This window comes from Rhyacophila brunnea, unplaced genomic scaffold, assembly GCF_057557595.1.
Source record: "Rhyacophila brunnea isolate RB1 unplaced genomic scaffold, BYU_Rbru_1.0 scaffold_5, whole genome shotgun sequence".
In the NCBI taxonomy this organism is placed as follows: domain Eukaryota; kingdom Metazoa; phylum Arthropoda; class Insecta; order Trichoptera; family Rhyacophilidae; genus Rhyacophila; species Rhyacophila brunnea.
This window is the reverse complement of record NW_028233170.1, coordinates 26,707,853-26,772,337: the sequence shown is the minus strand read 5'-3', so window position 1 is coordinate 26,772,337 and position 64,485 is coordinate 26,707,853. Positions and strand designations below refer to the sequence as shown.

At 32.9% G+C, this 64,485-nt stretch overlaps 1 protein-coding gene across 1 annotated transcript; it reads left to right on the top strand.

Moving 5' to 3' along the window:
• Positions 1-5,703: 5,703 nt before the first annotated feature.
• On the top strand, positions 5,704-52,059 carry LOC147066218 (sodium-coupled monocarboxylate transporter 1-like). The gene is made up of 14 exons (XM_085955405.1): positions 5,704-5,841; positions 31,297-31,543; positions 34,225-34,384; positions 35,670-35,735; positions 36,240-36,291; positions 36,521-36,588; positions 39,048-39,202; positions 42,757-42,897; positions 44,520-44,738; positions 45,064-45,247; positions 46,214-46,468; positions 48,675-48,805; positions 49,683-49,881; positions 51,248-52,059. Exons 2-14 carry the CDS (start codon positions 31,323-31,325, stop codon positions 51,284-51,286), a joined length of 1,890 nt encoding a protein of 629 aa, XP_085811531.1. The 5' UTR covers positions 5,704-5,841; positions 31,297-31,322; the 3' UTR covers positions 51,287-52,059.
• The last annotated feature ends 12,426 nt before the right edge of the window (positions 52,060-64,485 follow it).

Sequence of the window (64,485 nt, the reverse complement as noted above, 5' to 3'; positions counted from 1 at the left end):
TTTATTATAGAGAAAACGAGAGTTTCATTCAGTCGCAATATTAAAAAAAAATAGTCACATAAGTTTGTTTCATAGACAGGAAAAAAATCCAACATATAGGTATAACGTTTTAAAAACCGATTCACATTATAATGCGGTGTGTCATAGGTATATTTAATAGGTAAACATATGTCATCATTTTGTTATAATTTGATTACCTACCTATTTTGATGACAACAAAATAATTATTTCTACTTTGCTTTGATATCTTTATTTTTTTAATTTGGAGGCTAGGGGGTGGCAATTTAGAGGTTGCACCCGTGCGACAGTCTTCCCTGGCGCGGCCCCAACTATTCTTATTCCGATCAGATAAAAAATAATGTGCAACAAAATGACTTCGACATGTGAAGATAATGTCGACCCAAAAAAACAGAAGAAAAATTGCCTCGACGTGGCACTGCAACACGATGTGGTGATTTATATTCGTGAAAATTAACATATTATGGTAATATTTTCTCTGATTGGTATACATTGTCCGCTACTGCAATCGATATTCGGTGAATTTCAATAATAAATCTGATTAACAACTTAATAGATTATATTTTATGCCATCATAATAAACGTACATATTCCAATTTTTACAGTTCTCTCACAATTTCACTTATGCAGTGACGTCCCTAGACAAAATGCCGCCCCTAGGCAGCGCCAAAATGCAGCTTTTTTTTTATACAATATTTTTTATCATTCTTTCATGACTCCAATAATCTAAGAAATGTGTTGTATGGATACATTACTAACAAAATCTAGACTACTAAATTTAATTTGAATGCCATCTCTACTTCAATATACAATATTGCGAGTCCACGGTTTCACACATTTAAAAATAATACCTGATAGTGATAACTTTCAAAACTCGCGAGTTTCAAAAATATTTGGTTAAAATAATTAGGTAAGTAATAATTCAAATATAATTTGCAAATCTGCATGTGTCATTACTGGTCACAAAGGACTTTACGTCCAAGGACAACTTAAGTAAACTAGTCATCGAGAACCCGACAAAAAATACAGTTATGTTAAACTTTTTATGTTAATTAATACATTTTGTTTCTAACCAGTGAGCTGATTTTTTTAATAGAAAGATATTTCTGTTATTACTAAGTTTAGGTACCTACCTATTTCTACATATACCTAATGATTCTTTTCGATTTGCCGCCCTTCGAGTAACTGCCGCCCCCAAGCGACGCTCAATCTGCCTACACCCACAGGACGTCACTGCACTTCTGTATACCATAATTGCGACAGTGTAGGTAGGTACCTATTCTAGTAGTTTGGTTAGGTAATATGTAATTTTATTTTATAATAATATTCAATATCACAATCGCTGAAAACCTTCATTGATTGACTATTATAAATTTCATAATATTAAGAAAACTTTGAGTTTAAGGTATATGCTCCATTAACTAGAGACGCCTAGCGGAAAAATATGAAAATTAAAGTAAAAGACAATTTGATAATACATATTTCAACGATTTTTCTTCGGCAATGAAAATAAATTTTATTTTATTTTGTAAAAAACCCTATTATTACATAATATTATTGTTTTTTGTTTACCATTACAATTTAGTTCATTATGTTTTCTCTTATGCAGTGAAAATGTTTATGAATAATTTTTAGTTGTAAATACATAATATTATATTATATTTATCTAATATATAAAAATTAATATTTGTTTGTTTGTTTGTGTGTTTGTTTGTTTGTTTGTTTGTTTGTTCGTATTTAATGCGCAGCCATACCGTTCATCCGATTGCGATAAAGCTTTGTCAACTTATTGCTTGCACTTGCGCGAAGAGTATAGGCTATACTAATATATAAAAATGAATGTCTGTCTGTCTGTGTGTCTGTCTGTCTGTCCCATATGCGTTCCTATACCATTTATTCGATTGCGATGAAATTTTGGTAAGTGGTTGTATGCACACCCATGAAGGTTTCTGAATTAGAAAAATCATCATCTTCTTCTTCTTCTTCATTCTATTTTTTTTTATTCGTATGGTTCCTATACCATTCATCCGATTGCGATGAAACTTTCATCAGTTGTTGTGGTAACACCCGTAAAAGTTTCTGAATTAGTACAACCATCTTCTTCTTCTTCTTCTTCATTCTATCTTCTTTTATTCGTATGGTCCCTATATCATTCATCCGATTGCGACGAAACTTTCGTCAGTGGTTGTGCCAACACCCGCGAAGGTTTCTGAATCATTTTCTTCTTCTTCTTCATTATATCTTCTTTTATTCATATGGTTCCTATACCATTCATCCGATTGCGATGAAACTTCGTCAGTTGTTGTGGTAACACCCGCAAAGGTTTCTGAATTAGTACAACCATCTTCTTCTTCTTCTATTCTATATTCTTCCATTTGTATGCGTTCCTATTCCATTCATCCGATTGCAATAAAACTTTCGTCAGTAATTGTGCCAACACCCGCGATGATTTCTGAATTAGTACAACCATCTTCTTCTTCTATTCCATCTTCTTCTATTCGTATGCGTTCCTATACCATTCATCTGATTGCAATGAAATTTTGGTCAAGTGTTGATCAATGAATTGATACAACTATTTTCTTCTTCTTTTTCTTCTATTCCATCTTTTTCTATTCGTACGCGTTCCTATACCATTCATCTGATTGCAATGAAATTTTGATTAAGTATTATGCTCACGCCCGCAAAGGTATCTGAATTGATACAACCATTTCTTCTTCTTTTTCATCTATTATATCTTCTTCTATTCGTATGCGTTCCTATACCGTTCATCCGTTTACAATGAAACTTTGGTGAGTTGTCGTGCGCATGCCCACGAAGATTTCTGAATTAGAAAATCATCATCTTCTTCTATTCGTATGAGTTCCTATATCATTCATCCGATTGCGATGAAACTGTTGTCAGAAGTTGTGCTCACACCTGCAAAGGTTTCTAAATTAGTATCATATAAAATACTAAGTTTGTTATTTGTTTGTTCCATCCAATTTTGGTTTTTTTACTGCATATTAATAACATTAATAACGTTTGCATATTTTGGATTCGATTTTAATTTAGTGTTCTTTTGTTTGACCTTTACTCTTATTAGAATTATTTTCATATTGCCATATTGTATTACACAGATATTTTAATATTAAAAAAATAATTACCTCTTAATTTTTTTTTAAATATCTAAGATAAATATAACCACGAAGCAACCCTGTGCGAAGCCGGGTACTTCAGCTAGTTATATATAAACATCAATATTTGTTTGTTTGTTTGTTTGTTCGTATTTTATGCGCTGCTATACCGTTCATCCGATTGCGATAAAACTTTGTCAACTTATTGCTTGCACTTTCGCGAAGAGTATAGGCTATATCTTATATATAAAAATGAATGTCTGTCTATCTGTCTGTCAGTCTGTCTGTCTGCCTGTCTGTCCTGTATGCGTTCCTATACCATTCATCCGATTGCGATGAAATTTTGGTAAGTGGTTGTATGCAGACTTGCGAAGGTTTCTGAATTAGAAAAATCAACATCTTCTTCTTCATTCTAATTTCTTTTATTCGTATGGTTCCTATACCATTCATCCGATTGCGACGAAAGTTTCGTCAGTTGTTGTACGCACACCCGCAAAGGTTTCTGAATTAGTACAACCATAATCTTCTTCTTCTTCTTCATTCTATCTTCTTTTATTCGTATGGTCCCTATATCATTCATCCGATTGCGATGAAACTTTCGTCAGTGGTTTTGCCAACACCCGCGAAGGTTTCTGAATTAGTACAACCATCTTATTCTTCTTCTTCATTATATTTTCTTTTATTCGTATGGTTCCTATACCATTCATCCGATTGCGATGAAACCTTCGTCAGTTGTTGTACGCACACCCGCAAAGGTTTCTGAATTAGTACAACCATAATCTTCTTCTTCTTCTCTATTCTATCTTCTTTTAATAGTATGGTCCAAAGAGATTGAGACAGTCTAATCTCTTTGTTATGGTCCCTATACCATTCATCCGATTACGATGAAAGTTTCGTCAGTGGTTGTGCCAACACCCGCGAAGGTTTCTGATTTAGTAAAACCATCTTCTTTTTCTTCTTATATTCTATGTTCTTTTATTCGTACGCGTTCCTATTCCATTCATCCGATTGCAATAAAACTTTCATCAGTAATAATTGTGCCTACACCCGCGAAGGTTTCTGAATTAGTACAACCATCTTCTTCTTCTATTCGTATGCGTTCTTATACCATTTATCCGATTGCAATCATATTTTGATCAACTGTTGTGCTCACTCCCGCAAAGGTTTCTGAATTGATACAACTATTATCTTCTTCTTTTTCTTCTATTCTATCTTCTTCTATTCGTATCCGTTCTTATACCATTCATCCGATTGCGATGAAATTTTGACCAGTTGTTGTGCGCACGCCCGCAAAGGTTTCTGAATTAGTACAACCATCTTCATCTTCTTCTATTCGTATGCGTTCCTATACCATTCATCCGATTGAATAATATTTTGATCAAGTGTTGTGCTCACGTCCGCAAAGGTTTCTGAATTGATACAACCATTTTCTTCTTCTTTTTCTTCTATTCTATCTTCTTCTATTCGTATCCGTCCTTATACCATTCATCCGATTGCGATGAAATTTTGACCAGTTGTTGTGCGCACGCCCGCGAAGGTTTCTGAATTAGTACAACCATCTCCATCTTCTATTCGTATGCGTTCCTATGCCGTTCATCCGATTGCAATGAAACTTTGGTGAGTTGTCGTGCGCATGCCCACGAAGATTTCTGAATTAGAAAATCATTCCTCTTCTATTCGTATGCGTTCCTATGCCATTCATCCGATTGCGTTGAAACTTTTGTCAGTTGTTGTACGCACACCTGCGAAGGTTTCTAAATTAGTATTATAAAAAATACAAAGTTTGTTGTTTGTTTGTTCCTTCCAATTTTGATTTTTTTTTACTACATATTAATAACATTAATAACGTTTGCATATTTTGGATTCGATTTTAATTTAGTGTTCTTTTGTTTGACCTTTACTTTACTTATTATTTTCATATTGCCATATTGTATTACACAGATATTATAATATTAAACAAATAATTACCTCTTATTATTTTTTAAATATCTAAGATAAATATAACCACGAAGCGACCCCATACGAAGCCGGGTACTTCAGCTAGTTTATTATAAAAATCATTATTAGTTTTTTTTATAAATAATCAGGAATGTCATTCAGAAACCAACCTTTCAGTATAGTGACATCTACAAATTTTAAGTAGTATTATTTTATTTGTCTTCAAAATACAAAAAGAAGTTTCCTTCATTAGAGTGTAATAGTTCCTAGGATTTACAATAGATGGCGAGATACGCGTACAAATAAAAATGTATTCAAGAATATATTCGGCTAGATTTTATACTCTTTTTTAGATTTATATAATCTGTTTTATGACACACGGCGCATTATCTCTTTTTCCATTTCGCTGTGTGTTTGTTTCAATCGTGCATAAAAGGATTTTACCTATTATAGTTTTCTACCGTCGAGTGTATTAGTACCGAATGAAGAGTGAATTTGTGAAGAAAATTTCAACATCATTCAATTTGACATTTTTTGCACATTGTTTTTGTCAAGAGAAGTGTCAAATGTTTTCGTAAATCTGCCGCCAGAGTGCGAAATCAGCGAAACAGAAGTGCGTGTTGTTATTATTTTCAGTGCGGCGGGAAGTTTGGAAATAAATGCATCTCTTTTTGATATTCAATTTCAGAGTATTCCGAAGAAATATTATATGTTTTAATTGTGTGTGAATCCATGTGAATATCGTTTACCTCAAAATTGAAATCGGCTAATGGTCAGTACTTACATTAAATTATTATGTAGATATATGTATTTAATAACATTTAATTATAGTTATCCAATGTTGTTTCAATGAGGAATAAGTTTGTTGTTTTTGAGTTATAGTATGTATTGTGGTCATGAAACACACTGCGGAAATAATAATTATTGTTTAATTTCCTGTCTGTAAGTAGATAGATTTGAGAAACTTTTGTCAATTTTCATAATTTTTTTATTGTTTATTGTTTTAATATTGTTACAAATAAACACACATATTATTAAAATATGACATCTAACTGAATTGTATTAACATATTTTAAGCATGCTGGTTTCGCTGATAATTTATTATTACCCTGAATTGACTGTAATAATAATTTTTAATACATAACGTATAATATTATGTAAAATATTAATCAATATTAAAGATTTTAACGTAGTTTGCAGTACTACGTAAGTAGTAAATGAATAATTCGTGTACTTAATTTATTTACATTATGAACCTAACCTTACATAAAATTGAGAAGTTTTGATATTTTTAATGTAAGTACATAATTAATTCGTTTTATGAATGTACCTACTCACAATTTATTATCGACATATTATTCAATTCATCATTATTGTTGACGTCCTAGTTTGATTTTTGAATCCCATCCAATTTGCTAATACCTGCGTAATAAAATAATATTGTTCACCTCTCAATATTTTTTGGTTGACAGAACCCTTGGAGTCATTGCCCCCACAAGGGATGGGGGCAGATGTGGTAGTTTGGATGACCAGATAAATGATATAAACACACATCACAAAATGTTCTTCAATAGCAAAATAAAGTCGCTATTTTACTTCAAGAACATTCATATTATGTTGTAGTTGTGGGATGCAATTTTTGATTATTATGTGTCGATACTCGACAACATTCAAGTGGATGTTTTCAAAGATATAAAAAAAACCGCTAAAAATACACTAAATACCATTTGGAAAACGCTACCGTAGAGCGTCACACTACTTTTAATCTTCGCGATAGGTAAGGGCGCTAAAGATCCTGGCCTAGGGGCATGCATCAGGATGTGGGGCTCATGCTTGGAGGAGTATGTAAATTGTAAAATCTCGAGAAACCCCTACATGAACGACACAAATTAAGATTCATATAGGTAAATTACAAATAAAGGCATGTTTATATAATATCTAAGCAAAGTGCCGTCCGTTTCTAAGTATCTAAATTCAATATTTATATAATTTCACAAACCTCTGCATTTTATTATTTCGGCAATGGACGCGTGCAAATAAATTAATATAAAATCTGATGTCCATACTATTCTTTAAGTTAATTAATGTTGTATTATTCGCATTTCTTCGTTAATTTGCAGCTCCTTTATTGGATCTACGTGACTGGATGTAGTCAGTAAATTGAATGATAAGTTAACTCATACTTCTTGAAAAAAATATATTTTATACACTGGATTTAAGAATTATCTGTTAGCACTTGGAATATAAATCAATACTTAGTTTGCTTTACAAAACTAACGGTACCATATTATATACAGTGACGTCCCTAGACAAAATGCCGCCCCAGTTTTTTTTTATCATTCTTTCATGACTCAAATATTTAAGAAATGTGTTGTATTACATTACTAACAAAATATAATTACCACTAAATCTAATTTTATTTAAATGGCATCTCTATTTTAATGAATAGAAAATATTGCGAGTCCACAGTTTCATATACATTTAAAAACAACTTCCAAAACTCGCGAGTGACTGGCAAAAATATTGTTGAATAAATTTTAAATTTGGTAAGTATGTATCTACCTACAATTAAAATATAATTCACAAATCTGCACGTGTCATTGTTGGCCATCAAGGACATGACGTCCAAAGACAACGGAAGTAAACTAGACATCGCGAACCCGACAAAAAATACAGTCCTGTTAAACCTTTTATGTTAATTAATAGATTTTGTTTCCAACTAGTGAGCTGATTTTTTTAATGGAAAGATATTTGTGTTATTACTAAGTTTGGGTGGCTATTTCTACATATATAGATACCCAATGATTCTCCTCGATTTGTCGCCCTTCGAATAACTGCCGCCCCCAAGCGACGCTCAATCTGCCTACCCCCACGGGACGTCACTGCATACATATTTGAAACGATTTCACAGAACAGTGCATAGTAGGTGGCGACATTCATTATTAAATACTCAATTCGTCAATTTTTATTCATTCATCTATAGTTGCCGTAAAATTTCTTCTCTTCTCGCATAGTAGGCACTTTTTAGACACGGTATCTCTGGTCAAGATAATTCAACGCATGCGAATTTTCGTCGAACCCCTGGCACTGGGTACTTGTGGAACCCGGTTGGGAATCACTGTTTGCCTAAATGCCCTAAACTGCTCGGTTATGAGTATGACGAACATGCAAATACTAAAGTTACAATAAAATAAGTATTTGCACGTTCGTCATAATCTCGTCAGCTCAATTTGAACCTTGTACTTACGTGATTACTGCACCGAACGCAAGCTGAAGAATTTATTATTGAATATTTTTACAGGTTTGTTATATTATTACATTATTAGAATTACGCTCAACAATAGCAAGGCAAATATAATATTCAGTAACATAATTCCTATTGATTGATAACATTATTAACGTTAACTTATAATTATTATTATGTATGAAATGCTCAGAGTGGAATTTTCCTGTTGGTAAAAAAATCAATACTACTTAATTAATTGATTTAATTAAATTACATGACGAGTTTGTATGACATAAGAAGAAGAGTTTGCTCGAGTAGTAATGTAGGTATTTTTTTCACAATCTGGTGTTCGCTTGATATGTTTTACAAGGTTTTGCAAATTCTTGTATAGGTAATCCCAGCGACCAGTGTTAAAATTAAAATAATTACAAGATAAAAAGAACTTTTTATATACAACGTTTTTAAATTTACTGTTGAATCATATAACCTTGACTTGCTTGAACGATCAAAAAAATATGTACTTGATAGAAATAATACTGAAATGTCATATTGATTTCCATAGTAACGCACGTATATATTAATAATTTAGTTGCTAGGACCATCCGCATAGCAACCAATAATGGTGTCGAAATAACTTTTCATACAAAACAGAATTAACTGAAAATGTCGAATCAATTCTACTTAAAGATGGCTAAAAGTATTTAAAAAATGCATTGGCATCGTGTTCTGATATATTCTAAAAGTTTCAAATGTCTAGCTAGTCGGGAAGTTAGTTAAAAATCGATTGCAAGATTTGTACCGGACAAAGAACCACCGGACAAATAAGACTACGAGCTAAGAAAAACGTTGTAAAATAGCCGAAAACTCGCATTCAAAAAAACTAAGACATATTTGCATGGTTTTTACGAGAACAAATATTGAAGAAGAATAAAATTTATTGTGTTATGATCAATATTTAATTAAAACTTACAGCTAAAAACCACTGAATATACAAACTTTGGACATCACTAAAATATTGTATGTAACAATGTAACATTTATTTTATTTTAAAGCAAACATTATGTACTTAATACCTATTCTAACCTTTTTTATGAGAAATTTTAAGCGATTTGTGGGATGTCGAAAAATGAAAAAATTTAACGTCAAATGCCAGATGACAAGATAGATCTTTTAAAAATGCTAAGTCTAGCAAGAAAACGCTGCCAGCGACGAGTTCGTTGAATCCTGATTGGATATCACCGCTTTTTTCAATTTCATTGTCATTTTTACCGCAGCAATGTTTTCTTTATTTGGCATTTTTTCTGAATTCAAATTTAGCAAGTCGATGTTTTTTTAATTGTTCCGTCATTGACCGTTGTATGTTCGTATATAAATAGACTACTTTAATTCGTTTAATAATGCATTCTGGTAATATGCCATCTCCTGTTTTGTTTATATTATTCTAAAATTATTGTCAATAAGACATCCTTTTGTTTAAAATAAACACGTTCTATGTTGGCAGTATTTTCTTGACATTCCAAATTTTGAAAATTGAAACTGCGAAAATGTTAGTTGTATATGTAATGGTATTAGTGTAGGTATAAATAATGCATGTGTTTCAAGATACCATTGTGCTCGCGTATAAATTGAAAAAGCATAATAAATATAACAGGGTTTCATAGCCATCATGGGTTGTAACGCAACCATAAAACAGATTAATAAGATAGAAATGTTAAAGCCAGTCGCCATGGACCAAGATTATCCAATATTTCTCCACACTCAATATTTAAACCTTGTTACAGCCTAATCCTGAAGGCGATCCACTTCGTATTATTTTTGTACTCCCCGTTTGTAACACTGATTACACGAAAATTGGTAAATAAGATCTAATGTCAAGTAAGCCAAACATGGCCCCCACATTCTGAAGCGGGCCCCCAGGCTAATGAGATATTATAAGATCGCTAATGTTACAACCATTTCCTATGACGCTCTACACCAGGGGTTCTTAACATTTTTACGGTAGCGGGGCATTTCAGATTTGGGATAATAGTGGCGGGCGCACATAGGATTTCTAAAAAAACAAGATTTAAGTATTATGTGTTACATTTATTATATCGGTAGATTATACATTTATTCACATTTAAGCACCTGTGAGGGCATTCACAAAAAAGCATAAAACACCCATACAGTTACATAGAAAATAAAAGAGATGAAAATGAAAATAACTGACGCTATTAGTGCGATCTTTGACATTGCATTTCAGTTACTAACTTTTCAAGGTCAGGAGTGTAAGATGATAATTCCAATCGTAAACAATTATCAAGGTTGGTATTAGTAAGTCGAGATCTTGTTTTTGATTTTATTATGTTCATGGTGGAAAATAAAGGTTCGCACAAATATGTGGAACAAAAACAGGATTTAATTTTGTAAATTACTTTTTTCAAAAGAGGGTACTTTTTATGGTCAGCTAAATTCCAAATGTTTTCAATCAGTCCGTTCGATTTTAAGATAATGTCATTTTGAATATCTTAAATTTCTTCAATTTTTGGTGTGTCTTGAAAAATGTCCGCTATGAAATTAGCAATTATAGTAATGTCTAGGGAATCCAATCCCGAGCCAAAATTCTGATCCCGGGATTTCGGTATTACAATTTGACAATCCCGGGATCCCGGGACTGGTCCCGGGATTGGGATTTTTTTCCATTGTTAATATAAAATTTTTATATTTACAAATAACATTGATAAAATCGGTCAAAAATAAATCTAGTATAATTTATACTATTTAAGACATTTATTGTTAATATTGTATACGTTAAATCTTGGAAATACACAAGTTTATTGGAGTAAATAATATTGTAATATAAATAATAATGTGAATTTAATATGAGATTGCTATTTCTGATAGTAAAGACATAATGAATAGATCAGCGAGATTTAAAATAGTAAAGCAAATAATCATGGCGTACCTTTCCGCTTCATAAATCTAATTAGTCAGCCAAATATGAAACTGCCGTAAACCGTATGATATCATGGTGGGATTACTTTGTTAAAAGTGCGAGGCATTGTTTTTTTACCAATCTTTCTCATTTTTAATAATCTATGTGAAAAAATAAAATGAATCGGGAACCTACACATCAAACTTCATTCAAACTCAGTTTATTTCTAATGTAGTTATTTTGTATTAAAAGTATTTTTTCTGTTGTATTTTCCATAAAAATTGATAAAAAAATCAATCCCGAAATCCCGGGATTATGTTTATCAATCCCGGGATTCATAGGTATCGAAAATAGCTCGGGATCCCGGGATCCCGGGATTGGATTCCCTAGTAATGTCTATGTCTGTATTGAAAGGATTTAAAAAAAATGTAGCCATCGGTTCGATAATTAAAAATTGCTGGAATCTATTTTTATATTTATCTAAGAGTTAAGATGGTAATAAATAATTTTACGACAAAAAAATTTTCACCAGTCACATTTTTCATCCTTGGAAAATGTACAATAGAATTTTTCGAAAAAATATTTATTACGCAAGAAAAATACGTACCTAAACAATTGTACAATATTAGCATACTTATGGAACCTTTAACTCACTGACAGTGGAATTAAAATTTATTCCTAAAATAACAAAAATATGGTTATTTTGTTGCGATTTAAATAAATAATTCTATTAAAAAATATATTTTTTTCGTTATTTAATACTTTGGCGGGGGCGTTTTCCAAATGATGTTCGAAGGGTATTCGGTGAATTTTTAGTGATTTTTTGTATTCTTTAATATATCACTTGAATTATGGACTTGTCGAGTATCGACACATAATAATAAAATATTGAAACACAACCAATAAAAAATAGCGCCGCAGTGATATGTGTTTATCTCACTTATATGGTCGACCCACCACGTCCCCCCCACCTGAGCCCGGGCCCCCAGGCTAGAGTCCCGTCATGCCAAACCATTTGAAAATTGAATGTTATAAGAAGGCTAACATTCTTTATTTAATTCAATGCCTGTCATATAAGTGGGTAAATCGTGTTATAAATTATTCCATAAACTAGATATTATGATAAATGCACAATAATGCTATTCTTGTGATACCTTGGAAATATGTTAACACCGACAACACTGGCCTTTTATTCTTTCCTAGATTAATCAATATGTATTACATCATTATAGTCAATAACGTGAATCCATCAGAAGACGAGTACATGAAGGACAATGTATGTCTATGCATTTTATTTTACGTTATTTCAATTTAACTCGACATGCATCTCCTTCTAAATGTTTAAAATAATGAACAACTTATCACGGACAAGATATCTATGTGAGGTTATTCAATTTGATATAAAAATTGTATGTACATAGTAAATACACACATCCATATTTTGTATTACGAGTCACTTTCTATCCGGGTTCTACCTTCTGACATCTTACAACTTACTACTGGATACGTATACACACTCACACTGATTTGACCAACTAAATAAGATTTGTACAATTTTATCTTTAAGATTATAACTGGATTAAAAGGATTAATAATTTTTTTCTTCTAAAAGCAGTAATAAAATATTATATAAGTAACCAATAATTAAATCTTCTCACAGTTCTTACATAACATTTTTTATTTAATTAAATTTGCAACTGAAATTAAAATAATTAAGATTCCAGCTTTGTTCAATTTTCAACCTTCCATATATTATTACTTACAATAAAATTACAGATTTCATCTAGTTTTGTATACCTACCAATACAATGTAAACCGAATTTGTAAACAATAAAAAGTGATTGATAATGTATACCAATATATAGATTTAATACTTTATATAAAAATGTTGAAGAATGAGATTGGCAAGACAGTCAGTATGTACTATTACGTGTAAACCATGGGTGGCCAACCTTTTCAGCAGCCGGGACAGATTCTAAAAATGAGATTTCCTACAGGGCCGCTCAACCGATTTTTTTATTATACAAAACAAAAAAGAAATATATATTAATAAAATAAAACAAAAATGATAATCAAACATATTTATTAGATTAGACTTTTTTTAAAGAATAAAAAATAAACAAAATAATATAAAAATAGTAAATTTTAGTGAGAAGTTTGATTTTGTGTGGCAGAACTAAGTGCCCCAATGTCGATATCGAGTGAGGTTGTTCCTACACGCAAACAGTTTTCCAAATGCACATCAGTGATTCGTGTTCTCACTCGGGATTTTATGCTTCATCCGACTAAAAAACTGTTCACACGTGTAAGTGTTTCCAAATAGCGAAGTCATTCATCATTAGAACATGTTTGTAAAACGCCTTATCCTTATCCAAAAATATGTTTTGTAAAACTCTTCCAAACCAACCTGATGGAATTTCTCCTTCAACTGTTCATCGCAACATATTTCACAATGTTCCATTTGTAAATTTCCCGGTAATAAATTCACGTCTACGGAGAATGGCGTTGCAAATGCAGCAAAAAGCACACGGTGCTTTTTAAAATCTTGAGCTAATATCGAATCTCAATTTGCGAAATTAGCACATCTAGCGGGCAGCATTTGATATTATTTTTATTTTCTCACTGCTCCACGGGCCACAAATTGACACCCAGTGGGCCGCGGGTTGGCCACCCATGGTGTAAACAGTTATTATCGCGATAGTTTAATATACACACTACTTATTGGTGCCAGTAAATCCATGCACGTGTACAGACGCTATAAATGCAGTTTTTACGTATTTGGATTTTTATAATATGAAAGTTTTAGGTCTCTTACGAACTGTCGACTGGTTTCTTGCTACCCTGGTTGCCTGCAAGTAGAAACTATCGCTGGATGCCGCAACCACCTGTGTATATGCTGATTTCCTTTTATATGCTTTGTGGTTGCCGTCAAACCCGGTTTCCAGCACTGGTGATAGTGCGTAAAGACCCTTAAAGTAGTTATCAATTTTATTTGAAAAAATGTACACAATAAAATTCACCTATCATTATTATATGTGTACCTACCTAATGAATTTTATGATATCGTTACTTGAGATAAAGTAACATCAAATATTTAAGAAAGTAATTGTGTGAGATTACTGATTACTGATTATCTATCTAATCTTTATGATTGTCACCAATTTGTCAATTAATTATTATTGTCGTAGGTAAAAACACTTTATCTTTAGAAGTAGGTACCTGCCCACATTTTATATTATTTATTATCGTTTTTTTGTGTAATAATAATATACTTATTATGTGATTGCATGAGTCGATAGTTATAGTGAAATCAGGTTGGGCAAAGTTATGCGGTTACCAGCCAACTTAACATTTTTCTTGCCAGATCTATCATTTTTCACTAATCATCTAGAAAACATGACATTAGGCATGTCTCTTTAAATCTAGCATTTTTTCAGATCGGTAGACTGACTGGTACTTAACTGACTTCCACTGTATTTTTTTTCGACCATGTCCGTTCGTAATATGATCATAATGTGGGCCACCACAGAGTAGAGGTTTGTATTAACAGATTTTTGTTTTTTACGAACATAAATCCTCGGCCATGCATTTAGACGTACAATTTTAATGTACCCTTGAACTTCCAAATTTCTACTGTCTTTTTTTCTGAGAGGTAATTTTCTTGATTTACTCTTTACTCTATCAGGCAAAGTCGAAGAGCCCTCACTTTTTCAAGGAGAAAAATAGATTTTTATTTGGTGCTTTGGCTCTCTATTCTTTTGTCAGCGAATTTGGTAGGTATTGGTGCCGTGTAACGGTCGAGAATTAAGAATTTAGTGTATTATTGAGAGCTATGTATGTTGACTTTGCAAAAACTATGTACCTATGTCATTATTATGCATATCAGCTTATAATACAAGATTCCATAATCTACCACAAGAATTTATTATTGTAAACACTTTCGTTTGAAATTGAGAAATATAGTCATATTTCGATACATCAGGATTAGGGATTCCAATCCCGGGATCCCGGGATTCGGGATCCCGGGATCCCGAGCTATTTTCGATACCTATGAATCCCGGGATTGATAAACATAATCCCGGGATTTCGGGATTGATTTTTTTATCAATTTTTATGGAAAATAAAATAAAAGCGAAAATATAACAGAAAAAATACTTTCAATAAAAAATAACTACATTAGAAATAAACTGAGTTTGAATGAAGTTTGATTTATACCCATGTGTAGGTTGCCGATTCATTTTATTTTTTCACATAAATTACTAAAAATGGAAAGATTGGAAAAAAACAATGCTTCGCATTTTTAACAAAGTAATTCCACCATGAGATCATACGTTTTACGGCAGCTTCATATTTGGCTGACTAATTAGATTTATGAAGCGGAAAGGCAATAAGTACGCCATGATTATTTGCTTTACTATTTTAAGTCTCGCTAATCCATCCATTAAGTCTTTACTATCAGAAACAGCAATCTCCTATTAAATTACCATTATTATTTATATTACAATATTATTTACTCCATTAAACTTGTGTATTTCCAAGATTGAACGTATACAATATTAACAATAAATGTCTTAAATAGTATAAATTATACTAGATTTATTTTAGACCGATTTTATGAATGTTATTTGTAAATATAAAAATTTTATATTAACAATGGAAAAAATGCCAATCCCGGGACCAGTCCCGGGATCCCGGGAATGTCAAATTGTAATCCCGAAATCCCGGGATCAGAATTTTGGCTCGGGATTGGATTCCCTAATCAGGATGTCCGTGGCTATAGCAACATTATTCTTTTATGCCTTCCGTATTCCTTTAATTTTAATACATAATACACCATTATAAATTATACTATTGTACTGAACTTTATTCGGCAAACTTTCCATTGCACTTTTGGAAATTGACTTGTCATTTTACGTTTTTTATTTTCAATGATAGATTTATTTTAATATAGTGGTATTTGAAGGACTAGTCTTTCCTTAAAAGTGTGTATAGTAATGACATTTTATACATCTTTCCTAAAAAGTCGACAGATTCTTCTTAATTTCCAAAATTTACAGTGCACGTCGGCCCTTAAAGTTGGAGGTTATCTTTACCTATTTTATCAAATTGTTTATCATGGTTCAGTTAATAGCACATTTTGGTGAATAATAAAACTGTAATGAGAGACAATGTGTCTTAAATTCAAAAAGAACATTTCGTGAAAATGAAATTAAAGATTTTTAACACCATTGTTAATGTACTTACGACTTAATGGTTTTATTATGAATACACCCAAAAAGTGAATTGGCTCTGAAACATGTCAATTTAGGTACAAAATTTGTACTTGCTAAGTACGTATCGTAAATACACTTGTAAACATATTTGATTATTTTAATATAGAAATAGCATTATCCTTCATATTTCAATGTCAACGATTAAATTGTTAAAAAAATAAGCCAACAGTAATCTAAAAAAAGGAGTCGAACCGGTTTAAGCAAACAAACTGCAACACTGAAAATTATTAATAATATAAGATGTTTTAATAATTGGTAATTAATTATTAATTTATGTCAATGACAAATGTCATTGATTTATGTAGTTAAATTAGCGTTTAGATATAAGATTAGATTGGAAATAGCTAATTTATTTTAATTATATAGATCGTAATAAACACGTTTTATATTTGTGTTTTATTTAACCACACCAGACATCTGATTATAAAAACTGATCTCGTGAGACCTTGTCATACAGTACGAAACGGAAATCGAATCTAAATTATTGGAATACGTACCTAGAGTCTGTCTTCTATAAGCTGGCGTGCGGTTTCCCCCCCGCTTCAGCATTCCGCACTGCATTCCCCTCGTCCCTTCACATTGAAAACTTGTAAAAGTCGAACGCGATGGCAAATGCTTTCCGTCGTGACGTGAACGCCAGCTTATAGAATACAGACTCTGCATAGTTCTTTTTTTTGTAGAAATTATCATTAGTGTATGTATTTACTCTTACTAATAAGAATAAATACATTCACAAATACAAATTAATAGGGGAAGAATAGGGTATTGGATTTTAAAAGTGTTTTGTACCTAATAACAATAAAGAAAACAATCTTCTGTTGTCTATCTCTACCCTATACTGTGTCGATTTTTAACCTTTTAGGTTGGCGGAATCCTTGGAAAATTTTGTAAAATCTAAGGGAACCGCTTTCTGGATGACAAAATATTCAAAGACTTTTAGCGTCGCAGGCAAAAAATTGTCATTTCCACGGAATCTATCCTCAAAAGTTGTGTAATTCGTGTTCTTTCTTTAATGTGCTGCCCCGAAATAACGCATGATACGTCTACATTCTACATGCATTGGACATTTCTGACAGTAGTCAGTAAAAATGATAGGTAATTAATTAATATTGAATACATATTGATTTATGACACGAGCAGGGAACTAGAAATAATTCTGTTCTGTGGACACGAGTTATTTAAACACTATGCTTTAACTGCAACCTTATCGTACATGTTTTAAATGCTCTTACATAAACAAAACGAGTGCATTTTATTTAGTGATGTTGTAATCCATTATTGCCACAGAATTTCCTTTCGTATAAGAAACTTAGGTAGATACTTATTTTATGTGATATCTCCAATCAATCTAAATTTTCAATATAGGTACTTTATTGTTTAAAAATAGGCCGTGCTAAACCCTTTTTTACTCTATTACTGAGAAGTTTATGCAAATTCTGTAGTTGGGAATCACCGGTATATATAGAGTTGAGACGGTGATTAACCTATCGATAGATTATTTATTATTGCTTGTTTGAGTCAGCGAAGTTCACAAAATCTAGCAGTGCAACTGACTTTCGCATTTACTCCACCAATATTGCTTATAGCTTCTCGTACTTGTCCGGGTAAATTCCCCATGACCAGGAGTTCGTTAATTTGAGTATAGCGGTGAAGGCCTGGCATGGAGCTATAACTACGGTCGCACTAATTTATGAATGGAGAAGGGCCATCCGTTGAGAAGGCCATTCGATAACCATACCTACTGCGTCACAATCCTCTGCCATGATCAAGTAATAATCCATTCACCAAAAAAAATTGTCTCTGGACTTGCCTATTCCAATGAAAATATTGTCCATTATTGAATTTGACAAGATAGAGGTCACGGGAATTCTATCAATTCCACCAAATAATTACTAATACATTTTAATAAACTATTTCTTTTATTCAACGAATAAGATACAAGATTTCAGAATGTAACATGTAAGCAGATACAGGTTCAAGTCCCGTCGGGTGTCGTATTTTTTTTCCTCTACAAAATGATTTTTTCTAGTGTGTATAGCATGAGATGTTTTCAAATTATGTAAACTTCCAGTATTCTAATGTAAGTACTTGTTGAATCTCTAGCAGCGAGTATACAAGTCTGGGGAGCATGTCACACATTTTTTTTTTTACTGAAACAGGTTTGTCTGAAGTACGAGTACCTACTGAATATCTATTTATTCTTCTGGGTACGTAATATAACTACGCTACGTATTGTACATAATATGTAGATTCTAGATAGGTATTTGTGATGAGTATGTACCTATTTAATTGGTAGTTGAATCAAATTGCTCTGATCAATAAGTAATTGGTGGACTTTGTCAAATCGAATTTAAAACTTAACAAGAATACATATACCTATAATAAAGCTCTTATATCTGTAACTTGCTCAATTCAAGCGTGGGTTTTTTTTTAAATTTATTTAGTATTTCCTAATTTCCTCTTTTTTATTATATTATTACGAATACTTATACCCGTCCCATTCTAATTATTATGTCGAGATAAAAAAAATGATTGGTCCATGGGAAAATTCTAATTTGGCATTGAAGAAAATTTATGATAAGATTCGTAAACATTGTAAATATTCTCATAATCATTTTTATTCTTATATTGCTGATAATTATACCTAATTGATATATTATGGATGTTATCAAATATAAAAAAGCCGCTATGTATATATCGTAGGTACCTATCTGCGTACACACATGATAACAGAAATGGGGAAAATATTATCATGATTTCGATAGTGTATTTGTAATAATTGTTAAAATTTATTTAAAGCTATTACACACAACTACTCACTTTCCATTAAAAAAAAACGGGAACTTATCTTTTAAATATTGACTTTATTGTCTCACTTGTTATTAGATACTACATTAAAATAATATTACGTATTTTGTACTTTTTAAAGTGTAGTGGGATACATATAATTAGTTATACATCATTCCGGATGGACAACGTTGGCTTGCACTGACTGCTCGATGACGTGTGTCTTTATTTTTGACCGAGATATCTGCTGATAGCTGTTACTACATCTTCTTATCGTACCAACCCTTAACGGAGGTCAGCCACCATCGGGGCGATCTTTGATTTATTATCTGCTACCCGGCACAGTTTGGTGGAGCTGCATTCGTACCAATCGCGCAGGTGATTAAGCCACAAAATGAGGTTTCGTTGATGTCAATCACGGTAATAACGTGTATTTATTGATTCCTCTGTTTTTTTTTATATTCGTAAGTATAATATTATATAAACTATAATGGTATAATTATGTTTGTAATTTGGGTTTTTGGATTTTTGTCCGCCAAGTCAGTACCATAAATTGTTTGTCCCCATAGCAAAACAAATTTGGGTATAGAAAATTGTGCAGGGTGAACTGACATGGTGGGGCACACAAAGAAATGCTGGTTGCCGATAAGGCCCAAAATGAAAAATAAAATTGTAATATTGGACCATCATACTAGAGAGAGTTTTTTGTGTTTGAATAATTGGTAGATATAAAAAAAAATATATTATATACGTTCCTGCCTACATAAAAATCATTAAATTGTTTGCAGATAAATAATATGACGGACTGTTTTGATTTAGATTCCTATGTATTTATTTACCTGCATAGCATAATCCATTTTTATCTATACAAATGAGCCTTTTTTATTAATTATCATCATGATTAGCCTGTTTCAAACTCTCTCGCTCTCTCTACTCTTTTAGGTAGGTACCTTAACATTTCGTCAATCTAGCATACTATGGTATGGTAAGGCCTTTCGGTCGTCTTATATATTTCTGGTACCACTGAATTATCGCATTGGTCCAGTGACCATCCTGTCTGCGAGCTGTGTCTTATTATAGGTACCTGTATAATAAGTACGCATGTGTACAATTTAATTTGTTCCGATTCTAGTATTCATGGACCGGTCTCAAACCGCCAAATCGCCACTGGAAATAGGTATATTATATTAATTTATACTTAATAGTTAATATAATATTTATAACAATTAGGGACTGCAATACCGGTATTTCAAAACCGGTATTCAATTATAAATCGATACCGAAATACCGGTTTCAAAAATAAAAATATCGGTATTTTCGGTATTATTAAGAGAGCATAGGTACACGTTTATGTTTTCCAAAAATGAATTCAATGTTATTTTTTCATTACTAACTGCTAGATATATTGTATATTAAATTTAGTGAATAAATTTTATGCTGCCAAAACGAAAATATAGTGACAGAAACCAACAAAAGTTAAATAATATTAAAATAAAATCCTTCAAATATACTTATAGAATGCGTACACGTTTATGTTTTCCAAAAATGAATTCAATGTTATTTTTTCATTACTAACTGCTATATATATTGTATATTAAATTTAGTGAATAAATTTTTTGATGCCAAAACGAAAATATAGTGACAGAAACCAACAAAAGATAAATAATATTAAAACAAAATCCCTCAAATATACTTATAGAATTGTTACGGTCGAAAAAGAAAACATTCGTGGCAAATATTCCCAATTATTATATAACTATTTATCTAACGTTGATAGCATATCCAATAAACGTTGAATTTGAGATATATTTTTTTTGTTAAATTTGTAAAAATTAGCAGTTTTAAAATATTATGATCTATACATATTATGTATAAAGGTCAACATAATAAATGTAATTAGGTACTTTAGGTTGTTATAAAATAGTGTTTAAATAGATTTCAATAGTTATATATTTTATTTATACGTACTTCTTTTTTTCTTTAATATATTTTGGTGAATATCGGTATTCAATAAGAAAAACCGAAATACCGGTATTGACATATTCATTCGGTATTGCGATTCCTGGGTACAATGCGGCTAAACTTCAGTGAATAAAACACACTGCTACTTTGTATCGATAATGTCTAAAATACATGACGACCGATAAGCTTTGTAACTTGTAACAACATATTATTATGTAGAAAAGGATGAACTACATAATATTACATAACTAATGCGCCGAATTACTTGCAGAACTTTTACATTTATGTTATCCTACTATCTATATGCATCAGTGGCGAAGGCTCCATACTAAGCGATTATTTAAAGCCTACCTTCTAAGAAAACTATATCTTCAAGTATTTATTTCAAATTGCAATAAAAAAATATATAGAAAATTTTAAAATATTAAGAGTCATCTATTGTGTGAATTTGAATGTAGACTATGTAAATTAGCCGAGTTTAGAATCAAACAAAAAATTACAAGCGAGTGACGACATCTGTTGTTTTTCTTTGAATGACGATTGTCGATTATTGACTTCATAATCGAAAATGGTTTTCTATACCTTATATGACTCATGTCTTCGAGCAAGTCTACAAATTTTATCACGTCTTGGAAGCGTTCGAGTGACCGCCTTCCAACTCTTTTTGCAAAGTTTATTGTCTATGCCTGCCGCTTTAAATAATAATAAATAAATAAGATGATTTAAAAAAATAATGTCTATTGGGTTCAATCAGATATAATTATTAATTGATTTTAAAAATAACAAATAATTGTATCTCGTAATAATTATTTAGATTAGTTCAGTCATAGACAAACATAATTTATATCGTTTTAATTCAGTCAGATTGTTGTTCAAAACATGGTGGTATAGTTTTATTTTGTGAGACAATTCTGTGATTTATTGTATTCTGAATGTGGATAGATTATCTTTTTTTGTACCCTAAGTCATTCGTCAGTGCTTCAAATACAAATTATTTGTAAAAATGTCTAGTTTTCCAACTGAAATTGGTCATTGCTGTAGTACAGATCAAATTTTAAAAATATCATTTTCAAGTTTGACGTTTAACCAAAAATCAGAAATTATCAAAGCTGGAAGATCAACCGTTCATTTAAATTTGCATACAGCAAAAAAAACTTATGTTAGACATTTCCACAACAATTTATATGACAAATATTCGTTTTTGACTGGCAGTTGTCAATTAAATAAACTATATTGTTGGCCATGTATGCTATTTGCCACAGATAAGTCTGCGTGGAATTATTCTGGTATAAGTGATTTAAATAATTTGACAAATTCAGTGGTAAAACATGTGACTACAGAAAAACATTTACATTCAATCGTAAATCTGGAATCTTTTGGTAAAACTAGAATCGAATTTGCCGTTGATAAACAACAAAAGGCAATTGCTAGAGTACACAATGAGAAAGTCTACAGAAATCTTAATATAATGCGTAGATTGATAGATACAACAATTTTTTTGGGTAAACAAGAATTATCTTTTCGAGCACACGATGAAAGTGAATCATCAAATAATCGTGGAAATTTCATAGAATCTCTTCAATTTTTATCATCTTACGATTCTGTAATTGAAGGACATTTTAATTCATTAAAATCTTCGTGCGCCTTTTCTGGATTATCAGGTGAGATTCAGAATGATTTAATTTCGTCAATATCATCCGTAATTATTTCAGAAATTAAGGCTGAAATTGCAGAAGCTAGTTTTGTTTCTATAATGATAGATGAAACACCAGATATTAGTCGCCGTGAACAGTTAACAACCATTTTGCGATACGTTTCAAATAATTCTGTAGAAGAACGATTTTTAGGTTATGTAGACGTAAGTTCAGAGAGAACTGCCATTGTTTTGAGTTCACATGTATTCTCCATATTAGAAAAGTTTAATTGTAGTGAAAAATTGGTAGCGCAAAGTTATGATGGGGCTGCAGTAATGTCTTCAGAATTAAACGGAGTTCAATCAAAAGTTCGAGAAAAATGTTCTATGGCCATATTTGTACCGTGCCATGCTCATATTTTAAATTTAGTTTTATCTAGATCCGTTGAAAATGTTGCGGAATGTAAAAAACTTTTTGGACACATTAATAAATTAGTGAGTTTTTTTAATACATCTACAAAGAGAAGTGCATTGCTCAATGAAATAATGGATCGCCGTCTTCCAAGTGTTGCATCGACCAGGTGGCACTACCACTCTCGTATACTTAACGTAATACATGACAATAGATCTGATTTCATAACGACATTCGAGACAATACAGAATAATTCTTCTAAATGGGATGAAGATTCTTTAACCTTTGCAGATGCTTATGATAGTAAATTTAAAGAATTTGAATTTAACTTTTACTTAGGAATATTCTCCGAAATCTATGCCCGAACGGATATTTTATTTAAAATTATTCAAAGTAGAACTGTAAACATTTCTTATTCCATTAAAAAAATTAACGAATTTAAAAAATGGTTAGAGACCGACTTCCAAAATACGAGGGTGGGTCAATAATTCCTTAGAAAAAAGCATTAAAACAGGTTTTATTTTTGTATTTTTTTTTTATTTCTCAACATAATTTCCTTGGAGCTCAATACACTTGGTTAGACGTTTCTAAATTTTTTTTAAACCGTCAGAAAAATAAGTTTCCGGAAGGTCCTCAAAATAAGCATTTGTCCGATCGATGACTTCTTCATTTGAAAAAAAACGTTGTCCACTTAGCCATTTTTTTAAGTTTGGGAAAAGGAAAAAGTCACTGGGGGCTAAATCTGGCGAATACGGTGGGTGGTCGACCAATTCGAACTTCAATTCTTCAATTTTAGCCATTGATCGTAAACATGTGTGAACACGGGCATTGTCCTGATGAAAGAGGATTTTTTTCCTGTTTAAATGAGGCCGTTTTTCTTCAATTTTGTTTTTTAGCTGGTCCAATAAAGATGCATAATAATCCCCTGTTATTGTTTTTCCTTTTTCCAAATAGTCAACGAAAATAATTTCACGTGCATCCCAAAATACAGTAGCCATAACCTTACCAGCTGATTTTACGGTTTTCGTCTTCTTTGGACATGGTTTGCCTTCGCGATCCACTGCTTTGACTGTTCTTTCGTCTCGGGAGTATAGTGGTGTATCCATGTTTCATCTACAGTCACAAAGCGACGAAAAAATTCATCCGGATTGCGTTGCATGAGCGACAACAGGGCTTTAGAGGCCACCACCCTACTGCGTTTATTGTCGACTGTGAGCAAACGCGGCACCCATCTTGCAGAAATATTTTTCATGCCCAATTTGTCATGTAAAATAGAAATGACGCTACCTTTTGAGATCCCTGTAACCTCAATTATCTCACTCAACTTTAATCTTCGGTCACTTAACACCATATCGTGGATTTTATTGATCATTTCTGGTGTAGTCACCTCTACAGGACGTCCTGAGCGTGGTTCATCCTTTGTTGATGTACGACCACGTTGAAATTCATTTAACCAGTTATAAATAGTTGCAAGTGAAGGAGCAGATATGCCGTGAACTAAATCCAACTCATTTTTTATTTCCTTTGCTGTTAACCCTTTTATATTAAAATGTTTAATAACAACTCTAAACTCAATTTTCTCCATTTTCCATTTTTCCATTTTCCACAAGCAAATTTTTTTTTTAAATGTACGAGAAACACACAACAACCCGACCAATCTGATTGAAACTTCGCAGCATACTGAATCGGTAGTGCCGCTGCATGAAAACAAACCGCTTGCAGTACTAGTCGCGCCACCTGTCGGCTTTTCTAAGGACTTATTGACCCACCCTCGTAGTTTTAGTAATTTATATAATAAATATAAAAACCTCTGTGAACCACCAAAAAAACGTCGCAGAAATGAATTAAATGATGAGCAATATTTTAAAATCATTTTTAAGGAGGTTTGCGATAACATTTTAATGCAAATGAACGATAGATTTGTTTCATTTGAAAAATTAAATTTTTTAGAATTACTTGAACCGACGCTATTTAAATCGTTTAAACGAAAATTTCCAGATAAACTATTTGAATCCCTGAAAAACAGTTATTCTGGTATTTTTGATTCAAGTCAATTGAAAAACGAACTTAAAGTCATTTATTCTTTACCAGAATTTCAAGATTCAAATTTAAGAGAGTTGTTCGAATATTTTAAAAACAAAAAATGTCTAGTGGAAGCTTTCTCACAGACTTATAAACTAGTCAAATTATTTTTAACGCTACCGACCACGACAGCGACGGCAGAAAGGAGTTTTTCTACTTTAAAACGTGTCCACACATATTGTCGAAATACTCAAAATCAAACTAGATTATCGAATCTTTCAATTATAGCTATTGAAAAAGAATTATTAATTAAATTAAAACGTGGGCAAACATTTTTTGATGATGTTTTAAAAAAATTTCTGCAGAAAAACAGACGAATTGACTTAGAGTACAAATGATCATATAGTAAGCCTTTATATTAATTACCTACTGAAATATCTTGAAGTGTTTTGAATGGCAAAATGACAACAACGGCTTTTTTCAAAGCCACCAATGATATATTTTTGGGCGTATGTTACGTGTATGAATGTTTATGAAAATACATAATTTAAACTCATCGCTCAATTTTATACCGTCGGTGAGCTATTGAAATTTCAACGATTCAGTGTGGCGTTGTCATTAGTGTGCACATATTATTATTCATCAGTACTAATATCGTAAGTATTATCTTCTTATTTCCTGTAAGTATACCTTACAAGTGTGCTATTTTTTTCTGATCTCTACAGCTTACCTCTTCCCAAAAGTCACCCTTCGCCACTGATATGCATAATAAACAAACGCATTGATACACTATCACTGTTGTCGCAGACAATACGGGTTGGGAATATATAATAATAAAATTATAATAATATGTAATATTTATTATTGCGTTAGAAACGCATTGTGGTAATTATATATTTTTAAAATATTAATACCATGGCCCCCACATCCTGAAACGGGCTCCCTACCTATCGCCAAGGTTAAAGGCAGTTTGATTTTCTACAGTAGAGTTCCCCAAATGGTATTCCACGGAACCCCATGGTTCTGACTTTCTGAGAGGTATAATAATTAAAAGTGTTACTTTTATGTACCTTAAGCGATTTTTTTAATATTTTTAAATAAATTCACTTGAATTATTGAATTGTCAACACTGAACATCTACCCATTATTTCGATATTATAAAGCACTGATCACAACCCCCTTTTATGGTAGCCAATTAACATGCAATCATTCGCTATATTGCATAAATAGCCATATTTATATTAGTCAGGAACCAACCACACAATATAAAATAAAATTTTACACGTGAACACAGCCACATATTTTAAAATGTTAATATTTTTTTAGTAAATAGTGCCGCAGTTGACATTTTTTTTTTTAGTAAATAGTGCCGCAGCTGACATTTATTACTGTTATAACAAATTTGCAGTGTCTGTATATCTCACTTAACTGGTCGACACCCACGCCGGGCCCACCGTAAGCCCGGGCCCCCAGGCTCGAGTCGTGTCAGCCCCCCCTTTGTGAGGGCCATTATTAATACTAACGACCGAAGGTACTTGAATTTAAATCTAATTGAATTATTCTGGTATTTGAATTTAAATCCATTAGAATATATTTTTTCATCATGTCAGATCCTAAGAAGATCATAAAAAGCATCCACAAAGTAGAGGTTTGTATTACTTTGTTTTTTTTTTACGATAAATGGATGTTAGCCACTATTGCTCAACCTATTGGGTCCATACCCTGACTAAACCACACATTGAAAAACAATAGGTATGTGTATTTGCTAGACCCTGGATTCTAACCTAAGCCGAAAAAAAATCCACATCCACAAACAAATGGCCCGGTCAAAACAGCCTCAATAAAACTGTTCACACCACTATTCCATACAATATTTCGTTCGTATATATAGTTTATTGACTAAATATGCATTTTAAAATCCCTTCATAATAATATGTAAACACAAAAATATCTGAATAATACAATTTTAATAGTAGTCTGGGCTGCTTTGTCAGGACTATTTTGTTAATGATTATTTGTATTGGAATCAAATGATTAGATATTTTTACAATAATTATCTATGTTCAAAAATGGAGATTGATAGTTTGCATTTTGCACCGGCGAGAAATCTGACTCGTAAGCTCTCGTACATTAGAGCCCAAGAAATCCATCGGGATCCCGAAATTGCAATCCCTAGTAAAATATGCTTAAACTATTATTTGCTTTATGAACTCTCCACAACATATACCTACCTACATCATTCTTCTAATAAACAATGACTGCCAAAATTATCTTTTATTTACTTTATTGATATTTATTTTATAAAAGTGTATGTGTATGGTACGCGGGCACTGGTAAGTATTGAAAAGATGAAATGGACTTCAACCTCATTACTATTCGTATAAGTATATATTTACAAACAGTGTAGGCATCGAAATATATGGCCGAACGATATACAAAATAATTGCTAGCTGCATTGGCGCTCAATAATTCGAGACCTTGCACTAATCAATGCTAAAACTAAACGTACAATTAATCACTAAATCGATACAAAATATAAGCTTTTAAAATTAATCTAAAATTATTACCGGCTATTCTGATTATTCATTGTTACCAACGTAATATACGTCGAGCGTCGGATGATGATTTCATCTGACTCCGCTTATACTTGTAAAATATCGACGAATGTCATTCCTGAGACGTTGTAATACAAATTTGATATCGGTGATATAGTAGGTAAAAAGGGTTTCGGATCTAAAACAACAAAATCAACAAAAATGCAAGATTTTCTACCATATTAATAAATATAATCATTCATTCAATATGGGCAAGACATAGATACATAACAGAGATAGATTACATTTATTTTAAGCAAACAAAAAAGAATTTAAAAAATACATTTTATAGTATTACATATTCCTTCGCTTGATGTCATATTATAAAAATGTCATTTTTGTATAATCAAATTGTTAACATTAATAGATTTATTTTCAGTCGTAAAAATAATCGAATCAGTACTTTTTTGACAATGACCAAAATCAAATTTAATTAAGAAAATGTTTATTGCGATATTATATTAATTTTCACACAATCCAAGTTATTACAAAGTCACCAGTAAAATATGTTAAGTTTATAGAACTTGGTTTTGCTTCTAATGTACCTAATACAATTTTGTGCAATTTTGTTTATATCTGTGTTAACTGAGCCTTCATTTCCAGTTAACAGTACAACATAAGAAGAAAATGAAAGCGTAAATACGTAATAACGTGCAAGATTACAGGATGGAGGAAGTTTTTGAAGAAGACCAAGATCCGCCAACAGTGTTGCCAACCGTCGCTGACAAAAACGGGGTATGAAAACAAGGTATTTGGCAGGAAAAACGCTAGATTTTGTGAAAATAAAATTTCAAGTAAATTTACTTATTCTATCAAGAAGGAAGTCAATACCTTTGCTTTCACATTCAGAAATAGGTATATATTCAAAATTGACAAATTATACCTATTTTGTGTCAACTGCGTTCAAGTTTCGTTTCATGTTTGAAGACGAGAGTTTCTTTGTTATAGGACAACCATAGAGAATTAAAGAACATGCCTTTTAGATGAATGATTATTAAATTATTATTTTATCTTCGCGGAGATTTGGAATAATATACAAAACCATTAAATAAAAGCATGAAATTGTTTCATCGTATTTTATTTCTCACTAAAATAAGTACCGGCCTACCTGCATTAAGTATCCGATAGTGGGAAATTTGATGCGCATGAAAATACATAAACTAAATATCTAGCGTTTTCTCAAAACATTTAAAGCTGTTGGAGGCATCAAAAATGCTAATAAAAATGCCACAAGCCAGATGCGTTTTTTGCAAGCTACATGCCTATCGAAAAATGCTAGATCTGGCAAGAAAAATGCTAAATTGGCAACGCTGCCCGCCAAGGGCTATCGTGCCATAAATGATGATGATGACTTTTTTTTTTGTTTTCAGCCAAGCAGTTTATTTTTTAGCATGTCTCGCATATTTTTCAGCGATAGTTGGCAACACTGTTTGGTAATAAAAATTATAATTATGGTGATGTGTGACGCTAAACTACAAAAGATTATAATACGACCATCGCAACTAGTATTCTAATATTATAAATAAAATATTCATTTTCACTACATGGCGTCCCCATACAGCATACACAATTAGATTTTTAAAGATGTTTGAAAAATGATACGTCGCATTCTCATACCAATCAATTAATTATAAATGACAATGACCATCAACTGAGGCCAGTGTCAGTTGGCAGCTGTAAGACCTGCTCTGCTATATCAATAAGAAGAAAAAAAATAGTCCAATAATTATCTATCATCGTTCATTCATTAATCATTATGTATATTTTATTATATCAAGAATATTGTTCATCATTACATTCGTATAATTTCCTATGAAATAATGTTTATGAACACGACATGCATTACCTATATTATTATGTTTGAATATAGTTATGATATGTCTGCTCAATCGATGATCGAATACGTATATTAGATATAGATACCGCCTGCACATTTCCTGTAAACGTTTTATTTTTACGCTATCATTGGAATATGTTTTATGCATCATCTAATAAAGACTCACCTTTATGTGACTTTTCTGCATAAAATTTTCTTTGTAACTCACCGCTCTTTCCCACGATAATTATTGTACATATTTATAAATATATATACCTATTGTGTGGTAGAACATTCACAGTTGAAGTGAAGCTTAGAATACGATCACATCATTTTGTAATTCATTGTGTAGGACTGTTACGTAGGTACTTGATTTAGGCATTGGTAATTCACTTGTTGTTATACTATAGTGACTAGTTGATGATAGGTATATATATATATATATTTTGAAAACCACCCGTTAAAGTACCTACCACGAAAGAGGGTGTAATAATCATAATATTATGTAGTGATAAATGTTATAAAAACTAATTGATTAAAATTAAATTATGTTAGGAAGCATACATTTGCTAACAATTTAAAAACGAAATTATCGGTTTCTGATACTATCAGCCAGTGGCAGCTCGACGATTTTCTGTGAGGTGTGGTTTACCTACCTACTTTCTCATATTATACATTAAGTATGTATTTATAGCTATTTATAATAATATGATTTTCTTAATGGGAAATGAGTAATTTTTCAGAATAAATAATATGAATATCTGAGTCGTTTTTGGTTTTGAAGAACGACATACGGCGAGCTTTTTTTGCTTGCCTAGGGGTTATTTGAATCGCTCCCCAGTATGCGTATACGCTAATTCGGTCGCATCCTTTGTGGAACGAGGTTTATACGGCGGCGACGGGATGGGACCGAGTCATCCCCGGTCAACGAAAAATAGATGTCATGGATTTCTTAATTTGTACATATATATCACCGTATTTAATTTAATTAATTAATTATCACCGAGGGTATTTAATTTAATTAATTAATTTAATATCGCGTAATTGTCAATAAGTTGTTATATAAGGGCTCTGGAAACAAACACGGCAGTCTCCATTTTTGCAATATGTTGACGAGTCATTAAACATGTCTTACATCTTTATATTTCGAATTTTTTTTTTATTATGAAAAAGTATTTTTAAATGTTGTTTGTATACTAATAATATATAACATGTTATAATACTTTTTTTTAGAAATTATACCTATAAGAAAGATGTAAGACATTTTTAAAGACTCGCCAACAATTGCAAAAATGGAGACTGCCGTTTTTGTTTCCAGAGCCCTTATATAATTTACAATCATTGCTTTATTTATTTGTACAATATTGATAAAAATCGAGTTTAAATGGATTAAATAAATAATTAAATAAGTAGTTCATTTAATAATGCAATGAAGTATATATATTACGTCCAATAATAAAAATATCTGACGTCTATTTTTGACATAATATGGCTGTGGGGATGATCCCTACGAACCCTTAAGGTAGAGCCGCCTCTGCTACCAGCTATACGCGTATAATATACTATAATTGTATTATTGTTCTCGTAGGTTACCGTGTTACCTGACGTCCGGTGATGGAAGCGGAGACGAACTCTTCGGCCACCGCCAGTCTGTTGACGCAGGCGCATTTCGCTGTTGCAGACTATGCCGTTTTTGCGTCCATGCTGCTGCTTTCGGCGGGCACAGGGATCTACTTCGGGTATAGAGGCCGATCCAAGACTTCTGATGTCCAGGACTATCTCATGGGTGGAAGAAACATGAACACGTTCCCCGTTGCCATGTCACTCGTGGGCAGGTAGGCACCATTGCTGATTTATTAAGGGTATCCGTTAGGCTAACGCCACATAGGCAGGTGCCTTGCTTGGTGGCTACGTGCTAGGTGACATATCCTTGCGAACGAACGCACACTATTATATCGCAATGGCCACACTACACGCTTCGCGCCTCGCTACGTGATTATAAGTCACCTCGTGAGTCTCCCGGCGAACAAACGTGTTGGTTATTTTTATTGTGTCACCTAGTGATTTTTCCATTGTCTATGGATTTTGAAAGATGGCGGATGTTTCTTCAGTATGACAAAGTTTGTCATACTGAAGAAACATACGTTTAACGTCAAATACCCAGGGCTCGAAATGGACCGGAGCGCACCGGAGCGTCGTTTCGGTTCGTTAAATCCCCAAAATTATCGCTCCTTGTCGTGAACATATTAATTTGACCGCACGAGCTAGATATGCATATAACATAAAAAATCTAACACACTTTTTTTTATAAAATACACATACAACTAGATAACAATGTTAATATTTTTGTAAAATTATCGAGCGCTCCGGTTCGTAAAATATTCCAATTCGAGGGCTGCAAACACCGTATATTTTGAGGTTATGAATAATGACGCATGCGATGAATTGGCATTATGCACCCAACATGTTCGAATTTGCGAGTTTTTACGAAATTTTCAACTTAAATTCCCTGTGGGAAGTAGCTTTCTGGTTAGTTTTGAGAGTGACATATCGTTGTTGACTTGAGCGCTCCCAAATGTCAAATGAATTTGTACCTAAGCACGTAGCGTGCGATGTGGCAGTAGTATTTTTAGTAGACAAGCATATCACCTAGCGAAGCACTAACGAAACACCTGCCTATGTGGCCGAAGCCTTATGGTCAATATTATATAATTGCAAAAGTCGTAATGTGGACGTTGAGTGTATTTAAAAAAATGGGTGTAATTGACGTGATTACGGATTATGGTATGAATTTTTACTTCAATGAGCGACTTTTATTGCTGGATAAACAACATTCTAAATAAAGGACTGGCTTATCATGCGATTCGTTGAAAATCCATTTGTTTGTTTTTTTCCTGTAGCTATTATGAAAACCGTCATGTATATAAAGATAAACCTTGTTAGCAATTTAGTGTAAGTGAGGGGTGTAAAGTGAACTTATTCCACTACTTTACGAACATTAGTTATGAATGCCAGAATTCAAAGGAACACTTTGAACAAGTATTGTTTGTATATAATCACCTATTAGCATTCAATCTAGTAGAAAAATCATCTTAAAAATCGCTGTTGGTTACAAAAGTAACGTATTCCAATACAAAAAACACATGGAACATAAACACCGTAAACAGTTTTTTGGTGTTTGCCAAAAAAATGTTCAAGTGGAATAAGTTCACTTTCCATAGTTTCCTAAACTTACTTTTGCTCATCCTTTTCTAAGATGTTTTTTCAGTGCCCCTCCTCTGGGAAAACCCTATTTCTATTTTATATAATAATAAAATTAAGAGTGCATTTTTAAATTTAATTAAAAATGTCTAATTGTGTATTTTTTTTAATTAAAAAATATACTTAGTTTAAAAATAAAACAACTGGGAACTGAAATATTAAAATTATTTATCCTACGAACGGTTGATAGTATAATTCGGTACTTTTAGGTTATCAGGAATACAGCGGAAAACACATTTTGGAAATAGCCGATAAACTGGATTATTTGTTAGGTTAACCTTACCAAACCTAACCTAACTTAACCTAACCTAACCTAACCTAACTTAAACTAACCCAAACTAACAAATAATCCAGTATATCGTGTATTTTCAAAATGTGTTTTCCGCTGTATTCCTGATAACCGAACAGTACCGATAATTCTTGTGACAATGTATCATCGCAAGCAAGTCAATCGTTGACTTAATTGACATTAATATGGCCATTGTTACCATTTTATCATTTACTTGCTTGTCAGTGCCCCCGGAGCTAGTAACGCCAGCCTAGATCCTTCCAGCGTTCACAGGAAAATGGTATCACCTATTTTGGGAAACCACAACCTAGATGCAGGCATTACATATTAACATAAGGTCGCGGATTGTTGATGTCGAAAATCAAAGCGATTTATTTCATTAATCCATCAATCTGCGTATTGCACATTCAATCTGGATTGCGATCATGGATTGAACTGTCTTCATCGCGATCCAGATTGAACGTCTAAGTGGCCGAGCAGTCTGCAAGAAGCCGTGCGATGCGCGCACAGTGCAGTGGACCTGAACGTCACTTGTTTTGCACACTACGCCTTCCGCGCCACGCGCATCGCATGGCCACTCGCAGTGTACTTTGTCGGTAACGTTATCCGCCTACTTACTACTACAATGATTGATCGTGGTACTTGACCCTACCACATTCACCACAAATTTCCTCCGTAGGAAGTGTGGGAGACAGCCGGCGGTGGAGGCATATAGGGGATAAACATTTCGTTTTATGGTTATGTCTGTGTTATGAATTTAAAGAGTAATTGAGTGAACAATCATGACTCTGATGTATATATATATAGCTTCTTATTTGTGTTAACCCGATTACTCGTATTAAATATGACTGTGATTCGAGATACTGAAATTCATTAGTTTGTTGTTAATAATATAGTAAAATTGAAACATTTCTCTTTGGAAACTCATTGTTTGTTGTATTCGCATACGGGTGGCGGCCGATCCAGCTACGTGTCCGGGGTTACAGTCCTGGGAACTCCCGCTGAGATCTATAACTATGGAACTCAGTACTGGCTTATCGTCATCGGAATCCTCGTCAGTGGAGCCTTCGTGGCCTTTGTCTACTTACCTGTATTTTGTACGCTGAAGCTGCAATCTTCATATGAGGTAGGTACATACTACACATCTACCGCGGATTTCAACAGTAGAATGTCTTATTGTGTCGTTTTTTAGAGAATTTATTTTCGTCCTATAACTACGTAGGTATGTATATATGTATTTTATTTACTTGTCAATCTCTGCTCTGTCATTGGTGAAAACATAAATTAATTACAAGGATAAAAAATCTTTTAAATTGCTTTGTAAGAAGCATTTTTATTTGAATATGATTTTTTTATGGTAGATTATGTAGGTACATAAATCCATGATATTTTTTAAAGCTCTTCCAATTTGGTATTATGTAGGTATAATTATATTTTTATATTGAAAATAAAATCATGCTCGATGTTTTTTTAACATTCTTCATTACTGAAACGTCTTGATCAGTGGCGTGCTGCCGATAGATGCTGTAGATACGAAGCATCTCCAGAAACAATCGTCAAAGTACTATTTAATAAAATTGTGTATTTATTACGTAATTGTTTCTTGACAATGTTTTTTTAAATTACCTAGTTATGCCACACGATATACTACTTCATCGCTCGCCTGCCAAAATGAAACTAATTACAAAACTCTAAGTAGATAATAATAAGCAAATAATAGTAGGCAGGTATATATTTTCAACAGTGTCCGTACAAGTAAAAGCCGCCGCACGCCACTGGTCCGGATTCTCTTTCATAATTTTCTTGTCTGTTATATTCATTTGAATGATCCTTTCAATGCTTCATAGCAATGTTATTCGTGAGCAAACTGCGACCAAGTATTTTTTTGCGATTTTCGAGATTTTTTTAACATCGTGCTAGAAGATAACGTCATTGTTCTGGCAGAAGACACTAATTCGAAAAAAATACATATTGAGTTAGTTATACCAAAATCTTCCTTATTTCAAACTTTACCGTCTGGAAACCTTCTTAATAAATAAACAGTCTTTATTTTAAAGTCATCCTTTTTACGATTACTTAATAAACTCACATGATAGACCATTTCAAACATTTTAACACTTTCAAAGTCAAATTACTTACTCAAAACTAGTATTCTCCAGTTAGTGTGTTCTGCCAGAACAGAGACGATTAATATCTTTTATTGGAATAAATAACCATGTCAACTTAGTTCCCAAAATATTTCAAAGTAATTATAATTATAAACTGTAAAGCTGTGAGTTTATATCTATTTAAAAAAACAATCTTAATTTTCCAGCAAACAAGTATTTTGACTAGGTCACTATACCCAGTATGATCACGATATTAGTAGTATATTATGTACTTAATTAACGTATTTTATTGGTTATTTTCAGTACTTGGAGCTACGGTTTGACAAATCGCTACGGACAATGGCATCAGTAATGTTCTTACTGGACGAGGTAAAAATAAATACTTAAATTTACATATTATGTACCCACATATTCTTTAAAAATGTAGAAATTATCAGATGACATTTTTGTGCGCATTAATTACAAGTTAACGAATAATAATAATTATGCATTGATAAATCCTGCGGTTGACTTCATTTTCACATTTTGTTTTTGTTGTTGTTGGTTAATCGCTCTGCAATATAGCTATGCCAATTATTTTGATATTCATTTTGGAATGTCTAAATAATGCGATTGCGCTTGTTATCATTCTGTTGTGTTTTATCAAAAACCCCGGGGTGGTCAGCCGGCTGCTATTATTCAGAATGGGCGCCCTCAGATTAGGTGCAACTGGCATTCAAGCGATATAATTTTGTACCCGAAACCAGTATCTCAAAATACAATTAACAGCAATGCGTAAAGAATACTCATCGCAAACAATGTTTGTTACACAGATGGGAATTTTTCGACAAACAGCAAATGATAAAATCGCCATGTTTTTGTTTATTTTTTTAGATTATGTTTCTGCCCGTCATTGTTTACGTTCCCGCCCTGGCTTTTAATCAAGGTAAAAAAATGTTCAAATTTTTTATTCGATTTATAAGCGACTGACTACTACCATTAAAATAGTATCTTGCTTATTTCAAGACATCATTTATGTATAATATTATAACTACGTACCTACTTGAGTAAATTGTAAAACAGCCTCTGTAATTTGAGTTCGTTTTAGTTTTTATGCAATGTTGTTATTTTATATTATAGCATACAGAAAAATAATGACATGTTTTTATTTATAGTTACTGGAGTAAACCTTCATTTGATTGGTTCTATCGTCTGCTTAGTGTGTATTTTTTACACTGTATTGGTAAGTTTTGTTTTTCAATTATTGTTTAAAATTGATTTAAAACAATTACAAGATAAAAAGAACTTTTTATATACCTACAACGTTTTTAAATTTTCTGTTGAATCATATAAACTTGACTTGACTAGCTTAAACCAGAATGACATTAATATGGACGAATCATCTGGAAAAAAATGACACTCACTTTATTGTCGGGTCTGCCGAATGGCATAATCTGTTCTAATGCCATTACAATGAAGGTGATATTGCTATAAATTTCTGATGCTTTTTGTTGGGTCTGCCGAATGGTTCGGTTCGAACGGGTTCACTCAAATGAACATTGACATTAGAAACACTGCTCTAACGCCATTACAATAAAGGTCATATTGCTATAAATTCTCGATGCGTGATATCGCATACTGGAAATTGCGTGACGTCTACCTATACATGCGAATTTACTTGCATGCTACTGTATTGAGTGCGTCGTCCATTAATAATGTCACTGGCTTAAACGATCAAAAAAAATTGTACTTGATAGAAATAATACTGAAATGTCATAATGATTTCCATAGTAACGCTCGTATATATTAATATTAATAATTTAGTTCCTAGGACACACTTAGCAACCAATAATAGCTTTACTTTTTACGGATTTCTTCCGAAAAAACTTTTCATACAAAACAGAATTAACTGAAAATGAAATCAATTCTACTTAAAGATGGCTAAAAGTATTAAAAAAATGCATTGGCATCGTGTTCTGATATATTCTAAAAGTTTCAAATGTCTAGCTAGTCGGGAAGTTAGTTAAAATCGATTGCAAGATTTGTACCGGACAAACAACCACCGGACAAATAAGAATACGAGCTAAGAAAAACGTTGTAATAAAAACGTTCTAACAAAAACGTTCTAATAAAATAACTGTAGGTAATCGATATCATTTAAATTTTAAATAATCGATACAATTTGAGGATTTCCTAAACAATTATCATAATTAACTATAAATTATTAATATATTTTGCTGTATTGACATTAATTATGTATGATCATATTCACCAATCTTGGAGAATATATTTGTACTAATGCCTCAATTCCCGATTCGCTCAGTGATGTCCAAAAAATTGTTACCTATATTAGAAACCCTTATAACAAACACATTTAATATTTCTTCCAGAACCGTCCTCACTAACAAACGTAGTTATGAGACCATAAACTCTCAGGTTCACATCTCTAGTAAACCGCTGAATTTTTAAAAAATATTTCTTAGTATATATGTATAAAATGGCTGCTGGAACTCAGTTATCGAGGCTTGTTTTCCCCTATCTGCCTCGCTGACCGTAGGAGTCCGGGGGGTTCCTTTGTATATACATTAGGGTATTTTTTGTTTCGCTATGATTATTTATTCAAAAGTTATAAGCGATTATAATGTAAAACTTTTTTGGATATCATTACCGAGCGATTGGTGATCTAAATAAATTGCCAAATACAATGATGTATACATAGTTCTACTTCAAAAACATTGTATTCCTTAATTTCGCCACTTGCAACACTTGCTGAAAAACCATTGAAAGTTGTTCTCTATTTACTTGTGTTTTGACTCTAATTATGTATTTCAGATTAAACCTAATAACAAATAAATTTATCGACTGCCCATTGTCTTAATCACTCATTTTTTGTTTCTCGAAACGTGCGATTATTGACTACTATGTCCTCGATTATATTATTTTTTGTTCTGTTCACAGTGACATTATTTCATAGAAACGTGATTCTTTCTAAAAATATTCTAAATTAAATTTATTATATAATTATGCACATTGTTTACTTTTTTGGATGAAAACTAAACTATAATCATTTACATAATAATTATCAGTTCATTGGTGTCATTTTTCACAAGAACCTATTATTCAAATATAAATAATAAGTGAAACTTTAATTTCATGACGACATAAATAGGTACACACCTGCTTGATAATATTATGTAAATACGAGATCAAAGGTGTATTTGTATTTTTTTCTCAAAAGGCAAACAGTAAATAACAGTTTTCTCTTATTTAAAGTTTGCACTCAGCATTGTTCATGTAATTTTTGAATATTTAATTCAATTTTTATTTTTACACAGTGTCAAGGCAGTGGTGTATATTGTTATTTTATGGCTAGGAGGATATATTATATCTATCTACCTACCTATTCGTTTCTAGATAACGATATTATGTATGTATATGGAATAAAATAGTATTCTGACTACCATAACAGTAAAATTCGATGTTTAAAAATAATGCAGCCATCAATGATTTAACGAAGCTTTTGCTGAAGGAATAATAAAGGCAATCGAACCCACAAAACTTAACAAAGGGTAAAAAAGAAATATATCTATATAACAAAAAACATATATGAAAAAGACAGACAATATTCACTTTCTAATTAGGTAAGTCTTAATTTACATTATATTATTTTGTACCTACAACATTTTTTGTACAATTTTCCAGGGAGGTCTTCGTGCGGTGGTGTGGACTGATACGTGGCAAGTCGCTGTGATGTTCGGATCAGTACTTCTGGTGGCAATAATTGGCACTATTCAAGCTGGGGGGTTCGGGGAGGTCTTCAGGAATGCGGCGGAAGCTAATCGGCTCGAGTTTTTCAAGTGAATATCATCAATTATTATCGGTTCCGTAATCCAGTATCCGATGGTAGCTGCCTTCTATGTATTTTTCTTACAAGATTTTTTATGATAAACGATAAAGTCATTCATTCAAACTATTAAGTCTTAGTTCTGGATCCCAAAAACACATTGAAAGGTCGATATGCGAATTTACCAAATGCGAGATTGGAACTCGCGGCTGAATCAAAGCAGTCACTCTGCTATTATTATATCATGGGTTACCTACCTACCGCTTCAAGTAAATTAATATACTCACTACAGTTGTGAGAGTTAACATTATTTTATGCAACAGCAATGCACCTAGTTAAGAATTATTTTATAAAACATTGTACCTACCTAAAAACCCATTGTAACAGTCATAATTTGTGGAGAACAATAATTAGAATTTAATTACCGTAGCATTTGTGAGAGTGACATCTTATAAATAGAAATATAAAATAAACTACCTACCTATTTTTTTTAGCCAATGAATAATTCAATGTAACATTCATTATTGAACGTACATAATTTGGAAACTCCCATGAAACATACCTATTAGAAAAAATATGGTGCTACACAGGATTCAAATGTGCATCCATTGGATTCTAACAATCTGGAAAGATCTGTGATATCGATTATGATCTCCTATATATTATTATCCTAAGAGATTTTGGAAAACGCACCATATTTTTTTTATTTAAATACCATTTTGTTGATTATTAAAGGAATTCACTTCAATTTTTGGAGTCTCGAATCTACTTCCATTTGAATCAGGCACAATCTGATAAAACTCGACACAATCACAGATCATATCGTTTTTAAATAGCGTTTTATATCCGTCAGTCGTCACCATACATTTTCGCATCTTGCTGTCCGTGTACCCCAAATTGATTATAATGTCGTTTAATACGTTCTATATAATCGATATTTCACAAATCTAAATTATTATTCCACAAAACTAATTAAATCTGTAAGCGGCACATTGGCGTACTATGGGTTTTAACAAGAAATATATACATATTTCCTCACTAATTACTACAAAATTATAATCTAAAACGACGTCACTGTTTTTTATCTGTCAAACTAATAGACTAATGATTATCGCTTGTTTTCTTTCGCTTATTTTGTTGACGTGTCAGAATATTTTCAAATTTAGAATTCGCAGGAATAATCGAAAAAATGTGACATTTCTATTAGCACATACCTAATCAATTTTAATCAAGACATTTTTATTGTAAGATGAGTTTTCTATTAATTAATAATATAATCATATAGAATTTTATTGATTATATGGTATGATGATATGCAATTATTCCATAGATAACGTAATTGTATTCCAAATTTGATTTTTTTTAAATACTTCTTTGTGGCTGTTCATGCACTGTTTTTTTATTGAATAATTACCTAGGCTACTAATTTCCATAGATTACAATATAGTCATATTAAGTTGCCATTGCAAACAATGAAAGAAATTAATACGAATTGATATAGTTAACAAAATTTGTGATATTGTATAATATCTAAATATTTTTATCATCCTTGTCATTATCAATCTGCACCTATCCACTGCTGGATGAAGGCCTCCTCAGCCTTATTCTACTCCTTACTTACACATGAATTATTATATTTATCAAAATCAGTGATATTATACTATCTACCAATCTATATTTATAATGCCATTATTATCACGAGCCACAATAAATCCACTGCTGGATGAAGGCCTCTCTACGTTGATTGTGTTCTTGACAGTCTTGAATTTCATCATCATCATCATCAATCCACTGCTGGATGAAGGGCTCCGCAACGTGATTATACTACTATCAAATTTGTGATATTATACCTATTTCTATCATCCTTATCATCATTGACCTGAACCAATCCACTGCTGGATAAAGGCCTCCCATAGCCTGATTATACTCATTTCTGTCATATGAATTGCTGTATTTATCAAAATCGGTGATATTATATTTATCTACATATTCATATCGCCATCATCATCAACCACGATCAATCCACTGCTGGATGAAGGGTTCCGCAACCTGATTCTACTACTATAAGTTTAACGAATTTGTGATATTATACCTATTTCTATCGTCCTTATCATCATCGACCTAAACCAATCCACTGCTGGATAAAGGGCTCCCTAGCCTGATTCTACTCCTTTATGTCATTTGAATTGCTGTATTTATCAAAATCGGTGATATTATATTATATCTATTTATATTGTCATTATCATCATGAGCCTGAATCAATCCACTGGTGGATGAAGGCCTCTCTAAGTTGTTTGTATTTCTGTCGGTCATATGAATTGCTATATTTATCAAAATTGCTGATATTATATTTACCCATTCATAATATCGTCATTATCATCATCAACCAAGATCAATCCACTGCTGGATGAAGGTTATCCCAACCTAATTCTACTCTTCTTAGTCATATAAACTGCCATATTTTTTTAAATTTGTGATTTTATATACCTACCCATTTATATCGTCATTATCGTCATCAACCTGTATCAATCCACTGCTGGATGAAGGCCTCTTTAAGCTGATTCCACATTTTTAGGTTTTATAAATTTCTATTCTTATCAGAATTGGTCTATTCCTCTCAAATATAATATGTATTGCTTTATTATTTATCAACATTTGTCTCGATATGAATGTCCCGCACCTGGAAACTATTTTGGTTAAGGTTAATTTTGAATTCAAAATTTGATTTTTTAAATATTATTCTATGGCTGCAAGCATTTATTTTTTATAGACAATGAAACAAAACAATGTTTTTTTTTATGCTGCTAATCTTTTTCTATTATGTAAATGGGACCCGAAAGAGATTAGTATTTGGATATATTGGATCGCTTTTTATGATAATCACATAATATTGCTGTATATTCGAATGAATAAGATGTATAATTATTTATCATATTTAAATGCACATACCTACACATATATTGTATTAAAATTAAAATGTCATTGGTAGCAATCGGCGATTGACAGCTGTTGTGCTAGGCCTAGCAGCCTGAAGTGGTGTCAGACGATATTGTGAAGGCCAGACTCCAGAATAGACTACGCATATGACTCCAAATTTGTATTGGCAGTGACGACATGCAAATCGTAAAACTGAAAAATCAGCGAGATGTCAAACTGTCAGACGTGAATGAAAATCCATCATGAAGGGAAAACTATGGCGCCATCTATACATACTTTACAATTATATTAAAATCCAACACCATGTCATTATGACGAAAAGTTGTCTGCAAGACCTAGTGAGACAGACTGGCGACAGCCAGCTGGCTCAGCTAGTATATTATTAGTATCTCGATTCAAACCACAAACGCTGGCAGCCAATATATTTGAGAAGTGCTTAGGTTTTATGATTTTTAGTTAATTTCTTCATAATTAGATAGGGTGCTAGTAGTTAAATTGGCAAAGCATATTTGCCAGAATCTGACAGATACAGGTTCGAGTCCTGTCAATGATCCTAATTTTTTGTAATAGGTATAGAAGCTCGCTTTCATTATTATGAAATATTAATTCTGATTTTACAATTTTTTTCAGTACGGACACAAACCTTTATCGCAGACACACAATATGGGGAACATTATTTGCCGGATGTCTATATTGGATTGTTTTCAATTCTGTCAACCAAACAATGGTTCAACGGTACATGGCTCTGCCCAATTTGAGAAAATCTGTAATGTAAGCTTGTATATATTTATTTATATTATGTAATGTAATCGAAAAAGTATTTAGAAATCAAGATGTCAGTCGCTTGACAGATAGTACCTAACAGGGCAGTTATCAACGAGTTGTATATATCCTGAGTATGTAGTAGATGCTGTCCTCTACAAACGTTATACCCGAAGAAGAAATAAATCACACTGATGCAAGACAAAAAATGTCTTAGAGCGGAATGCACAATCTAAGATTTCGTTCCTAAGGATAAGTCGCCGAAAAGCATGACTTAACTATAGACAATCCTGAGTATAGAGTTAAGGAATCCTTAACCATAGACTACTTTTGTTATGAACACGCCCCCTTCTGTATTACCATTTACCACTGACAGCTGCTGTCAAAATAAATTCGCATGTCTATAACACAGTCCATACACTCAAATTCATTTGACAATGTATCTCAATATGGATATTGATAGTGTTAATTCGTTTGGCATGTACTTGCAGAATATTATTTTATTTTTATACGCCAGCCCGCAGAAATACAAAATACCAGATGAAGAATGACACTTGATGCTTGTGTTACCATGTTAAAAAAAAATCTTGTGGTGCCTGTGGAATCACGTATAATGACTTATAACGGAAACATAAGAGTATATAATTAAATAATAATATGTATTTATAGTTATTGCATTTATAAAATGCAGTTGTCATATTTTTGTCATCATTTAACGATTATAAAATAATTTACCTAATTTACCTAACGAGAATTTTTAAATATGGTATTATTTTCAATAAAAATGATCTTAACTAAGGACAGTGTTTCTGAATAGTGTTTTCTGCTAAGGAAATTTTAGTTATGACAAATGTTTCTGCATTCCGCTCTTAGGTTTTATCTGCTTACATATTCCCAGCAACCTGCAGTTATATTAATCCCGCTCTGTGAGTTGGTGAATACTTTGCCAAGTGCCTACCATTGGGGTTTAAATAAATATATTCATTAGAGTCCCAATTATCCGGTTGCGAATTATCCGTACTCTGGTCATCCGCATGCAATACCTAGATTTCGGATTTCTCATGATTGAAGTCTCTTCCATGAGTTGTCATGATCAGGAGAATCCTTTTATAATAATATACTACGTCATCTTCTGTTCTTCATTCAAAATATTCTTCTTCCACTTAAGCTTACAGGAAGTTTTCCTTGCAATAAAAAGATGCAGAAGTTGATACAGGTATTTTCTAGCGATGTTGCATCACGAGACTAACGATTTATAGCATTAACGTCTTAATTTCTTTAACCTTTTCATCCTTGACATTGGTATTTTTGTCCTTGCAGCCTCTGTATCGGCTGCCGATACAGAGCATGCGTCTGGACCTTTATATTTATAAAGCTTCAAGTTTTTAACCATTTTGTCTGTAGGGTCCAAGTCTGCACTTTGTATAGGACGACCGAAAAAACAAAACATCTTACCACTCCCATTCAGATACCCAAATTAAGGTCATGACCACATTGTACTTTTTTCAGCCTTCAAGCTTCTCTTCTTTATTAGCATTATTTATAAGGGGAACTATTATAATTTTTTCCACTAATTGGGGAATAGTATTTTATTGGGTTTCAATTATTATTAATGTGACATGCGATGGCAGGGCTGTAGGATTGTTCTCTGTGGGTGCAGCTTGCGTGGTATCACTGTGCTGCTACACGGGTCTGCTGGTCTTCCATCGCTTCGGCGGATGCGACCCCAGAGCCGCAGGACTGCTCCATGCCGATGATCAACTGTTGCCGGCATACGTCTCGCTGAGTGCGGCCAGTTTCCCAGGTATCCCTGGAATATTCATCGCAGGAGTCTTTGGTGCGGCGCTGAGGTTAGTTAGACACTGAAAATCAAAATCAATTAAACGTGTAGATTTTTATTAGTATTACTCTACCTACACAGAGCTATTAATAGCGGCTATACATTGCATAATGAAAAAGTGAAGGGATGCCTTGCGATTCCCTGATTTTCAAATAAAAATTATTTTATGCATTATAGAACAAATTACTTCATGAAAGATATTTCATTTTGGTTTTTTGAAAAATGGAGAAGGATTTTTTTGTGATGGTTGTTTAATTTTTTACAAATTTTACATAAAATAGCAGTCATAACTAATTTTTCTTGACGATTCACATACCTAATATGTCTTTTTTCAGTTCTATGTCTGTGGTGTTAAATTCATCAGCTACAGTTCTATTGGAAGACATCATCCGCGGTTTAGCAGGAAAAAGGCCGAATCCGAGATGTGCATCAATGATTGCTAGAATAACAGTGGCAGTTCTAGGACTGGCTTCTCTTGGAGCTCTCTTTGTCATTGATCGATTAGGTGGTGTCTTGATTGTAAGTTTAATCATTCTTTATTTTGGAATGATAATAAAGAGCCATCTAGTGATAGAATTACAAGATGGCAATTAAATACAATTTATTGAAAAATTAGCTTTGACATAACATATCTAGAGGAAATAATATAAATTGTGGATGATGGAATATTACCAATAATAATTTTTCTATACAATTTTAATTGGAATGGTTATAAAGTGTTACTATGGTTGTATTGGAGGCATCTAGTGACAAAATACGAAAGATGCAATTTAATAAAATCTAATTTTTGGTATGGTCACAATATTGAAGCTCGACGATCAACAAAAAATATTTATGTTATATCTACTATATATTATTATATTAAGTTATAAATTATAGTATTTTTATTTTTTTATAAAAGTCGATATTTTAAAAATGAATATAAAAAACATTAAAATTATTATGAATTAGTCAAAATCTTTTCAATACATTAGAGAACAATAAACCAAATATAAAAAATATACCTACATAGCCATAAAATAATTATAATATGTATCCTTTAACGAATTCACATTTTTGACTTACAATAAAAATTATTTTTCTTTTTAATATTTTCACATAAATGTATTAATTGTTAATTAAAACATTTTGAATGTAAATTATCAAAAAATGTCTCAAATTGCAAGCTTACTGTTTTTCTGTAGGCACCACTGATAGGTAGAATCTTGGAGATGTAGAAAGACTTTTTAATAATTCGTAATTTGTATGTGTTTTTTACATTTAAGAATAATCGACATTTTATGAAATGAAAATATATCTGATTGATTCGTATTTTTATTAAATCGGTCAGTAGATTACTTCAATAACCATTACACCAGCTTTTAGTTAAATTTAGTGTTTTATTTCTTACTTTGTCTTCTGGAAGAGATCTAAAAAATATTGCCATAAATCTGAAAAGTATTATTGTAATTCTTGTAATTATATTGATCAATATTTGTATAATAGGTGGCAACATCATTATCAGCAATTGCAGCAAGCAGCACATTTGGGATGTTCACTCTGGGAATGTTGTGGCCGTGGGCAAGTCCTACTGGGGCGTTGGCAGGGGCTGTCAGTGGCGCTCTGGTCGGAGGATGGGCAGCCATCGGGGCCCAAGCCGCTTCGGCTGGAGGACTTATTCCACCCGACAGGCGGCCAGCTTCTCTTCAACAGTGCACTGCAGAATTCAATCTCACCAATGTCTGGCCACAGCCAATAGTTGTATGTATTGTTTAATTATAAATTTATTTATTCAAAATTATTTAATCTAATATATAAAAATTAATATTTGTGTGTTTGTTTGTTCGTATTTAATGCGCAGCCATACCGTTCATCCGATTGCGATAAAACTTTGTAAACTTATTGCTTGCACTTGCGGGAAGAGTATAGGCTATACTAATATATAAAAATGAATGTCTGTCTGTCTGTCCCGTATGCGTTCCTATACCATTCATCCGATTGCAATGAAATTTTGGTAAGTAGTTGTATGCACACCCATAAAGGTTTCTGAATTAGAAAAATCATCATTTTCTTCTTCTTCTTCATTCTATCTTCTTTTATTCGTATGGTTCCTATACCATTCATCCGATTGCAATGAAATTTTGGCAAGTGATTGTATGCACACCCATGAAGGTTTCTAAATTAGAAAAATCATCATCTTCTTCTTCTTCTTCATTCTATCTTCTTTTATTCGTATGGTCCCTATACCATTCATCCGATTGCGATGAAACCTTCATCAGTTGTTGTGGTAACACCCGCAATGGTTTTTGAATTAGTACAACCATCTTCTTCTTCTTCTTCTTCTTCTATTCTATATTCTTCTATTCGTATGCGTTCCTATTCCATTCATCCGATTGCAATAAAATTTTCGTCAGTAATTGTGCCAACACCCGCAAAGGTTTCTGAATTAGTACAACTATCTTCTTCTTCTTCTTCATTCTATCTTCTTTTATTTGTATGGTCCCTATACCATTCATCCGATTGCAATGAAACCTTCATCAGTTGTTGTGGTAACACCCGCAATGGTTTTTGAATTAGTACAACCATCTTCTTCTTCTTCTTCTTCTATTCTATATTCTTCTATTCGTATGCGTTCCTATTCCATTCATCCGATTGCAATAAAATTTTCGTTAGTAATTGTGCCTACACCCGCGAAGGTTTCTGAATTAGTACAACCATCTTCTTCTTCTTCTTCTTCATTCTATCTTCTTTTATTCGTATGGTCCCTATACCATTTATCCGATTGCGATGAAACCTTCGTCAGTTGTTGTGGTAACACCCGCAATGGTTTTTGAATTAGTACAACTATCTTCTTCTTCTTCTTCTATTCTATATTCTTCTATTCGTATGCGTTTCTATTCCATTCATCCGATTGCAACAAATTTTTCGTCAGTAATTGTGCCAACACCCGCGAAGGTTTCTGAATTGGTACAACCATCTTCTTCTTCTATTCTATCTTCTATTCGTATGCGTTCCTATACCATTCATCCGATTACAATGAAATTTTGATCAACTGTTGTGCTCACGCCGCAAAGGTCTCTGAATTGTTACAACTATTTTCTTTTTTCTTCTATTCTATCTTCTTCTATTTGTATGCGTTCTTATACCATTCATCCGATTGCGATGAAATTTTGACCAGTTGTTGTGAGCACGCCCGCGAAGAGTTCTGAATTAGTACAACCATCTTCTTCTTCTTCTATTCGTATGCGTTCCTATACCATTCATCCGATTGCAATGAAACTTTGGTGAGTTGTTGTGCCCTTGCCCGCAAAGGTTTCTGAATTACTACAATCATCTTTTTCTTCTTCTATTTGTATGCGTTCTTATGCCATTCATCCGATTGTGATGAAATTTTGACCAGTTGTTGTGCGCAAGCCCGCGAAGGTTTTTGAATTAGTACAACCATCTTCTTCTATTCGTATGCGTTCCTATACCATTAATCCGATTGCAATGAAACTTTGGTGAGTTGTCATGCGCATGCCCACGAAGGTTTCTGAATTAGAAAATCATCTTCTTCTACTATTCGTATGCGTTCCTATACCATTCATCCGATTGCGATGAAACTTTTGTCAGTTGTGTGCGGTTTCTAAATTATTATTATATAACATACAAAGTTTGTTGTTTGTTTGTTCCATCCAATTTTGATTTTTTTTTTTACTACATATTTATAACATTAATAACGTTTTCATATTTTGGATTCGATTTTAATTTAGTGTTCTTATGTTTGACCTTTACTCCTATTATAATTATTTTCATATTGCCATATTGTATTACACAGATATTTTAATATTAAAGAAATAATTACCTCTTATTATTTTTCAAATATCTAAGATAAATATAACCACGAAGCGACCCCGTGCGAAGCCGGGTACTTTAGCTAGTAGTCTATAAAAATTCATTTCGTAACTTTGTTTTCTTTGTATTTCAGCCACTGGATCCAGATACAGTATTTCCTCTTTATCGAATATCATATCATTGGATTGCACCATTAGGATTGGTGACAACACTTTTGGTTGGTGTGATTGTCTCATATTTTACGAAATCACAACCAATTACTAGGTAAGGATTAAGATTTTTTTTTAATTTAATGCCTAAATTAGGCATTAAATAATTGAACGATAAAAATAGTTGTACCAGCAGCCCTTGTTGTGACATGAAGTCACCCGGCGACATGACGTCATATGACATCATTATGAGATACTACCGGAGTGAGTCAATAGTCTTCGAGAAATTAACGCTACTCTAATACTGGCGTTATTCATTGTCCTCATACACAAATAGGTGTTTCAGCATAATAATATCTATGGTGAGCCGTGTGAATTGGGCGGCTATCTTCTATTAGATACTTGTAGTTTCTATTGGTTATAATATACTGTCTCAGAAAGTGTTTTTCTAAATTTATACATTTAATATATGTTCAATAATCAGAATGATATATTCTTAAATCTTGTGAATTATTCGTTTGAATATAAGAAATAGTTAATTATAAATTATTAGCAAGTGCAAGTAGTTACATCTAAAAAATATTGGAGAAATTCCACAACGTCGGTTAGTAATCGAAATAATAGTAAATAGTTACCTACTTTGATTTAAGAAACAAAAATCGATTGCCAAAGTAGCTTGATTTTGAAGAGCGCTTATGAGTGGCTATTAAAAATGACCAATAGTTAAAATTTGTCGCAATTAGTATGTCACGCCGTAGCATATTGGATAAATGCGACGTTTGGGGCGTTTGCCCGTGGAGATGCAGGTTTCGATTCCCAGCAGGGGTGGCTTACTTTTTTCAAAAAAAGATTTTTTCTATTGGTTATAATACTCTCTCAGAAAGTGTTTTTCTAAATTATATATGTTCGATACTTGTAGTGTTTCCTTTAGAGAGACAGTCTTTATCATTTTTGTCAATATGAAATTAATATTCTTTTGTTTCTACTTTTAGTTTGGATCCTGAATTAATATCACCTGTGATACGGCGATTTTTGCCGGTTGAAACGATGAAAAACGCAGGACAAGCTTTGCGAGCTAAGAATAGACGCGAATGTAGTAGCGAAAGCTCTAAATCTGCTCAGACTGAAAAAGGAAATTGTAGCAATTCTCCCTCTACAAGTTTATTGCTACATGAGAAGAATTTTCCACAGGTAAAAAATATTCAATTTACAATTATATTATGCAGTTAATATTCTATCGTTTATACCAGTGATGCACAAACCACGGCCCCAAAATAACAAATACTTCATCACCAAATTTTTCATTGACTACAACCAAACATTCCTAAACACCAGGTTCTATCATACATGCAGCGCTCAAAATGGAAAAGTTTTCGAACCGGAGCGCTCGACAGTTTTCTGAAGATATTTTATGTGTATGTCATAAAAATAAGTGTGTTGAGATTTTCTATTATATGGCCTATCTAGCTCATACGGTCAAATTATTTTATCCACGAGACGGAACGATAATTTTACCGTTTTCACAAACAGGAACAGTGCTCCGGTGCGCTCCGGTCCATTTGGAGCGCTGCATGCATGTGTATACATATGTACATAATGCAGAGTGGATAGTGATTGGAGTATCTAATAATATGTAACTATTAAATTTAAAATAATAAATTGTAAGCCTCATATCAATATTTTCAACACACTGCGGCCCATGAAAAATTGTAAAATGCATAAATTGGCCGTTCTTTCAATGTGCACCACTGGTTTATACTGATTATTTTATATTTTCGTTAGTATTTATAATCAGTTTACAGCGAATAATTCGAATGTGACATATTTTTATTGCAGTTATTTTCAAATCTATTTTTTTTTACCATGTCCGATCCTAATAAGATCATACGGGGCTCCACAGAGTGGAGGTTTTTATATTAACAGATTTCGTTTTTACGGGAAATGGATATTAACTCTACTTAGCTAATAGGTTGAGCAAGTTAGATATTAACTCTAACTTGCTCAACCTATTAGGTCCTTACTCTGACTCATACACAAATTGAAAAACAATATGTGTACTTGCCAGACCCAGGATTCGAACCTGGGACCCACGACGTTATAATCTGACGCTTAAGCCGCGCGGTCATCGTGGGCATATCTATCCTAACCTGGTAAAGTGTACAAGTGTAAATGCTCCAAAGACAATAAATAATTGATAAATCTCAAGCAAAATATAGAAATACCATCAACCATTTTGCTATAATTGTAATGAACCCTAATAATGTATCTATTTTATAATATCGTCGTTGAAACTAAAAAAATTGACTTTGAATGCCATCTAGTGGCCATTCTTAATATCTACCCCTCTTGCAAATGATGTAATTACAAAAAAATTGTAACATAGTTAAATTATGGATTATTTAACTCCTTAACCATATTTCTATATGAAACCATAATATTTTTTGTCTCTCCTGTAAAGTAGCGTGTTTGGAGTCACCCAATTTTCTAATTTCAACGACGATATCCCTTAATTTCTAATAACATTTAAGTTTATCAATAAATTGCATGTTTTTTTCAGAACGCAAAGGGACCAAACCATACACAAATTGGAAGATGATGCCGATTGCAGTATTAAAAGTGTTATTATTTTTGTGACAATAGTTTGTAAGATAATTTAGGTTATGATTAGTGTTTTAATAAGATAAAATGGTTATTATTTTTGCATAAAACTGGTTTTTTATTGATTTAATTATCAGCAGTTTTGGTTATAGGCAACACCCTTACTCGAAACTTTAATAATAATAATAAAATACTCTTATTCTTTCGGTGACCATCCGACCATCCATCTGTTATTTAAATAGTCACTCTTCTATTTGAACGTGGTGACCTATTGATTATTTTTTAAGAATTTCATTTTGCAAAGTATACTTTATTTTTGCTATTTGCCGAACCCGAGGAAACAATTACTGGTATTTTAGAGATTGGCATTTATGGGGAAAATTGATTTTTGGAAGTAAAGCAGCAGTTCCAAAAAGTCAGGAAACTGTTGGAAACATCCAGTATGTTTATTATTTTTATAATAATTCAAGGAAAATGTAAAATGAATATAATCTTAAATGAGAACATGCAGTGACATCTATGATAGTACTCGTGGAAATATTTTGAGCACTGAGATTACTATGCTTATAAAAATGAGCTGTTCAGTGACATCTATGATTGCGTACTGGTAAGTATTTAAAAAATCTTGTTTTTAATGAAAACATTGTCATTAGGGAGTACTTGTATTAGTGCTATCGCCAGCCATCCTTAACACAAAAAGCATGGAGCAGATATTGTCAAAATAATATTTTAAAATGTATCTTCACAGAAAGTCAAAATAAAATGAGACAGAATAATATGTGTTGTGTTAGATATTATTTCTTATAATGACTTACAGAAGACAACACTACACAATCTATGATTGGATAACCAACCTATTATGAATTAAAACCTTAAGGCTATACTTCAGCTGAGGCACGGTCTAAAACGATTGTGACTACACGACGCACAGATTGTGCAAATGACGCACGCAGAACAAAACATAATTTGTCATAAAAAGTCAACATGCGTCCATTTAATGTTGTGTTTATTGTTCTATTACTAATAATAATAATATATTCATTTACATGTTTTCTTTTTCAAGTAAATGGGTAACGTTTTTTAGTCATCTTTACACGATTTAAGAATTAATTCCCCTGTCGCCGCAGCTTGACTTTCGCTCTCCGATAGCCAGGCAGTCCGAAATTTCGTCGCACCTATAGTTGAAAATTATTTACCGTTTCACTGAAGTACCTTCTTAACCCACTCAATATGGTACAATAATTCATGAACTGCAAACATGCCTGGAGTATACATATAAATATACATTATTATTTGCAGTTGCCATAGTTGATCCCAATATATAGACTGCTTCCAGTGATGACAACTGTAACAATCACCACTGAATCATGGGACGTCTTGCGTTCATTTTATGAACATTATTGTTTTTACTTTCAAGTACCTAGATTTTCAGCATATGGATTGAAATTTTTGAAAAGCTGAAGACTATTGATTATTTGTGTTGTAAATGCACAGTATTATAGAGAAACATAAAATAGTAATATTATAGTGGAAGTATGAGCTGGGTATCTTTTATTTTATAATACATACCTACAATGAAATGAAGCCGAGTTTTTAATATAAACACCGATTGTCTACAACATTATGGCAATTTTTGGAAGATTTTCTCACTGCACAATCATTATTATGTCAAATAATAATATTTTTTAGTTTTGTAGGAAGAGCGTACTGACATATTAAAATTTAGCATATATTCGACTTCAGGAACAATAATTACCCTACTAACAGCGGAGGAACTACTTGGTGCAAGAGCCCGCAGTGCAGGGAGGTGGGGGTGATACTGATTTTAAAGGACTCATAGGTTCACAATTTTATTGTTATTGGTGTTTAAAAATACAATTAAATACATTCTAGCTATCCTATAATTTATATCACAGCTTATCGAAACATAACAAACTATATATTGAATATCACTGAAATATAGATAATTTAGGTACTACCTAGTTAAATATCATAAAATATGATTTCCTCACGTCTAACAAACTATGTGGTCATTACTATGACATATGAAAAATCGGTAAAATGGATTCAAATTACTACAAAAATAATTACGTATACTCAAGAATTTAAAAATTCAGAAAGTCGAAATTTATTAATTTTGGGGACTGAACAATCTCAAAGGAAAGATATGCTTAATGAAATTATGTGTCATTATGATGCCTAACTCTTCATCGGGAAATCCCAAGCCTGTGATCAGGGAAACCTTTATGTGTGCCCACTGAATCATTTGTGCATATTATGTTGAAAAAAAACACAAAAATATAATTGTCACAATATTTTAAATCAATTATTAAAATAAAATGATTTGCATTGCTGATTCCCATTACACTAGATAAAATAACACATTTCCATAAAAAAAAATAGGGTTTTAAAATTGAAAATTGTCTTGGCCTCCTCCGACAGCTCCCTCCACCTGTCCCTATCCAGTGTGGCCGCTTTCCAATTCAGTACCCCCAGAATACGGCAGTCACTGGCAGCTCCATCCAACCAGCGAATCTTTGGCCTGCCTCTTCTTCTACATTGGGTTGCTGGACATCACTCTCTTCGATAATACACATACCTAATTAATATTATTTTTCAATTTGTGTTTGAAGTCAGAATATGTACCTAATAGGTTGAGCAAGTGGCTACCATTTTTCGTAAAAACAAAAATCTGTTAATACAAAATCTTCACTCTGTGGAGGCCCATATGGTCAAAAGAAGAAATAGCAACATTTGGGAAGTACTCTGCAAGCATTGATGTAATATAATTAATTATACAGTATACACCATTGTATAATATGGACATCTGACAAAAATCTGTAAGTATCACTCTTCTTGCAATGTAGGTGGAGTTCAGTTTTAATTACATACAGTATACATTAATAATTTTAACAAAGTGTAGGGCAGACTAAAATTATGTTGTCATTTCATTTTTCTTCGACAATATATTATAATGGGGGGAGGGGGGGCAGAAAATTTGGGCCTCCGCTACTGTCTGTTTACCATACTATTACGTTCACGTACGCAATCCTTGGCACAATATCTAGTGCTCGCTCTTTGCGACCCAAGCAAGGCGAATTTCGGCGCCATTGATGCGTGTTGAAATATCAGCACCAGGGAACTCAGATCTTTTCTGTGATCAGCATTGTATCGATAGACGGCAAGCAATAATTACCGCCCACGCAACGCGTATGTCGCCGTCAGGCAATGACAATATATCATTGTCAATAATATGTCATTGCCGTCAGGGAACTCAGAAAGAGACATTATCTGTTCTGTGGTCGCCGTTTACAATGGTGACCACATAATAATATTCGTCTCACTTGGGCCACTGTGAAGAGCAGCATAATAAAACGTGCCCAAAATCTATATTATCTCACGTGATAATTGGGGGAAATTCAGATTGGAATAACTCTTAAAAGTTGAATAATTGACAATAATAAAATTGGGAAAAGCATAAATAATTGATACTCCTAACAAAGTCTCCCCGTTTCCTTTCAAACCTATAATAAAGTTTATTCAAGAGCGATTCAATATTTCTCAATCATTTAATATGCAAACGAGAAAGTAAATTTTCTACAGCGTGCTCATAGGTAGGTATACTTAATACCAGAGGCAAGTTGTACAAATTTTAAATTATCTATATTATTATCATTATGGAAAGTGGAGATGGAGATGTAACTTCTGTTAAATGTACAACGAGACCGCTTGAATATAAATTGACATTTTAAGATTTTCTTGTCTCTCTGTGCGACGAAAATTCAGACATCGTTTTTCTGTGACAATTCCGAGACACTGTGTAGGGACGTAGTACTTACTGCCTGCGTATACCTATCTAACATTTGATGAAAAGTTTTCTCGTAGAACTGAGAAGAGAAATCATTATTAAAGTGGCCATTCAATGTACATAATATTACGTAGATAAATAAGCAGACCAGCTAAAGAGGCTATATCCCAGGGCCATGAAAATTATATCAATTGCCGAGAGGAAAACCATCATTCCGACCATAATATATGTATAATATCAACAGAGCTTGAAAATGTTAAATATAATATATTTTTATTCGGTATAAGTATTTTTTCAACTATAAAACAAGAGTGTTATTAAACTGATAAACATATTTTTATTCTTCTTATTAGTCCATATCTGCATACCACTCGCCTCTAAATCACTGTCCCAATTTTCTTGCGTCTTCCCACGTTAGGCCAGCATCCTGTAACTCCTTAAAATGCACCACGTTGATGATATTTAGCGGCCTGCAGAGTAGTGTATCTGCGATATTCTCATAATACATTTGCATAATATTTATAATAAGTATAGAATTTCAATAATAACAACCAAATAATTAATCGAGAAAGTCACAAGAAATTTTTAAATTATTATAGAAAATTTACCAATTGCGTAGTAAATGCATAATATTATTGATAGTAATTTTATTTATTGAATATTTTTGGGGATGCTCCTCACCTACAGCATCTATCAACCGTACGTCACTGATATGTAGGTACATGTATTAATTTGTATGTAATAAGACATAATAAGACACAGAATTGAGAAAAGTATAATAATACCTACACTTCTAGAATCTATGAAATTATAATATTATAATATTCAACGATTTACGAAGATCACAAAAGAAACCAATGGTTAAGGAAACAGACAAGAGTACGCGATGTGATAGAGGTTGCTAAACAGATGACATGGCAATGGGCTGGATATGACGCTCGGTGAGTAGACAAATTTTGTAATACAGTGGTACCCAAGGAACACTTAACGCCCATAGGGAAGCTCTAAAACCCGCTGGATAGACGAACTCATACAGTTCGATGAATATACGTGGCAGAAAAGAACTAGAGACCATTGTAGAGTAGTGGGCGCTAGGGGATGCCTTCATCTGTTAGTGTATTGATCCCAGCTACTAATGATGATGATGGTTCCACGATTACTAATATTATAGTTTGTCACCGACCGTGATTGCTTATTACGAATAAAAATAAAAGTAAACACAGTTTACTACTGTGAAATAATGCTGTCTTGCTTCATTGCTATCTTGTATCAGTTACTCCACCACGCATCTAAATTTCTCACATATAAAATATGATATTATGAATTTGAGGCTTAGGTAAGTATAATAAATTCATGCCGACAATTAAACAAGCCAACTTTACAGAGCGCACGAGATGTGAATTATATTAATAACGCCATGTTAACGGGATGCAGTCAAAACAAACAAGATGGCGCATATAAATTCAACATCGCCTTTCATTAATTAGCTTTGTACGCGAAGAACGGGAAAGTTCGTTCGAAACGTCGCCTCCGTATTTCATAAGTTCATTTAGGTACTGATATCATAAAGCTTTTAAACCTACCTATTGCAAAAGTTCCTCCACATAGCAACTATTTATTATCATTATAATTGCAGGGTTTTACGTAGGTATATCTAAAAATTTTCTTCTTCGTATGGTTCTTGGTATCGTACCGAAAGAAATAATATCTATCTTTGGTAAGTTTCGTATGTATCGGAATGAATGGGTTGATACCTACTTGAAAGTACGATTTGACTTTTCGCATGTTGACGGGCAATTTCCAATCGTATTCAAAATCATACAATTTATAATATTATGTAAACCCACATGACAATTGCTCCTAATACACAACAAAAAGTCTCCATCACACTTCATTACATTTTAATATAATAAAATATGAACACCAATATTAAACTTATCAATAAACACATTATCTATAATAATAGAATAAATTACAATTCCCGAAATCATTCTGGTGGAAAAATTAATTTGACCGTATGCTCTAAGTAGGCGATATAAAAAAATCGGACACACATCGTTTTCTAAAATACACATCAAATTAAATAAATATCGAGCGCTCCCGGTCCGTAAAAAATTCCATATCGAGCGCCCGTTCTTAAGTAGGTACTTCACGAGGTATGTGTTTTAAAGTTGGATTGTCTATTACATTATAATGATATTTGTCTTTATCTATCTGTCTCTCTGTAACGCATGAAAAAAACAGATGTGATCGATACAGTGATAAACAAGACATACTATTATAAACATAAATGTAAACGCAAATTCTAAATTTGAAAAATAAGCTGACACAAATAAAGTAATCATTAATTTTAATCTGGTCGTGAAAGAAAACGAATGGTAGGATACTCTCATAATAGTTTAACAGATGCTTACAATGCAGTACTAACTAGCATATTACCGCATCCAAGAATATTGACAGGTGGCACTACCAAATGGTAGTTTTTTTCTAGTATATACATAATACTAACATTCGCATCTGAGTTTGATGAAAAAATCATAGAAATCACCTGGGTAGATAAATAATTTACTACACTATTAATCCTATATTAAATTACCATTTTGTGAATACCTTATAAAGACATGCAGAACTCATAGAAGCTCGGAAGTATAAGCATTGCTAGTCATTCATTTGGAGTAATTTCATCAGAAAAGTTTATCAAACAATAGCGAGGGGGTGCGGCGGGGAGGGTAAAGAGGATGGCAGGCTTTGCCGCCTTTCAGCCATTACAGTTTCTAAACTGTATGCAAATCATACCACCTTGAATGCCGAACGTGTTGAAGGAAAGGCTTTCGCGGAATATGAATGGGAAAGTGAGTAAAAGCTGCAATAACTCGTCGGAACGGAATCAGTTGGGTGGAGGCTGTGGGTATTTATGAAAGTCAGTCGCGCCGAGGAAAATGCGAAAATCGCAACCGCTCGTTTCTACGTGGCAACCTGCGATACACGTTAAATTCACAGACAACAGAAGCGAATCGTTCTAGATGCTTTTCTTATTTTCATACGCAAGACAGAACTGGGAAGTATATTCAAATTTATACCACAGTTTAATAACGAATTTGAAAGTCTTTACATTTTCACTTTTGTTACATGTAAAATACAGGAACATAGTTTATTAATATTACCACAATCATATTACATACATAAACACACAAGTAATATGCTTTGCCAATTTAATTTCAACAATTCAATTAAGACGTTACTTCAGTGAAACGGCAAATAATTTACAACTATAGGTGCGACGAAATTTTGGACTCGCTAGCAATCAGAACTGTGAACACGTCAATTTGTTTCGTGATGGCGACGGGGTTATTAATTCTTAAATCGTGTAAAGATGACTAAAAAACGTTACCCATTTACTTGAAAAAGAAAACATGTCAATGACGCCGGGCCCCACCTGAGCCTGGGTCCCCAGGCTAGAGCCCTGTCAGCCCCTCTTGTGGGGGCCATGATAGACCCTCAACATTATAAAGGTGACGCTGAATGGTACGATGAACGCTACGATGGTTAAATTATTAAATTGGCCGCAAGTCTTTTCTAATTTTATAGTAATTTGTTGCAACCATTGCATTAGTAAGTACTTACCTACTATGAAAATTATTTGCCAATATGTCAATGATATGATTACCTACTGCTGTTTTGAAGTGATTACTCTTTTAGATGCGGTACCTACTCTATTTTTTTCCAGGAGAAATATACCCACTGATCGATCTATGATGAAAACCCGTCATTTAAGAAACCAAATAGAAAATCAAATGCAGTGGGTGGGATCGATAAGCAAGCGCGCACGCTGCCGATCGGGCTATTCCGGGCGTTATATTTTATTAGTTTGCGTTAGTATTTACATACGGTAATGTTAGCAAATATAAGATTCACATTTATGGAAAAATAAAAAATGATTTTCAAATTAAGTATTTTAGTTCAAATATAAATACCGATCACAATAAAATACAAAATATTATATTCATTTTAGACTGATGGATACTTATCTACGTTTCCAAAAATGGAGAGTAAAATAAAATGTTTCGCTTCTGTTGCGTGTGCTCAACACACACACACTTATTTTTTTTAAATTTGTATTATATCACCCGTGCCTCCTCCGTTAATCATCAGTCCTTCAATCATTAATAATTAGTCTCAATATTCGAGATTAGTTACAATAGTTTGAAATTTAAATTACATAATTCAGCATATTATATTATTTTAGTATTTCTTATACAATGAAATTATTGTAAAAAAATTCCAGTCCGTATCTTAAAGCTCCCCGTTTGTTTTCAGTGGTCCGCCGCTCAGCACGCGGCGGGAAATGTTACCGCGCTTTCACCTGAATGTCGGCGCAAATGTTATTCCGGTTTGCGTAATTTCCGCGCAATTAACCGACGCGTCTAGCGGCAACACCGACGCCCGAATTATAATTTTATTAAGCTTATGAGGAAGTCATTACGTGCGGTTAAAACGCGAATACACGCTCTGGAAGAAGAATACGTCCAGGCTACAAACATAGTCGCGCGAAGCGGCGCCGCAAGACAATATCTGGAATAATATGCTGATACAAATTAGTTGACGTAGTGGTGTGTTTAGTTATTTTTATCATTCAATTTTTAATCATAGCTTAGAAAAATATTACTGTATCTGTATATCTACGCGTCACTATTATAGGAATGGTTTCCCGAATATCCGTTTTTGTCGAAATCGACCTTTTAATGCAGAATGTTTTTTTTGTATCTAATTGGACTAGAACCATCCCTTTCTTTAAATTACTTTGTAATGGTAATGAATACATCATTCATATGCTGTAAAAATAACAATTTAAATATCTCCATGTATTTAAATATAGGATTATGAAATTTGTTTTTCGTCTCCTGAACATTTGGTCTATTCGGGAAACCAATCCCACAGCGACGTAAACTGATACCAACATAATATGCATTGGAAACGCTAGTGAAATCATCTATTATTGTGATGGGAGTTTAATGTGTCCAATACATACCCATTTGATTTCATATCTTTTCCGGATCACCGTCAGTGAAAAAAGTCCCCGTTCGGTAAATGACAACGGTCAGATTTGGTTGAAAAACCAAGTTGTCGGTGAGCTGAACGTTGTGATCAAACCAGGCGTATTCATTTATTTGTGTTAAACTATGTAAATATTAATTACCACCAAGAACGAATTATTATGAATTTCTTAAAAGTATCTCATTTGGGAAATGTAGGCTCTTCGGGTAGGTGGTTCAAAACTCCAACATGTAATGAACTTGTTTTGCTCCGCCGGTAAAAAAAAAGTAGTATAATGTGAAAAAATGAAGAAACCTTTCGTTGTTTAAGAGCAAAACTAAAAAAAATTACGACAACTGACTTCATTCTTCTGATTTATTTTTCCTTTTCGGGTGCGAAGCCTTCTAATATGCGAGGTCCAATTGAATACAATAATTGATTCAATCATCAGAAGGCACAATGCACACTAAATTTTTCGACACCAATATGGCTGTAAATTATAACAATCCGTAATGTTGCAAGTCTCTCCCGCGCATATAGCCCGACACTGATGTGACGCGACTTCCTATAAAAACGGATAAACGTCATTGTACGTCCGACAATGAAGTAGTGATTTTGTATTGGCAGCTAAGAAAATAAGAAGACGGAAATATTGCGAACTTTGTTGCTCCAATTGTTGGAAGGATATTTTCTAAGTTGAAATGTCATTTAATTATCATCGCCGCCATTTTGACATTTTTGCTCTCTTGTGATCTGACGCTGTCAAGCCCTCCTGGATAGCGGTAGCTAACGTGTGTAAAGTTGAAAAGTGATCAATGAACTTGCTTGGCGATTTTTTGAACTGCACACAAGCGAGATTCATGCTGCGTACTTTCAAATATATTGCATCCGACTGTAGACTTTTTTTCAGCAAAAATGTTGCGTGTGAGGACATTAAGTTACATGTATTTTGTGAATGCCAGCAAACTGACATCGGCAAATTCATCATGTAGCAGTCGATATGAGCGTGTATGTGCGACCCGGCTAAAACCGGACTTGATAACAACTATGAAAACCCTAAATCAATTCCCTGCAACATTTTGCAACCATCGTGGGCGTTAGGTTAGGTTGAGTTAACCTCAGCCATAACCAAACTCAATATATTATTCAATTTAATCTACGTATGTAACGTAATCAAAATAAATTAACAGAGTCAACATAAATAATTTTGTGCTCAAGTAACTACACGATCATGTGAGATTACAAGTATACGTATATTATGCGTTGTTTTGTTGTACATGTAAAAGTCTGATACATTCGCTAGTTTCATGCGTTTCTTTATATCACACTATGTTTTCAGTCTAATGTGGCACAGATGGTTTCACGCCATTTTACGAGTTTTGGCGCGCGAATGTTTTCACGGTGGCCATTTCACTGTTTGAAAGTCTTGTTTGATGGCTCCCGATTGACGCATCGTGGTGTTATTATTGCATTTAATGCTTCCATCGCGGACGAGTTAAATAATATTATGAAGTTGTGAGTTGGCATCCTTTACGACTCGCAATGAAACCTGGTCTAATTTACTGCGAATCAAGGATGTCAATCAACACGCATCCGTTAGAATTGTCTATGAAAAATAAAAAAAAGTTTTCAAAATACTAATGACATATTCAATGGTTTCGCCAAATAAAAATGTTTGGAAAAATTAATAAACGTACCATCGTCTGCCATGAGTACCGAATATAAATATATGTTTGGAACAGCGAACCACCCCCAAATGTAGAAAAAAGAGTGTGCCAGGGTAAATTTTGAAGCGGTGCAATATCTTTAAAATTTACCTATTCATCAGTGATGTGCCGTGGTGGTAGGCAAATAAGGGATGGCAAATTATAAAGAGCAACAAATTAAAGAATGAATAAGATCATTATATTTTTTTTTTAAAGCGGTGGCAGTTTTCCATGAAGCTAACGATGCGGTCGCTTCGTTAGAAAATACCGACATCCTGGTTTATGAAAATCAATAGATCAAACCTGTCAGGGTCTTACATCTCCACGTACCTAAAAAATCGCTGTTTTTCATCAGTAGATGATTTGTATGTCATGTTTTTAATATACTTAATAAAAAAGATATGCAACTAACAATTGCTATTAATTTTGAAAGTTGAAATGTAAGGGAATAGCATTCCAAGTCTGTATAAGGGCGGAACTTCACCCAGGGACGTTCATCTTTTTATACAAAAGTGTATATTTTTTAGCTGCGCCATTGAACTTTTTGGCTTAACACACTCGAGGACGTATTATCAATAATGTTTAGTTAGACTTTCTTATTATTTATTATTATGATACTAACCTAACCTAACCTAGCCTGACCTGAATACTACGGTTATATATTATGATATAACAACTTAACTTCGGTACATTTGTCGCCAACACTTCATCGACGGTAATTGTTATGACAATGCTTATTAAAAGAAGAATTGCTCGTACTAGATGAGTATACTTATCATTATTTTGTTTGACATAATTCATACGTCTATGCATATGGCAACCCTGTACTTTCGAGTAAGGTATGTTTAGTATTTTGCAAGGCTGGAAAGCTTTCGTTCCATAGAGCACGATCGCGTCGAGTTGTGATTTGTTATTTTAGTGTGCGCTCATTCATTTCGGGGTCGTTACTTTACGTGTAAATCTTTGCTTTACGCGTTCCGTGCGAGATGGTCTTTAGAACACGATTAAATTTTAAATTTGGCGGGCTGCGAAATATGTTATTAGGGATGGTACACCATAAACCATGGCAAGGTTTAATGGCTTGGTACGTTTTAACGGCTGTGAAACAATGTTGCTGCGTGGTTACATAGCATCTTAGTAAAATAACACCAAATGGATAAAATGAAGTGAGTATGTACAGACAATAATTCCATTAACATAGATCTTACTCACCAAACCTACCTTTTTAATAACATTAGGTATTATATTTAACTAAAACATCGCCAAATAAAATAACTTTCCCTAAATATATGGTGTGGATTTTATTTTTCTATTAAATGCTTTATTTTTTTATTATCTATTGCATATCACCAAAAATCTAAGTACAGACCTACAAACTGAAGGAATGGGATGGGGTAGCCACTGTCGAAAACTACCCAATCGAGACTCGTAACTGGACAAAATCTGACATTCGAATGAAATTTTCAAAATGGAGTTCTATGGTAGTTTGTAGTTCCATTTTTGGCCATTCTACAGATAAGTTTGTAGGTCTGTAGTTTAAAATTGGCGCTTTTAGATAGTACCTAGAGGTCGCCGGGATGTTCAAAAAAAATCGATACCTCTCACTTCTATGACTTTGATTTAGTATCATGAACAAATATCATATTTCAATATGTGTCATTAATATATTTTTAAGTGGTCACACCATCAGATCACGTGGTGAAATATTTTGCTTGTATACTAAGGAATAGCGCTAGTAAATATTATGTAATTGTACCTACATAATATGTGATATCAAGTTTTAAGAACTGAATAAGAACAAACATCGTATTTTTTTATACTTCAGTAAGTGTCATATTAGGATATTGTTTTAATATTAGTGATCCCCCCGCACCGTGAATGTAAAACTGATATTTAAAAGAGAAATATCTTGTAATTTTGATTGAAACATCTTATAATTTTTAAAACATGAAAAATTATGGAAATTAATAAACGAATTTGGTATAATATAACCAGTGACGAGGGGTGAAGGTAGGCTGTCAAGATCCGACATTAATAGTGCATACTAAGCTTTGTCAATCATAGTTTTTTGTTTTTATTGAACTATAAATACAAATTGCAAATGGTGCTGGTTATTTTTTTAAATCAGTTAAACCCTGCATAAACCAAACCTTAATAGCTTAGGTATGCTATGGGTAATCCGACAAAAATAGTGCACATCCTTTCAGTCATACTTATTTGTTGTCGTTGAATTAAGACTACAAAATGCAGATAGTGTATGTTAGTTTATAGTTAGTGTGCACTATTTTATGTCAAATCTTAACAGCCTACCTCCTTTCTTAGCCACTGAATATAACTTTATATTAACCAAATACTGTCGTTTTATTTTAGATCTATTTTTCTTGCGTAGATGAAATTTAATCTTTAAACACTAATATCACCGAACCATGTAATTTGCACGTAGGTACTATGGTTTTAATCTCACGGTGCAAATCATATTATGTTTGTACATAAACATGGAATTATAGATAGTTTTTTTCGATATCACTGGATAGTTTGAAAGTTTTAGAATTAAAAATACACAAACACAGCGATCGAATGATACTGTCCTATTAAAGCTGATTTGCATTATCCAGCGTCGCGATTATTTTATCAAAGTATCCGTCGCTG

Excerpts from the sequence above, each read along its gene's own strand:
- LOC147066218 (XM_085955405.1), top strand. The coding sequence starts at position 31,323 with ATGGAAGCGGAGACGAACTCTTCGGCCACCGCCAGTCTGTTGACGCAG. Across the intron at positions 42,898-44,519 it reads AATTTGAGAAAATCTGTAAT|GGCTGTAGGATTGTTCTCTG; the intron begins GTAAGCTTGTAT and ends ATGCGATGGCAG. Across the intron at positions 48,806-49,682 it reads AAATCACAACCAATTACTAG|TTTGGATCCTGAATTAATAT; the intron begins GTAAGGATTAAG and ends TTCTACTTTTAG.